The following is a 72,089-nucleotide window of genomic DNA, read 5'->3' as shown; positions in this document are numbered from 1 at the left end:
CATGATGAAGGGGAAAGAAAATCTATAGGTTACAACAAAAAATGTAAAAAATTAAGTTAGTACCTGTTGTTATACTTGAAGCAATTTAAACCTTGCAGGATTGATGAGACCACGTGACACTCATCTTAAGTCGAAAAAGTATGTCTTCAAACACTATTTTCTTCAATTTTCTTCAAAACTGTACTATTTGGTATAAATATGTTGTTAAGTAACATCTCAACAATATAATATATGTCATTTTTATATATATTATATTGTTGGGCATTGCACCTAACTACTATATACTAAAGGCTATATCTCCGAAACTTCTGCACATATTTTAACGAATTAAAACTCAAATTGGAGAGCATTGCCCACTTTATGATGTGAGTGCAAGCAGAGTCCTCTACCGTAGAAGGGAAGTTACCTTGTATATATCATATTTGGGGCTTTCTAACTGTTTTTTTTTTCAGAATATAACAGATTTTATCCCATAATATGTCTCATTGCCTCATAACAATATGGCTGACGAATGACAACCGAGGGGTAAGAACATGTACCATTCAGAACTACATACAGCGCACTCGGTATATGGTGCATTTTCTTTATTTCTTGATGAAAAAACAATAATTTTATAGTATTAAGGGTTGAAATTTTGCATCACCCTGTATATTTTTTCAACACAACTACCAAATATACTACCTAAGTGTTGCACACATGACGAAGGGGAAAGAAAATCTATAGATTACAACAAAAAATGTAAAAAATGAAGTTAGTACCTGTTGTTATACTTGAAGCAATTTAACCCTTGCAGGATTGATGAGACCACGTGACACTCATCTTAAGTCGAAAAAGTATGTCTTCAAACACTATTTTCTTCAATTTTCTTCAAAACTGTACTATTTGGTATAAATATGTTGTTAGGTAACATCTCAACAATATAACATATGTCATTTTTATATATGTTATTTTGTTGTGCATTGCACCTAACAACTATATACTAAAGGCTATATCTCCGAAACTTCTGCACATATTTTAACGAAATAAAGCTCAAATTGAAGAGCATTGCCCCCTTTATGATGTGAGTGCAAGCAGAGTCCTCTACCGTAGAAGGGAAGTTACCTTGTATATATCATATTTGGTACTTTCTAACTGTTTTTTCAGAATATAACAGATTTTATACCATAATATGTCTCATTGCCTCATAACAATATGGCTGACGAATGAGAACCGAGGGGTAAGAACATGTACCATTCAGAACTACATACAGCGCACTCGGTATATGGTGCATTTTCTTTATTTCTTGATGAAAAAACAATAATTTTATACTATTAAGTGTTGAAGTTTTGCATCACCCTGTATATTTTTTCTACACAACTACCAAATATACTACCTAAGTGTTGCACACATGATGTAGGGGAAAGAAAATCTATAGGTTACAACAAAAAATGTAAAAAATTAAGTTAGTACCTGTTGTTATACTTGAAGCAATTTAACCCTTGCAGGATTGATGAGACCACGTGACACTCATCTTAAGTCGAAAAAGTATGTCTTCAAACACTATTTTCTTCAATTTTCTTCAAAACTGTACTATTTGGTATAAATATGTTGTTAGGTAACATCTCAACAATATAATATATGTCATTTTTATATATATTATATTGTTGGGCATTGCACCTAACTACTATATACTAAAGGCTATATCTCCGAAACTTCTGCACATATTTTAACGAATTAAAACTCAAATTGGAGAGCATTGCCCCCTTTATGATGTGAGTGCAAGCAGAGTCCTCTACCGTAGAAGAAAAGTTACCTTGTATATATCATATTTGGTACTTTCTAACTGTTTTTTTTTCAGAATATAACAAATTTTATACCATAATATGTCTCATTGCCTCATAACAATATGGCTGACGAATGAGAACCGAGGGGTAAGAACATGTACCATTCAGAACTACATACAGCGCACTCGGTATATGGTGCATTTTCTTTATTTCTTGATGAAAAAACAATAATTTTATACTATTAAGGGTTGAAGTTTTGGATCACCCTGTATATTTTTTCTACACAACTACCAAATATACTACCTAAGTGTTGCACACATGATAAAGGGGAAAGAAAATCTATAGATTACAACAAAAAATGTAAAAAATGAAGTTAGTACCTGTTGTTATACTTGAAGCAATTTAACCCTTGCAGGATTGATGAGACCACGTGACACTCATCTTAAGTCGAAAAAGTATGTCTTCAAACACTATTTTCTTCAATTTTCTTCAAAACTGTACTATTTGGTATAAATATGTTGTTAGGTAACATCTCAACAATATAACATATGTCATTTTTATATATATTATATTGTTGGGCATTGCACCTAACAACTATATACTAAAGGCTATATCTCCGAAACTTCTGCACATATTTTAACGAAATAAAGCTCAAATTGAAGAGCATTGCCCCCTTTATGATGTGAGTGCAAGCAGAGTCCTCTACCGTAGTAGGGAAGTTACCTTGTATATATCATATTTGGGGCTTTCTAACTGTTTTTTTTTTCAGAATATAACAGATTTTATCCCATAATATGTCTCATTGCCTCATAACAATATGGCTGACGAATGACAACCGAGGGGTAAGAACATGTACCATTCAGAACTACATACAGCGCACTCGGTATATGATGCATTTTCTTTATTTCTTGATGAAAAAACAATAATTTTATAGTATTAAGGGTTGAAATTTTGCATCACCCTGTATATTTTTTCAACACAACTACCAAATATACTACCTAAGTGTTGCACACATGACGAAGGGGAAAGAAAATATATAGACTACAACAAAAAATGTAAAAAATTAAGTTAGTACCTGTTGTTATACTTGAAGCAATTTAACCCTTGCAGGATTGATGAGACCACGTGACACTCATCTTAAGTCGAAAAAGTATGTCTTCAAACACTATTTTCTTCAATTTTCTTCAAAACTGTACTATTTGGTATAAATATGTTGTTAAGTAACATCTCAACAATATAATATATGTCATTTTTATATATATTATATTGTTGGGCATTGCTCCTAACTACTATATACTAAAGGCTATATCTCCGAAACTTCTGCACATATTTTAACGAATTAAAACTCAAATTGGAGAGCATTGCCCCCTTTATGATGTGAGTGCAAGCAGAGTCCTCTACCGTAGAAGGGAAGTTACCTTGTATATATCATATTTGGGGCTTTCTAACTGTTTTTTTTTTCAGAATATAACAGATTTTATCCCATAATATGTCTCATTGCCTCATAACAATATGGCTGACGAATGAGAACCGAGGGGTAAGAACATGTACCATTCAGAACTACATACAGCGCACTCGGTATATGGTGCATTTTCTTTATTTCTTGATGAAAAAACAATAATTTTATACTATTAAGGGTTGAAATTTTGCATCACCCTGTATATTTTTTCAACACAACTACCAAATATACTACCTAAGTGTTGCACACATGACGAAGGGGAAAGAAAATCTATAGATTACAACAAAAAATGTAAAAAATGAAGTTAGTACCTGTTGTTATACTTGAAGCAATTTAACCCTTGCAGGATTGATGAGACCACGTGACACTCATCTTAAGTCGAAAAAGTATGTCTTCAAACACTATTTTCTTCAATTTTCTTCAAAACTGTACTATTTGGTATAAATATGTTGTTAGGTAACATCTCAACAATATAACATATGTCATTTTTATATATATTATATTGTTGTGCATTGCACCTAACAACTATATACTAAAGGCTATATCTCCGAAACTTCTGCACATATTTTAACGAAATAAAGCTCAAATTGAAGAGCATTGCCCCCTTTATGATGTGAGTGCAAGCAGAGTCCTCTACCGTAGAAGGGAAGTTACCTTGTATATATCATATTTGGTACTTTCTAACTGTTTTTTCAGAATATAACAGATTTTATACCATAATATGTCTCATTGCCTCATAACAATATGGCTGACGAATGAGAACCGAGGGGTAAGAACATGTACCATTCAGAACTACATACAGCGCACTCGGTATATGGTGCATTTTCTTTATTTCTTGATGAAAAAACAATAATTTTATACTATTAAGTGTTGAAGTTTTGCATCACCCTGTATATTTTTTCTACACAACTACCAAATATACTACCTAAGTGTTGCACACATGATGTAGGGGAAAGAAAATCTATAGGTTACAACAAAAAATGTAAAAAATTAAGTTAGTACCTGTTGTTATACTTGAAGCAATTTAACCCTTGCAGGATTGATGAGACCACGTGACACTCATCTTAAGTCGAAAAAGTATGTCTTCAAACACTATTTTCTTCAATTTTCTTCAAAACTGTACTATTTGGTATAAATATGTTGTTAGGTAACATCTCAACAATATAATATATGTCATTTTTATATATATTATATTGTTGGGCATTGCACCTAACTACTATATACTAAAGGCTATATCTCCGAAACTTCTGCACATATTTTAACGAATTAAAACTCAAATTGGAGAGCATTGCCCCCTTTATGATGTGAGTGCAAGCAGAGTCCTCTACCGTAGAAGAAAAGTTACCTTGTATATATCATATTTGGTACTTTCTAACTGTTTTTTGCAGAATATAACAAATTTTATACCATAATATGTCTCATTGCCTCATAACAATATGGCTGACGAATGAGAACCGAGGGGTAAGAACATGTACCATTCAGAACTACATACAGCGCACTCGGTATATGGTGCATTTTCTTTATTTCTTGATGAAAAAACAATAATTTTATACTATTAAGGGTTGAAGTTTTGGATCACCCTGTATATTTTTTCTACACAACTACCAAATATACTACCTAAGTGTTGCACACATGATAAAGGGGAAAGAAAATCTATAGATTACAACAAAAAATGTAAAAAATGAAGTTAGTACCTGTTGTTATACTTGAAGCAATTTAACCCTTGCAGGATTGATGAGACCACGTGACACTCATCTTAAGTCGAAAAAGTATGTCTTCAAACACTATTTTCTTCAATTTTCTTCAAAACTGTACTATTTGGTATAAATATGTTGTTAGGTAACATCTCAACAATATAACATATGTCATTTTTATATATATTATATTGTTGTGCATTGCACCTAACAACTATATACTAAAGGCTATATCTCCGAAACTTCTGCACATATTTTAACGAAACAAAGCTCAAATTGGAGAGCATTGCCCCCTTTATGATGTGAGTGCAAGCAGAGTCCTCTACCGTAGACGGGAATTTACCTTGAATATATCATATTTGGTACTTTCTAACTGTTTTTTGCAGAATATAACAGATTTTATACCATAATGTGTCTCATTGCCTCATAACAATATGGCTGGCGAATAAGAACCGAGGGGTAAGAACATGTACCATTCAGAACTACATACAGCGCACTCGGTATATGGTGCATTTTCTTTATTTCTTGATGAAAAGAACAATAATTTTATACTATTAAGGGTTGAAGTTTTGGATCACCCTGTAAATTTTTTCTACACAACTACCAAATATACTACCTAAGTGTTGCACACATGATAAAGGGGAAAGAAAATCTATAGATTACAACAAAAAATGTAAAAAATGAAGTTAGTACCTGTTGTTATAGTTGAAGCAATTTAACCCTTGCAGGAATGATGAGACCACGTGACTCTCATCTTAAGTCGAAAAAGTATGTCTTCAAACACTATTTTCTTCAATTTTCTTCAAAACTGTACTATTTGGTATAAATATGTTGTTAGGTAACATCTCAACAATATAACATATGTCATTTTTATATATATTATATTGTTGTGCATTGCACCTAACAACTATATACTAAAGGCTATATCTCCGAAACTTCTGCACATATTTTAACGAAATAAAGCTCAAATTGAAGAGCATTGCCCCCTTTATGATGTGAGTGCAAGCAGAGTCCTCTACCGTAGAAGGGAAGTTACCTTGTATATATCATATTTGGTACTTTCTAACTGTTTTTTTCAGAATATAACAGATTTCATACCATAATATGTCTCATTGCCTCATAACAATATGGCTGACGAATGAGAACCGAGGGGTAAGAACATGTACCATTCAGAACTACATACATCGCACTCGGTATATGGTGCATTTTCTTTATTTCTTGATGAAAAAACAATAATTTTATACTATTAAGGGTTGAAGTTTTGGATCACCCTGTATATTTTTTCAACACAACTACCAAATATACTACCTAAGTGTTGCACACATGACGAAGGGGAAAGAAAATCTATAGATTACAACAAAAAATGTAAAAAATGAAGTTAGTACCTGTTGTTATACTTGAAGCCCTTGCAGGATTGATGAGACCACCTGACACTCATCTTAAGTCGAAAAAGTATGTCTTCAAACACTATTTTCTTCAATTTTCTTCAAAACTGTACTATTTGGTATAAATATGTTGTTAGGTAACATCTCAACAATATAACATATGTCATTTTTATATATATTATATTGTTGTGCATTGCACCTAACAACTATATACTAAAGGCTATATCTCCGAAACTTCTGCACATATTTTAACGAAATAAAGCTCAAATTGGAGAGCATTGCCCCCTTTATGATGTGAGTGCAAGCAGAGTCCTCTACCGTAGAAGGGAAGTTACCTTGTATATATCACATTTGGGGCTTTCTAACTGTTTTTTTTTCAGAATATAACAGATTTTATCCCATAATATGTCTCATTGCCTCATAACAATATGGCTGACGAATGAGAACCGAGGGGTAAGAACATGTACCATTCAGAACTACATACAGCGCACTCGGTATATGGTGCATTTTCTTTATTTCTTGATGAAAAAACAATAATTTTATACTATTAAGGGTTGAAGTTTTGGATCACCCTGTATATTTTTTCTACACAACTACCAAATATACTACCTAAGTGTTGCACACATGATAAAGGGGAAAGAAAATCTATAGATTACAACAAAAAATGTAAAAAATGAAGTTAGTACCTGTTGTTATACTTGAAGCAATTTAACCCTTGCAGGATTGATGAGACCACGTGACACTCATCTTAAGTCGAAAAAGTATGTCTTCAAACACTATTTTCTTCAATTTTCTTCAAAACTGTACTATTTGGTATAAATATGTTGTTAGGTAACATCTCAACAATATAACATATGTCATTTTTATATATATTATATTGTTGTGCCTTGCACCTAACAACTATATACTAAAGGCTATATCTCCGAAACTTCTGCACATATTTTAACGAAACAAAGCTCAAATTGAAGAGCATTGCCCCCTTTATGATGTGAGTGCATGCAGAGTCCTCTACCGTAGACGGGAATTTACCTTGAATATATCATATTTGGTACTTTCTAACTGTTTTTTGCAGAATATAACAGATTTTATACCATAATGTGTCTCATTGCCTCATAACAATATGGCTGGCGAATAAGAACCGAGGGGTAAGAACATGTACCATTCAGAACTACATACAGCGCACTCGGTATATGGTGCATTTTCTTTATTTCTTGATGAAAAGAACAATAATTTTATACTATTAAGGGTTGAAGTTTTGGATCACCCTGTAAATTTTTTCTACACAACTACCAAATATACTACCTAAGTGTTGCACACATGATAAAGGGGAAAGAAAATCTATAGATTACAACAAAAAATGTAAAAAATGAAGTTAGTACCTGTTGTTATAGTTGAAGCAATTTAACCCTTGCAGGAATGATGAGACCACGTGACTCTCATCTTAAGTCGAAAAAGTATGTCTTCAAACACTATTTTCTTCAATTTTCTTCAAAACTGTACTATTTGGTATAAATATGTTGTTAGGTAACATCTCAACAATATAACATATGTCATTTTTATATATATTATATTGTTGTGCATTGCACCTAACAACTATATACTAAAGGCTATATCTCCGAAACTTCTGCACATATTTTAACGAAATAAAGCTCAAATTGAAGAGCATTGCCCCCTTTATGATGTGAGTGCAAGCAGAGTCCTCTACCGTAGAAGGGAAGTTACCTTGTATATATCATATTTGGTACTTTCTAACTGTTTTTTTCAGAATATAACAGATTTCATACCATAATATGTCTCATTGCCTCATAACAATATGGCTGACGAATGAGAACCGAGGGGTAAGAACATGTACCATTCAGAACTACATACATCGCACTCGGTATATGGTGCATTTTCTTTATTTCTTGATGAAAAAACAATAATTTTATACTATTAAGGGTTGAAGTTTTGGATCACCCTGTATATTTTTTCAACACAACTACCAAATATACTACCTAAGTGTTGCACACATGACGAAGGGGAAAGAAAATCTATAGATTACAACAAAAAATGTAAAAAATGAAGTTAGTACCTGTTGTTATACTTGAAGCCCTTGCAGGATTGATGAGACCACCTGACACTCATCTTAAGTCGAAAAAGTATGTCTTCAAACACTATTTTCTTCAATTTTCTTCAAAACTGTACTATTTGGTATAAATATGTTGTTAGGTAACATCTCAACAATATAACATATGTCATTTTTATATATATTATATTGTTGTGCATTGCACCTAACAACTATATACTAAAGGCTATATCTCCGAAACTTCTGCACATATTTTAACGAAATAAAGCTCAAATTGGAGAGCATTGCCCCCTTTATGATGTGAGTGCAAGCAGAGTCCTCTACCGTAGAAGGGAAGTTACCTTGTATATATCACATTTGGGGCTTTCTAACTGTTTTTTTTTCAGAATATAACAGATTTTATCCCATAATATGTCTCATTGCCTCATAACAATATGGCTGACGAATGAGAACCGAGGGGTAAGAACATGTACCATTCAGAACTACATACAGCGCACTCGGTATATGGTGCATTTTCTTTATTTCTTGATGAAAAAACAATAATTTTATACTATTAAGGGTTGAAGTTTTGGATCACCCTGTATATTTTTTCTACACAACTACCAAATATACTACCTAAGTGTTGCACACATGATAAAGGGGAAAGAAAATCTATAGATTACAACAAAAAATGTAAAAAATGAAGTTAGTACCTGTTGTTATACTTGAAGCAATTTAACCCTTGCAGGATTGATGAGACCACGTGACACTCATCTTAAGTCGAAAAAGTATGTCTTCAAACACTATTTTCTTCAATTTTCTTCAAAACTGTACTATTTGGTATAAATATGTTGTTAGGTAACATCTCAACAATATAACATATGTCATTTTTATATATATTATATTGTTGTGCCTTGCACCTAACAACTATATACTAAAGGCTATATCTCCGAAACTTCTGCACATATTTTAACGAAACAAAGCTCAAATTGAAGAGCATTGCCCCCTTTATGATGTGAGTGCATGCAGAGTCCTCTACCGTAGAAGGGAAGTTACCTTGTATATATCATATTTGGTACTTTCTAACTGTTTTTTTGCAGAATATAACAGATTTTATACCATAATATGTCTCATTGCCTCATAACAATATGGCTGACGAATGAGAACCGAGGGGTAAGAACATGTACCATTCAGAACTACATACAGCGCACTCGGTATATGGTGCATTTTCTTTATTTCTTGATGAAAAAACAATAATTTTATACTATTAAGTGTTGAAGTTTTGCATCACCCTGTATATTTTTTCTACACAACTACCAAATATACTACCTAAGTGTTGCACACATGATGTAGGGGAAAGAAAATCTATAGGTTACAACAAAAAATGTAAAAAATTAAGTTAGTACCTGTTGTTATACTTGAAGCAATTTAACCCTTGCAGGATTGATGAGACCACGTGACACTCATCTTAAGTCGAAAAAGTATGTCTTCAAACACTATTTTCTTCAATTTTCTTCAAAACTGTACTATTTGGTATAAATATGTTGTTAGGTAACATCTCAACAATATAATATATGTCATTTTTATATATATTATATTGTTGGGCATTGCACCTAACTACTATATACTAAAGGCTATATCTCCGAAACTTCTGCACATATTTTAACGAATTAAAACTCAAATTGGAGAGCATTGCCCCCTTTATGATGTGAGTGCAAGCAGAGTCCTCTACCGTAGAAGAAAAGTTACCTTGTATATATCATATTTGGTACTTTCTAACTGTTTTTTGCAGAATATAACAAATTTTATACCATAATATGTCTCATTGCCTCATAACAATATGGCTGACGAATGAGAACCGAGGGGTAAGAACATGTACCATTCAGAACTACATACAGCGCACTCGGTATATGGTGCATTTTCTTTATTTCTTGATGAAAAAACAATAATTTTATACTATTAAGGGTTGAAGTTTTGGATCACCCTGTATATTTTTTCTACACAACTACCAAATATACTACCTAAGTGTTGCACACATGATAAAGGGGAAAGAAAATCTATAGATTACAACAAAAAATGTAAAAAATGAAGTTAGTACCTGTTGTTATACTTGAAGCAATTTAACCCTTGCAGGATTGATGAGACCACGTGACACTCATCTTAAGTCGAAAAAGTATGTCTTCAAACACTATTTTCTTCAATTTTCTTCAAAACTGTACTATTTGGTATAAATATGTTGTTAGGTAACATCTCAACAATATAACATATGTCATTTTTATATATATTATATTGTTGTGCATTGCACCTAACAACTATATACTAAAGGCTATATCTCCGAAACTTCTGCACATATTTTAACGAAATAAAGCTCAAATTGGAGAGCATTGCCCCCTTTATGATGTGAGTGCAAGCAGAGTCCTCTACCGTAGACGGGAATTTACCTTGAATATATCATATTTGGTACTTTCTAACTGTTTTTTGCAGAATATAACAGATTTTATACCATAATGTGTCTCATTGCCTCATAACAATATGGCTGGCGAATAAGAACCGAGGGGTAAGAACATGTACCATTCAGAACTACATACAGCGCACTCGGTATATGGTGCATTTTCTTTATTTCTTGATGAAAAGAACAATAATTTTATACTATTAAGGGTTGAAGTTTTGGATCACCCTGTAAATTTTTTCTACACAACTACCAAATATACTACCTAAGTGTTGCACACATGATAAAGGGGAAAGAAAATCTATAGATTACAACAAAAAATGTAAAAAATGAAGTTAGTACCTGTTGTTATAGTTGAAGCAATTTAACCCTTGCAGGAATGATGAGACCACGTGACTCTCATCTTAAGTCGAAAAAGTATGTCTTCAAACACTATTTTCTTCAATTTTCTTCAAAACTGTACTATTTGGTATAAATATGTTGTTAGGTAACATCTCAACAATATAACATATGTCATTTTTATATATATTATATTGTTGTGCATTGCACCTAACAACTATATACTAAAGGCTATATCTCCGAAACTTCTGCACATATTTTAACGAAATAAAGCTCAAATTGAAGAGCATTGCCCCCTTTATGATGTGAGTGCAAGCAGAGTCCTCTACCGTAGAAGGGAAGTTACCTTGTATATATCATATTTGGTACTTTCTAACTGTTTTTTTCAGAATATAACAGATTTCATACCATAATATGTCTCATTGCCTCATAACAATATGGCTGACGAATGAGAACCGAGGGGTAAGAACATGTACCATTCAGAACTACATACATCGCACTCGGTATATGGTGCATTTTCTTTATTTCTTGATGAAAAAACAATAATTTTATACTATTAAGGGTTGAAGTTTTGGATCACCCTGTATATTTTTTCAACACAACTACCAAATATACTACCTAAGTGTTGCACACATGACGAAGGGGAAAGAAAATCTATAGATTACAACAAAAAATGTAAAAAATGAAGTTAGTACCTGTTGTTATACTTGAAGCCCTTGCAGGATTGATGAGACCACCTGACACTCATCTTAAGTCGAAAAAGTATGTCTTCAAACACTATTTTCTTCAATTTTCTTCAAAACTGTACTATTTGGTATAAATATGTTGTTAGGTAACATCTCAACAATATAACATATGTCATTTTTATATATATTATATTGTTGTGCATTGCACCTAACAACTATATACTAAAGGCTATATCTCCGAAACTTCTGCACATATTTTAACGAAATAAAGCTCAAATTGGAGAGCATTGCCCCCTTTATGATGTGAGTGCAAGCAGAGTCCTCTACCGTAGAAGGGAAGTTACCTTGTATATATCACATTTGGGGCTTTCTAACTGTTTTTTTTTCAGAATATAACAGATTTTATCCCATAATATGTCTCATTGCCTCATAACAATATGGCTGACGAATGAGAACCGAGGGGTAAGAACATGTACCATTCAGAACTACATACAGCGCACTCGGTATATGGTGCATTTTCTTTATTTCTTGATGAAAAAACAATAATTTTATACTATTAAGGGTTGAAGTTTTGGATCACCCTGTATATTTTTTCTACACAACTACCAAATATACTACCTAAGTGTTGCACACATGATAAAGGGGAAAGAAAATCTATAGATTACAACAAAAAATGTAAAAAATGAAGTTAGTACCTGTTGTTATACTTGAAGCAATTTAACCCTTGCAGGATTGATGAGACCACGTGACACTCATCTTAAGTCGAAAAAGTATGTCTTCAAACACTATTTTCTTCAATTTTCTTCAAAACTGTACTATTTGGTATAAATATGTTGTTAGGTAACATCTCAACAATATAACATATGTCATTTTTATATATATTATATTGTTGTGCCTTGCACCTAACAACTATATACTAAAGGCTATATCTCCGAAACTTCTGCACATATTTTAACGAAACAAAGCTCAAATTGAAGAGCATTGCCCCCTTTATGATGTGAGTGCAAGCAGAGTCCTCTACCGTAGAAGGGAAGTTACCTTGTATATATCATATTTGGTACTTTCTAACTGTTTTTTTGCAGAATATAACAGATTTTATACCATAATATGTCTCATTGCCTCATAACAATATGGCTGACGAATGAGAACCGAGGGGTAAGAACATGTACCATTCAGAACTACATACAGCGCACTCGGTATATGGTGCATTTTCTTTATTTCTTGATGAAAAAACAATAATTTTATACTATTAAGGGTTGAAGTTTTGCATCACCCTGTATATTTTTTCTACACAACTACCAAATATACTACCTAAGTGTTGCACACATGATGAAGGGGAAAGAAAATCTATAGGTTACAACAAAAAATGTAAAAAATTAAGTTAGTACCTGTTGTTATACTTGAAGCAATTTAACCCTTGCAGGATTGATGAGACCACGTGACACTCATCTTAAGTCGAAAAAGTATGTCTTCAAACACTATTTTCTTCAATTTTCTTCAAAACTGTACTATTTGGTATAAATATGTTGTTAAGTAACATCTCAACAATATAATATATGTCATTTTTATATATATTATATTGTTGGGCATTGCACCTAACTACTATATACTAAAGGCTATATCTCCGAAACTTCTGCACATATTTTAACGAATTAAAACTCAAATTGGAGAGCATTGCCCACTTTATGATGTGAGTGCAAGCAGAGTCCTCTACCGTAGAAGGGAAGTTACCTTGTATATATCATATTTGGGGCTTTCTAACTGTTTTTTTTTTCAGAATATAACAGATTTTATCCCATAATATGTCTCATTGCCTCATAACAATATGGCTGACGAATGACAACCGAGGGGTAAGAACATGTACCATTCAGAACTACATACAGCGCACTCGGTATATGGTGCATTTTCTTTATTTCTTGATGAAAAAACAATAATTTTATAGTATTAAGGGTTGAAATTTTGCATCACCCTGTATATTTTTTCAACACAACTACCAAATATACTACCTAAGTGTTGCACACATGACGAAGGGGAAAGAAAATCTATAGATTACAACAAAAAATGTAAAAAATGAAGTTAGTACCTGTTGTTATACTTGAAGCAATTTAACCCTTGCAGGATTGATGAGACCACGTGACACTCATCTTAAGTCGAAAAAGTATGTCTTCAAACACTATTTTCTTCAATTTTCTTCAAAACTGTACTATTTGGTATAAATATGTTGTTAGGTAACATCTCAACAATATAACATATGTCATTTTTATATATATTATATTGTTGTGCATTGCACCTAACAACTATATACTAAAGGCTATATCTCCGAAACTTCTGCACATATTTTAACGAAATAAAGCTCAAATTGAAGAGCATTGCCCCCTTTATGATGTGAGTGCAAGCAGAGTCCTCTACCGTAGAAGGGAAGTTACCTTGTATATATCATATTTGGTACTTTCTAACTGTTTTTTCAGAATATAACAGATTTTATACCATAATATGTCTCATTGCCTCATAACAATATGGCTGACGAATGAGAACCGAGGGGTAAGAACATGTACCATTCAGAACTACATACAGCGCACTCGGTATATGGTGCATTTTCTTTATTTCTTGATGAAAAAACAATAATTTTATACTATTAAGTGTTGAAGTTTTGCATCACCCTGTATATTTTTTCTACACAACTACCAAATATACTACCTAAGTGTTGCACACATGATGTAGGGGAAAGAAAATCTATAGGTTACAACAAAAAATGTAAAAAATTAAGTTAGTACCTGTTGTTATACTTGAAGCAATTTAACCCTTGCAGGATTGATGAGACCACGTGACACTCATCTTAAGTCGAAAAAGTATGTCTTCAAACACTATTTTCTTCAATTTTCTTCAAAACTGTACTATTTGGTATAAATATGTTGTTAGGTAACATCTCAACAATATAATATATGTCATTTTTATATATATTATATTGTTGGGCATTGCACCTAACTACTATATACTAAAGGCTATATCTCCGAAACTTCTGCACATATTTTAACGAATTAAAACTCAAATTGGAGAGCATTGCCCCCTTTATGATGTGAGTGCAAGCAGAGTCCTCTACCGTAGAAGAAAAGTTACCTTGTATATATCATATTTGGTACTTTCTAACTGTTTTTTTTTCAGAATATAACAAATTTTATACCATAATATGTCTCATTGCCTCATAACAATATGGCTGACGAATGAGAACCGAGGGGTAAGAACATGTACCATTCAGAACTACATACAGCGCACTCGGTATATGGTGCATTTTCTTTATTTCTTGATGAAAAAACAATAATTTTATACTATTAAGGGTTGAAGTTTTGGATCACCCTGTATATTTTTTCTACACAACTACCAAATATACTACCTAAGTGTTGCACACATGATAAAGGGGAAAGAAAATCTATAGATTACAACAAAAAATGTAAAAAATGAAGTTAGTACCTGTTGTTATACTTGAAGCAATTTAACCCTTGCAGGATTGATGAGACCACGTGACACTCATCTTAAGTCGAAAAAGTATGTCTTCAAACACTATTTTCTTCAATTTTCTTCAAAACTGTACTATTTGGTATAAATATGTTGTTAGGTAACATCTCAACAATATAACATATGTCATTTTTATATATATTATATTGTTGGGCATTGCACCTAACAACTATATACTAAAGGCTATATCTCCGAAACTTCTGCACATATTTTAACGAAATAAAGCTCAAATTGAAGAGCATTGCCCCCTTTATGATGTGAGTGCAAGCAGAGTCCTCTACCGTAGTAGGGAAGTTACCTTGTATATATCATATTTGGGGCTTTCTAACTGTTTTTTTTTTTTCAGAATATAACAGATTTTATCCCATAATATGTCTCATTGCCTCATAACAATATGGCTGACGAATGACAACCGAGGGGTAAGAACATGTACCATTCAGAACTACATACAGCGCACTCGGTATATGATGCATTTTCTTTATTTCTTGATGAAAAAACAATAATTTTATAGTATTAAGGGTTGAAATTTTGCATCACCCTGTATATTTTTTCAACACAACTACCAAATATACTACCTAAGTGTTGCACACATGACGAAGGGGAAAGAAAATCTATAGACTACAACAAAAAATGTAAAAAATTAAGTTAGTACCTGTTGTTATACTTGAAGCAATTTAACCCTTGCAGGATTGATGAGACCACGTGACACTCATCTTAAGTCGAAAAAGTATGTCTTCAAACACTATTTTCTTCAATTTTCTTCAAAACTGTACTATTTGGTATAAATATGTTGTTAAGTAACATCTCAACAATATAATATATGTCATTTTTATATATATTATATTGTTGGGCATTGCACCTAACTACTATATACTAAAGGCTATATCTCCGAAACTTCTGCACATATTTTAACGAATTAAAACTCAAATTGGAGAGCATTGCCCCCTTTATGATGTGAGTGCAAGCAGAGTCCTCTACCGTAGAAGGGAAGTTACCTTGTATATATCATATTTGGGGCTTTCTAACTGTTTTTTTTTTCAGAATATAACAGATTTTATCCCATAATATGTCTCATTGCCTCATAACAATATGGCTGACGAATGAGAACCGAGGGGTAAGAACATGTACCATTCAGAACTACATACAGCGCACTCGGTATATGGTGCATTTTCTTTATTTCTTGATGAAAAAACAATAATTTTATACTATTAAGGGTTGAAGTTTTGCATCACCCTGTATATTTTTTCTACACAACTACCAAATATACTACCTAAGTGTTGCACACATGATAAAGGGGAAAGAAAATCTATAGATTACAACAAAAAATGTAAAAAATGAAGTTAGTACCTGTTGTTATACTTGAAGCAATTTAACCCTTGCAGGATTGATGAGACCACGTGACACTCATCTTAAGTCGAAAAAGTATGTCTTCAAACACTATTTTCTTCAATTTTCTTCAAAACTGTACTATTTGGTATAAATATGTTGTTAGGTAACATCTCAACAATATAACATATGTCATTTTTATATATATTATATTGTTGTGCATTGCACCTAACAACTATATACTAAAGGCTATATCTCCGAAACTTCTGCACATATTTTAACGAAATAAAGCTCAAATTGAAGAGCATTGCCCCCTTTATGATGTGAGTGCAAGCAGAGTCCTCTACCGTAGAAGGGAAGTTACCTTGTATATATCATATTTGGTACTTTCTAACTGTTTTTTCAGAATATAACAGATTTTATACCATAATATGTCTCATTGCCTCATAACAATATGGCTGACGAATGAGAACCGAGGGGTAAGAACATGTACCATTCAGAACTACATACAGCGCACTCGGTATATGGTGCATTTTCTTTATTTCTTGATGAAAAAACAATAATTTTATACTATTAAGTGTTGAAGTTTTGCATCACCCTGTATATTTTTTCTACACAACTACCAAATATACTACCTAAGTGTTGCACACATGATGTAGGGGAAAGAAAATCTATAGGTTACAACAAAAAATGTAAAAAATTAAGTTAGTACCTGTTGTTATACTTGAAGCAATTTAACCCTTGCAGGATTGATGAGACCACGTGACACTCATCTTAAGTCGAAAAAGTATGTCTTCAAACACTATTTTCTTCAATTTTCTTCAAAACTGTACTATTTGGTATAAATATGTTGTTAGGTAACATCTCAACAATATAATATATGTCATTTTTATATATATTATATTGTTGGGCATTGCACCTAACTACTATATACTAAAGGCTATATCTCCGAAACTTCTGCACATATTTTAACGAATTAAAACTCAAATTGGAGAGCATTGCCCCCTTTATGATGTGAGTGCAAGCAGAGTCCTCTACCGTAGAAGAAAAGTTACCTTGTATATATCATATTTGGTACTTTCTAACTGTTTTTTGCAGAATATAACAAATTTTATACCATAATATGTCTCATTGCCTCATAACAATATGGCTGACGAATGAGAACCGAGGGGTAAGAACATGTACCATTCAGAACTACATACAGCGCACTCGGTATATGGTGCATTTTCTTTATTTCTTGATGAAAAAACAATAATTTTATACTATTAAGGGTTGAAGTTTTGGATCACCCTGTATATTTTTTCTACACAACTACCAAATATACTACCTAAGTGTTGCACACATGATAAAGGGGAAAGAAAATCTATAGATTACAACAAAAAATGTAAAAAATGAAGTTAGTACCTGTTGTTATACTTGAAGCAATTTAACCCTTGCAGGATTGATGAGACCACGTGACACTCATCTTAAGTCGAAAAAGTATGTCTTCAAACACTATTTTCTTCAATTTTCTTCAAAACTGTACTATTTGGTATAAATATGTTGTTAGGTAACATCTCAACAATATAACATATGTCATTTTTATATATATTATATTGTTGGGCATTGCACCTAACAACTATATACTAAAGGCTATATCTCCGAAACTTCTGCACATATTTTAACGAAATAAAGCTCAAATTGAAGAGCATTGCCCCCTTTATGATGTGAGTGCAAGCAGAGTCCTCTACCGTAGTAGGGAAGTTACCTTGTATATATCATATTTGGGGCTTTCTAACTGTTTTTTTTTTCAGAATATAACAGATTTTATCCCATAATATGTCTCATTGCCTCATAACAATATGGCTGACGAATGACAACCGAGGGGTAAGAACATGTACCATTCAGAACTACATACAGCGCACTCGGTATATGATACATTTTCTTTATTTCTTGATGAAAAAACAATAATTTTATAGTATTAAGGGTTGAAATTTTGCATCACCCTGTATATTTTTTCAACACAACTACCAAATATACTACCTAAGTGTTGCACACATGACGAAGGGGAAAGAAAATCTATAGACTACAACAAAAAATGTAAAAAATTAAGTTAGTACCTGTTGTTATACTTGAAGCAATTTAACCCTTGCAGGATTGATGAGACCACGTGACACTCATCTTAAGTCGAAAAAGTATGTCTTCAAACACTATTTTCTTCAATTTTCTTCAAAACTGTACTATTTGGTATAAATATGTTGTTAAGTAACATCTCAACAATATAATATATGTCATTTTTATATATATTATATTGTTGGGCATTGCACCTAACTACTATATACTAAAGGCTATATCTCCGAAACTTCTGCACATATTTTAACGAATTAAAACTCAAATTGGAGAGCATTGCCCCCTTTATGATGTGAGTGCAAGCAGAGTCCTCTACCGTAGAAGGGAAGTTACCTTGTATATATCATATTTGGGGCTTTCTAACTGTTTTTTTTTTTTCAGAATATAACAGATTTTATCCCATAATATGTCTCATTGCCTCATAACAATATGGCTGACGAATGAGAACCGAGGGGTAAGAACATGTACCATTCAGAACTACATACAGCGCACTCGGTATATGGTGCATTTTCTTTATTTCTTGATGAAAAAACAATAATTTTATACTATTAAGGGTTGAAGTTTTGCATCACCCTGTATATTTTTTCTACACAACTACCAAATATACTACCTAAGTGTTGCACACATGATAAAGGGGAAAGAAAATCTATAGATTACAACAAAAAATGTAAAAAATGAAGTTAGTACCTGTTGTTATACTTGAAGCAATTTAACCCTTGCAGGATTGATGAGACCACGTGACACTCATCTTAAGTCGAAAAAGTATGTCTTCAAACACTATTTTCTTCAATTTTCTTCAAAACTGTACTATTTGGTATAAATATGTTGTTAGGTAACATCTCAACAATATAACATATGTCATTTTTATATATATTATATTGTTGTGCATTGCACCTAACAACTATATACTAAAGGCTATATCTCCGAAACTTCTGCACATATTTTAACGAAATAAAGCTCAAATTGAAGAGCATTGCCCCCTTTATGATGTGAGTGCAAGCAGAGTCCTCTACCGTAGAAGGGAAGTTACCTTGTATATATCATATTTGGTACTTTCTAACTGTTTTTTCAGAATATAACAGATTTTATACCATAATATGTCTCATTGCCTCATAACAATATGGCTGACGAATGAGAACCGAGGGGTAAGAACATGTACCATTCATAACTACATACAGCGCACTCGGTATATGGTGCATTTTCTTTATTTCTTGATGAAAAAACAATAATTTTATACTATTAAGTGTTGAAGTTTTGCATCACCCTGTATATTTTTTCTACACAACTACCAAATATACTACCTAAGTGTTGCACACATGATGTAGGGGAAAGAAAATCTATAGGTTACAACAAAAAATGTAAAAAATTAAGTTAGTACCTGTTGTTATACTTGAAGCAATTTAACCCTTGCAGGATTGATGAGACCACGTGACACTCATCTTAAGTCGAAAAAGTATGTCTTCAAACACTATTTTCTTCAATTTTCTTCAAAACTGTACTATTTGGTATAAATATGTTGTTAGGTAACATCTCAACAATATAATATATGTCATTTTTATATATATTATATTGTTGGGCATTGCACCTAACTACTATATACTAAAGGCTATATCTCCGAAACTTCTGCACATATTTTAACGAATTAAAACTCAAATTGGAGAGCATTGCCCCCTTTATGATGTGAGTGCAAGCAGAGTCCTCTACCGTAGAAGAAAAGTTACCTTGTATATATCATATTTGGTACTTTCTAACTGTTTTTTGCAGAATATAACAAATTTTATACCATAATATGTCTCATTGCCTCATAACAATATGGCTGACGAATGAGAACCGAGGGGTAAGAACATGTACCATTCAGAACTACATACAGCGCACTCGGTATATGGTGCATTTTCTTTATTTCTTGATGAAAAAACAATAATTTTATACTATTAAGGGTTGAAGTTTTGGATCACCCTGTATATTTTTTCTACACAACTACCAAATATACTACCTAAGTGTTGCACACATGATAAAGGGGAAAGAAAATCTATAGATTACAACAAAAAATGTAAAAAATGAAGTTAGTACCTGTTGTTATACTTGAAGCAATTTAACCCTTGCAGGATTGATGAGACCACGTGACACTCATCTTAAGTCGAAAAAGTATGTCTTCAAACACTATTTTCTTCAATTTTCTTCAAAACTGTACTATTTGGTATAAATATGTTGTTAGGTAACATCTCAACAATATAACATATGTCATTTTTATATATATTATATTGTTGGGCATTGCACCTAACAACTATATACTAAAGGCTATATCTCCGAAACTTCTGCACATATTTTAACGAAATAAAGCTCAAATTGAAGAGCATTGCCCCCTTTATGATGTGAGTGCAAGCAGAGTCCTCTACCGTAGTAGGGAAGTTACCTTGTATATATCATATTTGGGGCTTTCTAACTGTTTTTTTTTTTTCAGAATATAACAGATTTTATCCCATAATATGTCTCATTGCCTCATAACAATATGGCTGACGAATGACAACCGAGGGGTAAGAACATGTACCATTCAGAACTACATACAGCGCACTCGGTATATGATGCATTTTCTTTATTTCTTGATGAAAAAACAATAATTTTATAGTATTAAGGGTTGAAATTTTGCATCACCCTGTATATTTTTTCAACACAACTACCAAATATACTACCTAAGTGTTGCACACATGACGAAGGGGAAAGAAAATCTATAGACTACAACAAAAAATGTAAAAAATTAAGTTAGTACCTGTTGTTATACTTGAAGCAATTTAACCCTTGCAGGATTGATGAGACCACGTGACACTCATCTTAAGTCGAAAAAGTATGTCTTCAAACACTATTTTCTTCAATTTTCTTCAAAACTGTACTATTTGGTATAAATATGTTGTTAAGTAACATCTCAACAATATAATATATGTCATTTTTATATATATTATATTGTTGGGCATTGCACCTAACTACTATATACTAAAGGCTATATCTCCGAAACTTCTGCACATATTTTAACGAATTAAAACTCAAATTGGAGAGCATTGCCCCCTTTATGATGTGAGTGCAAGCAGAGTCCTCTACCGTAGAAGGGAAGTTACCTTGTATATATCATATTTGGGGCTTTCTAACTGTTTTTTTTTTCAGAATATAACAGATTTTATCCCATAATATGTCTCATTGCCTCATAACAATATGGCTGACGAATGAGAACCGAGGGGTAAGAACATGTACCATTCAGAACTACATACAGCGCACTCGGTATATGGTGCATTTTCTTTATTTCTTGATGAAAAAACAATAATTTTATACTATTAAGGGTTGAAGTTTTGCATCACCCTGTATATTTTTTCTACACAACTACCAAATATACTACCTAAGTGTTGCACACATGATAAAGGGGAAAGAAAATCTATAGATTACAACAAAAAATGTAAAAAATGAAGTTAGTACCTGTTGTTATACTTGAAGCAATTTAACCCTTGCAGGATTGATGAGACCACGTGACACTCATCTTAAGTCGAAAAAGTATGTCTTCAAACACTATTTTCTTCAATTTTCTTCAAAACTGTACTATTTGGTATAAATATGTTGTTAGGTAACATCTCAACAATATAACATATGTCATTTTTATATATATTATATTGTTGTGCATTGCACCTAACAACTATATACTAAAGGCTATATCTCCGAAACTTCTGCACATATTTTAACGAAATAAAGCTCAAATTGAAGAGCATTGCCCCCTTTATGATGTGAGTGCAAGCAGAGTCCTCTACCGTAGAAGGGAAGTTACCTTGTATATATCATATTTGGTACTTTCTAACTGTTTTTTCAGAATATAACAGATTTTATACCATAATATGTCTCATTGCCTCATAACAATATGGCTGACGAATGAGAACCGAGGGGTAAGAACATGTACCATTCAGAACTACATACAGCGCACTCGGTATATGGTGCATTTTCTTTATTTCTTGATGAAAAAACAATAATTTTATACTATTAAGTGTTGAAGTTTTGCATCACCCTGTATATTTTTTCTACACAACTACCAAATATACTACCTAAGTGTTGCACACATGATGTAGGGGAAAGAAAATCTATAGGTTACAACAAAAAATGTAAAAAATTAAGTTAGTACCTGTTGTTATACTTGAAGCAATTTAACCCTTGCAGGATTGATGAGACCACGTGACACTCATCTTAAGTCGAAAAAGTATGTCTTCAAACACTATTTTCTTCAATTTTCTTCAAAACTGTACTATTTGGTATAAATATGTTGTTAGGTAACATCTCAACAATATAATATATGTCATTTTTATATATATTATATTGTTGGGCATTGCACCTAACTACTATATACTAAAGGCTATATCTCCGAAACTTCTGCACATATTTTAACGAATTAAAACTCAAATTGGAGAGCATTGCCCCCTTTATGATGTGAGTGCAAGCAGAGTCCTCTACCGTAGAAGAAAAGTTACCTTGTATATATCATATTTGGTACTTTCTAACTGTTTTTTGCAGAATATAACAAATTTTATACCATAATATGTCTCATTGCCTCATAACAATATGGCTGACGAATGAGAACCGAGGGGTAAGAACATGTACCATTCAGAACTACATACAGCGCACTCGGTATATGGTGCATTTTCTTTATTTCTTGATGAAAAAACAATAATTTTATACTATTAAGGGTTGAAGTTTTGGATCACCCTGTATATTTTTTCTACACAACTACCAAATATACTACCTAAGTGTTGCACACATGATAAAGGGGAAAGAAAATCTATAGATTACAACAAAAAATGTAAAAAATGAAGTTAGTACCTGTTGTTATACTTGAAGCAATTTAACCCTTGCAGGATTGATGAGACCACGTGACACTCATCTTAAGTCGAAAAAGTATGTCTTCAAACACTATTTTCTTCAATTTTCTTCAAAACTGTACTATTTGGTATAAATATGTTGTTAGGTAACATCTCAACAATATAACATATGTCATTTTTATATATATTATATTGTTGGGCATTGCACCTAACAACTATATACTAAAGGCTATATCTCCGAAACTTCTGCACATATTTTAACGAAATAAAGCTCAAATTGAAGAGCATTGCCCCCTTTATGATGTGAGTGCAAGCAGAGTCCTCTACCGTAGTAGGGAAGTTACCTTGTATATATCATATTTGGGGCTTTCTAACTGTTTTTTTTTTTCAGAATATAACAGATTTTATCCCATAATATGTCTCATTGCCTCATAACAATATGGCTGACGAATGACAACCGAGGGGTAAGAACATGTACCATTCAGAACTACATACAGCGCACTCGGTATATGATGCATTTTCTTTATTTCTTGATGAAAAAACAATAATTTTATAGTATTAAGGGTTGAAATTTTGCATCACCCTGTATATTTTTTCAACACAACTACCAAATATACTACCTAAGTGTTGCACACATGACGAAGGGGAAAGAAAATCTATAGACTACAACAAAAAATGTAAAAAATGAAGTTAGTACCTGTTGTTATACTTGAAGCAATTTAACCCTTGCAGGATTGATGAGACCACGTGACACTCATCTTAAGTCGAAAAAGTATGTCTTCAAACACTATTTTCTTCAATTTTCTTCAAAACTGTACTATTTGGTATAAATATGTTGTTAGGTAACATCTCAACAATATAACATATGTCATTTTTATATATATTATATTGTTGTGCATTGCACCTAACAACTATATACTAAAGGCTATATCTCCGAAACTTCTGCACATATTTTAACGAAATAAAGCTCAAATTGAAGAGCATTGCCCCCTTTATGATGTGAGTGCAAGCAGAGTCCTCTACCGTAGAAGGGAAGTTACCTTGTATATATCATATTTGGTACTTTCTAACTGTTTTTTCAGAATATAACAGATTTTATACCATAATATGTCTCATTGCCTCATAACAATATGGCTGACGAATGAGAACCGAGGGGTAAGAACATGTACCATTCAGAACTACATACAGCGCACTCGGTATATGGTGCATTTTCTTTATTTCTTGATGAAAAAACAATAATTTTATACTATTAAGTGTTGAAGTTTTGCATCACCCTGTATATTTTTTCTACACAACTACCAAATATACTACCTAAGTGTTGCACACATGATGTAGGGGAAAGAAAATCTATAGGTTACAACAAAAAATGTAAAAAATTAAGTTAGTACCTGTTGTTATACTTGAAGCAATTTAACCCTTGCAGGATTGATGAGACCACGTGACACTCATCTTAAGTCGAAAAAGTATGTCTTCAAACACTATTTTCTTCAATTTTCTTCAAAACTGTACTATTTGGTATAAATATGTTGTTAGGTAACATCTCAACAATATAATATATGTCATTTTTATATATATTATATTGTTGGGCATTGCACCTAACTACTATATACTAAAGGCTATATCTCCGAAACTTCTGCACATATTTTAACGAATTAAAACTCAAATTGGAGAGCATTGCCCCCTTTATGATGTGAGTGCAAGCAGAGTCCTCTACCGTAGAAGAAAAGTTACCTTGTATATATCATATTTGGTACTTTCTAACTGTTTTTTGCAGAATATAACAAATTTTATACCATAATATGTCTCATTGCCTCATAACAATATGGCTGACGAATGAGAACCGAGGGGTAAGAACATGTACCATTCAGAACTACATACAGCGCACTCGGTATTTGGTGCATTTTCTTTATTTCTTGATGAAAAAACAATAATTTTATACTATTAAGGGTTGAAGTTTTGGATCACCCTGTATATTTTTTCTACACAACTACCAAATATACTACCTAAGTGTTGCACACATGATAAAGGGGAAAGAAAATCTATAGATTACAACAAAAAATGTAAAAAATGAAGTTAGTACCTGTTGTTATACTTGAAGCAATTTAACCCTTGCAGGATTGATGAGACCACGTGACACTCATCTTAAGTCGAAAAAGTATGTCTTCAAACACTATTTTCTTCAATTTTCTTCAAAACTGTACTATTTGGTATAAATATGTTGTTAGGTAACATCTCAACAATATAACATATGTCATTTTTATATATATTATATTGTTGGGCATTGCACCTAACAACTATATACTAAAGGCTATATCTCCGAAACTTCTGCACATATTTTAACGAAATAAAGCTCAAATTGAAGAGCATTGCCCCCTTTATGATGTGAGTGCAAGCAGAGTCCTCTACCGTAGTAGGGAAGTTACCTTGTATATATCATATTTGGGGCTTTCTAACTGTTTTTTTTTTTCAGAATATAACAGATTTTATCCCATAATATGTCTCATTGCCTCATAACAATATGGCTGACGAATGACAACCGAGGGGTAAGAACATGTACCATTCAGAACTACATACAGCGCACTCGGTATATGATGCATTTTCTTTATTTCTTGATGAAAAAACAATAATTTTATAGTATTAAGGGTTGAAATTTTGCATCACCCTGTATATTTTTTCAACACAACTACCAAATATACTACCTAAGTGTTGCACACATGACGAAGGGGAAAGAAAATCTATAGACTACAACAAAAAATGTAAAAAATTAAGTTAGTACCTGTTGTTATACTTGAAGCAATTTAACCCTTGCAGGATTGATGAGACCACGTGACACTCATCTTAAGTCGAAAAAGTATGTCTTCAAACACTATTTTCTTCAATTTTCTTCAAAACTGTACTATTTGGTATAAATATGTTGTTAAGTAACATCTCAACAATATAATATATGTCATTTTTATATATATTATATTGTTGGGCATTGCACCTAACTACTATATACTAAAGGCTATATCTCCGAAACTTCTGCACATATTTTAACGAATTAAAACTCAAATTGGAGAGCATTGCCCCCTTTATGATGTGAGTGCAAGCAGAGTCCTCTACCGTAGAAGGGAAGTTACCTTGTATATATCATATTTGGGGCTTTCTAACTGTTTTTTTTTTCAGAATATAACAGATTTTATCCCATAATATGTCTCATTGCCTCATAACAATATGGCTGACGAATGAGAACCGAGGGGTAAGAACATGTACCATTCAGAACTACATACAGCGCACTCGGTATATGGTGCATTTTCTTTATTTCTTGATGAAAAAACAATAATTTTATACTATTAAGGGTTGAAGTTTTGCATCACCCTGTATATTTTTTCTACACAACTACCAAATATACTACCTAAGTGTTGCACACATGATAAAGGGGAAAGAAAATCTATAGATTACAACAAAAAATGTAAAAAATGAAGTTAGTACCTGTTGTTATACTTGAAGCAATTTAACCCTTGCAGGATTGATGAGACCACGTGACACTCATCTTAAGTCGAAAAAGTATGTCTTCAAACACTATTTTCTTCAATTTTCTTCAAAACTGTACTATTTGGTATAAATATGTTGTTAGGTAACATCTCAACAATATAACATATGTCATTTTTATATATATTATATTGTTGTGCATTGCACCTAACAACTATATACTAAAGGCTATATCTCCGAAACTTCTGCACATATTTTAACGAAATAAAGCTCAAATTGAAGAGCATTGCCCCCTTTATGATGTGAGTGCAAGCAGAGTCCTCTACCGTAGAAGGGAAGTTACCTTGTATATATCATATTTGGTACTTTCTAACTGTTTTTTCAGAATATAACAGATTTTATACCATAATATGTCTCATTGCCTCATAACAATATGGCTGACGAATGAGAACCGAGGGGTAAGAACATGTACCATTCAGAACTACATACAGCGCACTCGGTATATGGTGCATTTTCTTTATTTCTTGATGAAAAAACAATAATTTTATACTATTAAGTGTTGAAGTTTTGCATCACCCTGTATATTTTTTCTACACAACTACCAAATATACTACCTAAGTGTTGCACACATGATGTAGGGGAAAGAAAATCTATAGGTTACAACAAAAAATGTAAAAAATTAAGTTAGTACCTGTTGTTATACTTGAAGCAATTTAACCCTTGCAGGATTGATGAGACCACGTGACACTCATCTTAAGTCGAAAAAGTATGTCTTCAAACACTATTTTCTTCAATTTTCTTCAAAACTGTACTATTTGGTATAAATATGTTGTTAGGTAACATCTCAACAATATAATATATGTCATTTTTATATATATTATATTGTTGGGCATTGCACCTAACTACTATATACTAAAGGCTATATCTCCGAAACTTCTGCACATATTTTAACGAATTAAAACTCAAATTGGAGAGCATTGCCCCCTTTATGATGTGAGTGCAAGCAGAGTCCTCTACCGTAGAAGAAAAGTTACCTTGTATATATCATATTTGGTACTTTCTAACTGTTTTTTGCAGAATATAACAAATTTTATACCATAATATGTCTCATTGCCTCATAACAATATGGCTGACGAATGAGAACCGAGGGGTAAGAACATGTACCATTCAGAACTACATACAGCGCACTCGGTATATGGTGCATTTTCTTTATTTCTTGATGAAAAACAATAATTTTATACTATTAAGGGTTGAAGTTTTGGATCACCCTGTATATTTTTTCTACACAACTACCAAATATACTACCTAAGTGTTGCACACATGATAAAGGGGAAAGAAAATCTATAGATTACAACAAAAAATGTAAAAAATGAAGTTAGTACCTGTTGTTATACTTGAAGCAATTTAACCCTTGCAGGATTGATGAGACCACGTGACACTCATCTTAAGTCGAAAAAGTATGTCTTCAAACACTATTTTCTTCAATTTTCTTCAAAACTGTACTATTTGGTATAAATATGTTGTTAGGTAACATCTCAACAATATAACATATGTCATTTTTATATATATTATATTGTTGTGCATTGCACCTAACAACTATATACTAAAGGCTATATCTCCGAAACTTCTGCACATATTTTAACGAAATAAAGCTCAAATTGAAGAGCATTGCCCCCTTTATGATGTGAGTGCAAGCAGAGTCCTCTACCGTAGAAGGGAAGTTACCTTGTATATATCATATTTGGTACTTTCTAACTGTTTTTTCAGAATATAACAGATTTTATACCATAATATGTCTCATTGCCTCATAACAATATGGCTGACGAATGAGAACCGAGGGGTAAGAACATGTACCATTCAGAACTACATACAGCGCACTCGGTATATGGTGCATTTTCTTTATTTCTTGATGAAAAAACAATAATTTTATACTATTAAGTGTTGAAGTTTTGCATCACCCTGTATATTTTTTCTACACAACTACCAAATATACTACCTAAGTGTTGCACACATGATGTAGGGGAAAGAAAATCTATAGGTTACAACAAAAAATGTAAAAAATTAAGTTAGTACCTGTTGTTATACTTGAAGCAATTTAACCCTTGCAGGATTGATGAGACCACGTGACACTCATCTTAAGTCGAAAAAGTATGTCTTCAAACACTATTTTCTTCAATTTTCTTCAAAACTGTACTATTTGGTATAAATATGTTGTTAGGTAACATCTCAACAATATAATATATGTCATTTTTATATATATTATATTGTTGGGCATTGCACCTAACTACTATATACTAAAGGCTATATCTCCGAAACTTCTGCACATATTTTAACGAATTAAAACTCAAATTGGAGAGCATTGCCCCCTTTATGATGTGAGTGCAAGCAGAGTCCTCTACCGTAGAAGAAAAGTTACCTTGTATATATCATATTTGGTACTTTCTAACTGTTTTTTGCAGAATATAACAAATTTTATACCATAATATGTCTCATTGCCTCATAACAATATGGCTGACGAATGAGAACCGAGGGGTAAGAACATGTACCATTCAGAACTACATACAGCGCACTCGGTATATGGTGCATTTTCTTTATTTCTTGATGAAAAAACAATAATTTTATACTATTAAGGGTTGAAGTTTTGGATCACCCTGTATATTTTTTCTACACAACTACCAAATATACTACCTAAGTGTTGCACACATGATAAAGGGGAAAGAAAATCTATAGATTACAACAAAAAATGTAAAAAATGAAGTTAGTACCTGTTGTTATACTTGAAGCAATTTAACCCTTGCAGGATTGATGAGACCACGTGACACTCATCTTAAGTCGAAAAAGTATGTCTTCAAACACTATTTTCTTCAATTTTCTTCAAAACTGTACTATTTGGTATAAATATGTTGTTAGGTAACATCTCAACAATATAACATATGTCATTTTTATATATATTATATTGTTGTGCATTGCACCTAACAACTATATACTAAAGGCTATATCTCCGAAACTTCTGCACATATTTTAACGAAATAAAGCTCAAATTGAAGAGCATTGCCCCCTTTATGATGTGAGTGCAAGCAGAGTCCTCTACCGTAGAAGGGAAGTTACCTTGTATATATCATATTTGGTACTTTCTAACTGTTTTTTGCAGAATATAACAGATTTTATACCATAATATGTCTCATTGCCTCATAACAATATGGCTGACGAATGAGAACCGAGGGGTAAGAACATGTACCATTCAGAACTACATACAGCGCACTCGGTATATGGTGCATTTTCTTTAATTCTTGATGAAAAAACAATAATTTTATACTATTAAGGGTTGAAGTTTTGGATCACCCTGTATATTTTTTCTACACAACTACCAAATGTACTACCTAAGTGTTGCACACATGACGAAGGGGAAAGAAAATCTATAGATTACAACAAAAAATGTAAAAAATGAAGTTAGTACCTGTTGTTATACTTGAAGCCCTTGCAGGATTGATGAGACCACCTGACACTCATCTTAAGTCGAAAAAGTATGTCTTCAAACACTATTTTCTTCAATTTTCTTCAAAACTGTACTATTTGGTATAAATATGTTGTTAGGTAACATCTCAACAATATAACATATGTCATTTTTATATATATTATACTAGCAGCGTTCACCCCGCTTCGCTGCGGTCACCCCGGAACGCAATAAACTTTGTTACTTAGATAATTTTTACTTTTTCGCTTTCAAATTGCAGTAAATGTTAACATTATAGCGCCTGTCATTTATGTTAACCCGCCGAGTGACACGGTCATGCGGGTTGCATATAAATACGTTTATTTTTATACCTATGATGAACTAACAAAGGATTTGTACGTTATGGACACTTGAATTGTCAATTATCTCATGACACTGGTAATTAAAAATTAAAGTGATATGATAAAAACCATCTAGGGTCCAAATCCTAATAACCCCCCAAAAATAAAAGAAATTGGTTCAGCCGTATTAGCGTGATGAGGGAACAAAGGATTTGTACGTTCTCTTTTATAATATAGATTGTTGTGCATTGCACCTAACAACTATATACTAAAGGCTATATCTCCGAAACTTCTGCACATATTTTAACGAAATAAAGCTCAAATTGAAGAGCATTGCCCCCTTTATGATGTGAGTGCAAGCAGAGTCCTCTACCGTAGAAGGGAAGTTACCTTGTATATATCATATTTGGGGCTTTCTAACTGTTTTTTTTTTCAGAATATAACAGATTTTATACCATAATATGTCTCATTGCCTCATAACAATATGGCTGACGAATGAGAACCGAGGGGTAAGAACATGTACCATTCAGAACTACATACAGCGCACTCGGTATATGGTGCATTTTCTTTATTTCTTGATGAAAAAACAATAATTTTATACTATTAAGGGTTGAAGTTTTGGATCACCCTGTATATTTTTTCTACACAACTACCAAATATACTACCTAAGTGTTGCACACATGATAAAGGGGAAAGAAAATCTATAGATTACAATCAAAAAATGTAAAAAATGAAGTTAGTACCTGTTGTTATACTTGAAGCAATTTAACCCTTGCAGGATTGATGAGACCACGTGACACTCATCTTAAGTCGAAAAAGTATATCTTCAAACACTATTTTCTTCAATTTTCTTCAAAACTGTACTATTTGGTATAAATATGTTGTTAGGTAACATCTCAACAATATAATATATGTCATTTTTATATATATTATATTGTTGGGCATTGCACCTAACTACTATATACTAAAGGCTATATCTCCGAAACTTTTGCACATATTTTAACGAATTAAAACTCAAATTGGAGAGCATTGCCCCCTTTATGATGTGAGTGCAAGCAGAGTCCTCTACCGTAGAAGGGAAGTTACCTTGTATATATCATATTTGGGGCTTTCTAACTGTTTTTTTTTTCAGAATATAACAGATTTTATCCCATAATATGTCTCATTGCCTCATAACAATAGGGCTGACGAATGACAACCGAGGGGTAAGAACATGTACCATTCAGAACTACATACAGCGCACAAGGTATATGGTGCATTTTCTTTATTTCTTGATGAAAAAACAATAATTTTATAGTATTAAGGGTTGAAATTTTGCATCACCCTGTATATTTTTTCAACACAACTACCAAATATACTACCTAAGTGTTGCACACATGACGAAGGGGAAAGAAAATCTATAGATTACAACAAAAAATGTAAAAAATGAAGTTAGTACCTGTTGTTATACTTGAAGCCCTTGCAGGATTGATGAGACCACCTGACACTCATCTTAAGTCGAAAAAGTATGTCTTCAAACACTATTTTCTTCAATTTTCTTCAAAACTGTACTATTTGGTATAAATATGTTGTTAGGTAACATCTCAACAATATAACATATGTCATTTTTATATATATTATACTAGCAGCGTTCACCCCGCTTCGCTGCGGTCACCCCGGAACGCAATAAACTTTGTTACTTAGATAATTTTTACTTTTTCGCTTTCAAATTGCAGTAAATGTTAACATTATAGCGCCTGTCATTTATGTTAACCCGCCGAGTGACACGGTCATGCGGGTTGCATATAAATACGTTTACTTTTATACCTATGATGAACTAACAAAGGATTTGTACGTTATGGACACTTGAATTGTCAATTATCTCATGACACTGGTAATTAAAAATTAAAGTGATATGATAAAAACCATCTAGGGTCCAAATCCTAATAACCCCCCAAAAATAAAAGAAATTGGTTCAGCCGTATTAGCGTGATGAGGGAACAAAGGATTTGTACGTTCTCTTTTATAATATAGATTGTTGTGCATTGCACCTAACAACTATATACTAAAGGCTATATCTCCGAAACTTCTGCACATATTTTAACGAAATAAAGCTCAAATTGAAGAGCATTGCCCCCTTTATGATGTGAGTGCAAGCAGAGTCCTCTACCGTAGAAGGGAAGTTACCTTGTATATATCATATTTGGGGCTTTCTAACTGTTTTTTTTTTCAGAATATAACAGATTTTATACCATAATATGTCTCATTGCCTCATAACAATATGGCTGACGAATGAGAACCGAGGGGTAAGAACATGTACCATTCAGAACTACATACAGCGCACTCGGTATATGGTGCATTTTCTTTATTTCTTGATGAAAAAACAATAATTTTATACTATTAAGGGTTGAAGTTTTGGATCACCCTGTATATTTTTTCTACACAACTACCAAATATACTACCTAAGTGTTGCACACATGATAAAGGGGAAAGAAAATCTATAGATTACAATCAAAAAATGTAAAAAATGAAGTTAGTACCTGTTGTTATACTTGAAGCAATTTAACCCTTGCAGGATTGATGAGACCACGTGACACTCATCTTAAGTCGAAAAAGTATGTCTTCAAACACTATTTTCTTCAATTTTCTTCAAAACTGTACTATTTGGTATAAATATGTTGTTAGGTAACATCTCAACAATATAATATATGTCATTTTTATATATATTATATTGTTGGGCATTGCACCTAACTACTATATACTAAAGGCTATATCTCCGAAACTTTTGCACATATTTTAACGAATTAAAACTCAAATTGGAGAGCATTGCCCCCTTTATGATGTGAGTGCAAGCAGAGTCCTCTACCGTAGAAGGGAAGTTACCTTGTATATATCATATTTGGGGCTTTCTAACTGTTTTTTTTTTCAGAATATAACAGATTTTATCCCATAATATGTCTCATTGCCTCATAACAATAGGGCTGACGAATGACAACCGAGGGGTAAGAACATGTACCATTCAGAACTACATACAGCGCACAAGGTATATGGTGCATTTTCTTTATTTCTTGATGAAAAAACAATAATTTTATAGTATTAAGGGTTGAAATTTTGCATCACCCTGTATATTTTTTCAACACAACTACCAAATATACTACCTAAGTGTTGCACACATGACGAAGGGGAAAGAAAATCTATAGATTACAACAAAAAATGTAAAAAATGAAGTTAGTACCTGTTGTTATACTTGAAGCCCTTGCAGGATTGATGAGACCACCTGACACTCATCTTAAGTCGAAAAAGTATGTCTTCAAACACTATTTTCTTCAATTTTCTTCAAAACTGTACTATTTGGTATAAATATGTTGTTAGGTAACATCTCAACAATATAACATATGTCATTTTTATATATATTATATTGTTGTGCATTGCACCTAACAACTATATACTAAAGGCTATATCTCCGAAACTTCTGCACATATTTTAACGAAATAAAGCTCAAATTGGAGAGCATTGCCCCTTTATGATGTGAGTGCAAGCAGAGTCCTCTACCGTAGAAGGGAAGTTACCTTGTATATATCATATTTGGTACTTTCTAACTGTTTTTTGCAGAATATAACAAATTTTATACCATAATATGTCTCATTGCCTCATAACAATATGGCTGACGAATGAGAACCGAGGGGTAAGAACATGTACCATTCAGAACTACATACAGCGCACTCGGTATATGGTGCATTTTCTTTATTTCTTGATGAAAAAACAATAATTTTATACTATTAAGGGTTGAAGTTTTGGATCACCCTGTATATTTTTTCTACACAACTACCAAATATACTACCTAAGTGTTGCACACATGATAAAGGGGAAAGAAAATCTATAGATTACAACAAAAAATGTAAAAAATGAAGTTAGTACCTGTTGTTATACTTGAAGCAATTTAACCCTTGCAGGATTGATGAGACCACGTGACACTCATCTTAAGTCGAAAAAGTATGTCTTCAAACACTATTTTCTTCAATTTTCTTCAAAACTGTACTATTTGGTATAAATATGTTGTTAGGTAACACCTCAACAATATAATATATGTCATTTTTATATATATTATATTGTTGGGCATTGCACCTAACTACTATATACTAAAGGCTATATCTCCGAAACTTCTGCACATATTTTAACGAATTAAAGCTCAAATTGAAGAGCATTGCCCCCTTTATGATGTGAGTGCAAGCAGAGTCCTCTACCGTAGAAGGGAAGTTACCTTGTATATATCATATTTGGGGCTTTCTAACTGTTTTTTTTTTTCAGAATATAACAGATTTTATCCCATAATATGTCTCATTGCCTCATAACAATATGGCTGACGAATGACAACCGAGGGGTAAGAACATGTACCATTCAGAACTACATACAGCGCACTCGGTATATGGTGCATTTTCTTTATTTCTTGATGAAAAAACAATAATTTTATAGTATTAAGGGTTGAAATTTTGCATCACCCTGTATATTTTTTCAACACAACTACCAAATATACTACCTAAGTGTTGCACACATGACGAAGGGGAAAGAAAATCTATAGATTACAACAAAAAATGTAAAAAATGAAGTTAGTACCTGTTGTTATACTTGAAGCAATTTAACCCTTGCAGGATTGATGAGACCACGTGACACTCATCTTAAGTCGAAAAAGTATGTCTTCAAACACTATTTTCTTCAATTTTCTTCAAAACTGTACTATTTGGTATAAATATGTTGTTAGGTAACATCTCAACAATATAACATATGTCATTTTTATATATATTATATTGTTGTGCATTGCACCTAACAACTATATACTAAAGGCTATATCTCCGAAACTTCTGCACATATTTTAACGAAATAAAGCTCAAATTGGAGAGCATTGCCCCCTTTATGATGTGAGTGCAAGCAGAGTCCTCTACCGTAGAAGGGAAGTTACCTTGTATATATCAAATTTCGTACTTTCTAACTGTTTTTTGCAGAATATAACAGATTTTATACAATAATATGTCTCATTGCCTCATAACAATATGGCTGACGAATGAGAACCGAGGGGTAAGAACATGTACCATTCAGAACTACATACAGCGCACTCGGTATATGGTGCATTTTCTTTATTTCTTGATGAAAAAACAATAATTTTATACTATTAAGGGTTGAAGTTTTGGATCACCCTGTATATTTTTTCTACACAACTACCAAATATACTACCTAAGTGTTGCACACATGATAAAGGGGAAAGAAAATCTATAGATTACAACAAAAAATGTAAAAAATGAAGTTAGTACCTGTTGTTATACTTGAAGCAATTTAACCCTTGCAGGATTGATGAGACCACGTGACACTCATTTTAAGTCGAAAAAGTATGTCTTCAAACACTATTTTCTTCAATTTTCTTCAAAACTGTACTATTTGGTATAAATATGTTGTTAGGTAACATGTCAACGATATAACATATGTCATTTTTATATATATTATATTGTTGTGCATTGCACCTAACAACTATATACTAAAGGCTATATCTCCGAAACTTCTGCACATATTTTAACGAAATAAAGCTCAAATTGAAGAGCATTGCCCCCTTTATGATGTGAGTGCAAGCAGAGTCCTCTACCGTAGAAGGGAAGTTACCTTGTATATATCATATTTGGTACTTTCTAACTGTTTTTTGCAGAATATAACAGATTTTATACCATAATATGTCTCATTGCCTCATAACAATATGGCTGACGAATGAGAACCGAGGGGTAAGAACATGTACCATTCAGAACTACATACAGCGCACTCGGTATATGGTGCATTTTCTTTATTTCTTGATGAAAAAACAATAATTTTATACTATTAAGGGTTGAAGTTTTGGATCACCCTGTATATTTTTTCTACACAACTACCAAATATACTACCTAAGTGTTGCACACATGACGAAGGGGAAAGAAAATCTATAGATTACAACAAAAAATGTAAAAAATGAAGTTAGTACCTGTTGTTATACTTGAAGCCCTTGCAGGATTGATGAGACCACGTGACACTCATCTTAAGTCGAAAAAGTATGTCTTCAAACACTATTTTCTTCAATTTTCTTCAAAACTGTACTATTTGGTATAAATATGTTGTTAGGTAACATCTCAACAATATAACATATGTCATTTTTATATATATTATACTAGCAGCGTTCACCCCGCTTCGCTGCGGTCACCCCGGAACGCAATAAACTTTGTTACTTAGATAATTTTTACTTTTTCGCTTTCAAATTGCAGTAAATGTTAACATTATAGCGCCTGTCATTTATGTTAACCCGCCGAGTGACACGGTCATGCGGGTTGCATATAAATACGTTTATTTTTATACCTATGATGAACTAACAAAGGATTTGTACGTTATGGACACTTGAATTGTCAATTATCTCATGACACTGGTAATTAAAAATTAAAGTGATATGATAAAAACCATCTAGGGTCCAAATCCTAATAACCCCCCAAAAATAAAAGAAATTGGTAGAGCCGTATTAGCGTGATGAGGGAACAAAGGATTTGTACGTTCTCTTTTATAATATAGATTGTTGTGCATTGCACCTAACAACTATATACTAAAGGCTATATCTCCGAAACTTCTGCACATATTTTAACGAAATAAAGCTCAAATTGAAGAGCATTGCCCCCTTTATGATGTGAGTGCAAGCAGAGTCCTCTACCGTAGAAGGGAAGTTACCTTGTATATATCATATTTGGGGCTTTCTAACTGTTTTTTTTTTCAGAATATAACAGATTTTATACCATAATATGTCTCATTGCCTCATAACAATATGGCTGACGAATGAGAACCGAGGGGTAAGAACATGTACCATTCAGAACTACATACAGCGCACTCGGTATATGGTGCATTTTCTTTATTTCTTGATGAAAAAACAATAATTTTATACTATTAAGGGTTGAAGTTTTGGATCACCCTGTATATTTTTTCTACACAACTACCAAATATACTACCTAAGTGTTGCACACATGATAAAGGGGAAAGAAAATCTATAGATTACAATCAAAAAATGTAAAAAATGAAGTTAGTACCTGTTGTTATACTTGAAGCAATTTAACCCTTGCAGGATTGATGAGACCACGTGACACTCATCTTAAGTCGAAAAAGTATGTCTTCAAACACTATTTTCTTCAATTTTCTTCAAAACTGTACTATTTGGTATAAATATGTTGTTAGGTAACATCTCAACAATATAATATATGTCATTTTTATATATATTATATTGTTGGGCATTGCACCTAACTACTATATACTAAAGGCTATATCTCCGAAACTTTTGCACATATTTTAACGAATTAAAACTCAAATTGGAGAGCATTGCCCCCTTTATGATGTGAGAGCAAGCAGAGTCCTCTACCGTAGAAGGGAAGTTACCTTGTATATATCATATTTGGGGCTTTCTAACTGTTTTTTTTTTCAGAATATAACAGATTTTATCCCATAATATGTCTCATTGCCTCATAACAATATGGCTGACGAATGACAACCGAGGGGTAAGAACATGTACCATTCAGAACTACATACAGCGCACAAGGTATATGGTGCATTTTCTTTATTTCTTGATGAAAAAACAATAATTTTATAGTATTAAGGGTTGAAATTTTGCATCACCCTGTATATTTTTTCAACACAACTACCAAATATACTACCTAAGTGTTGCACACATGACGAAGGGGAAAGAAAATCTATAGATTACAACAAAAAATGTAAAAAATGAAGTTAGTACCTGTTGTTATACTTGAAGCCCTTGCAGGATTGATGAGACAACCTGACACTCATCTTAAGTCGAAAAAGTATGTCTTCAAACACTATTTTCTTCAATTTTCTTCAAAACTGTACTATTTGGTATAAATATGTTGTTAGGTAACATCTCAACAATATAACATATGTCATTTTTATATATATTATATTGTTGTGCATTGCACCTAACAACTATATACTAAAGGCTATATCTCCGAAACTTCTGCACATATTTTAACGAAATAAAGCTCAAATTGGAGAGCATTGCCCCCTTTATGATGTGAGTGCAAGCAGAGTCCTCTACCGTAGAAGGGAAGTTACCTTGTATATATCAAATTTGGTACTTTCTAACTGTTTTTTGCAGAATATAACAGATTTTATACAATAATATGTCTCATTGCCTCATAACAATATGGCTGACGAATGACAACCGAGGGGTAAGAACATGTACCATTCAGAACTACATACAGCGCACTCGGTATATGGTGCATTTTCTTTATTTCTTGATGAAAAAACAATAATTTTATACTATTAAGGGTTGAAGTTTTGGATCACCCTGTATATTTTTTCTACACAACTACCAAATATACTACCTAAGTGTTGCACACATGATGAAGGGGAAAGAAAATCTATAGGTTACAACAAAAAATGTAAAAAATGAAGTTAGTACCTGTTGTTATACTTGAAGCAATTTAACCCTTGCAGGATTGATGAGACCACGTGACACTCATCTTAAGTCGAAAAAGTATGTCTTCAAACACTATTTTCTTCAATTTTCTTCAAAACTGTACTATTTGGTATAAATATGTTGTTAGGTAACATCTCAACAATATAATATATGTCATTTTTATATATATTATATTGTTGGGCATTGCACCTAACTACTATATACTAAAGGCTATATCTCCGAAACTTTTGCACATATTTTAACGAATTAAAACTCAAATTGGAGAGCATTGCCCCCTTTATGATGTGAGTGCAAGCAGAGTCTTCTACCGTAGAAGGGAAGTTACCTTGTATATATCATATTTGGGGCTTTCTAACTGTTTTTTTTTTCAGAATATAACAGATTTTATCTCATAATATGTCTCATTGCCTCATAACAATATGGCTGACGAATGACAACCGAGGGGTAAGAACATGTACCATTCAGAACTACATACAGCGCACAAGGTATATGGTGCATTTTCTTTATTTCTTGATGAAAAAACAATAATTTTATAGTATTAAGGGTTGAAATTTTGCATCACCCTGTATATTTTTTCAACACAACTACCAAATATACTACCTAAGTGTTGCACACATGACGAAGGGGAAAGAAAATCTATAGATTACAACAAAAAATGTAAAAAATGAAGTTAGTACCTGTTGTTATACTTGAAGCCCTTGCAGGATTGATGAGACCACCTGACACTCATCTTAAGTCGAGAAAGTATGTCTTCAAACACTATTTTCTTCAATTTTCTTCAAAACTGTACTATTTGGTATAAATATGTTGTTAGGTAACATCTCAACAATATAACATATGTCATTTTTATATATATTATATTGTTGTGCTTTGCACCTAACAACTATATACTAAAGGCTATATCTCCGAAACTTCTGCACATATTTTAACGAAATAAAGCTCAAATTGGAGAGCATTGCCCCCTTTATGATGTGAGTGCAAGCAGAGTCCTCTACCGTAGAAGGGAAGTTACCTTGTATATATCATATTTGATACTTTCTAACTGTTTTTTGCAGAATATAACAAATTTTATACCATAATATGTCTCATTGCCTCATAACAATATGGCTGACGAATGAGAACCGAGGGGTAAGAACATGTACCATTCAGAACTACATACAGCGCACTCGGTATATGATGCATTTTCTTTATTTCTTGATGAAAAAACAATAATTTTATAGTATTAAGGGTTGAAATTTTGCATCACCCTGTATATTTTTTCAACACAACTACCAAATATACTACCTAAGTGTTGCACACATGACGAAGGGGAAAGAAAATCTAAAGGTTACAACAAAAAATGTAAAAAATTAAGTTAGTACCTGTTGTTATACTTGAAGCAATTTAACCCTTGCAGGATTGATGAGACCACGTGACACTCATCTTAAGTCGAAAAAGTATGTCTTCAAACACTATTTTCTTCAATTTTCTTCAAAACTGTACTATTTGGTATAAATATGTTGTTAGGTAACATCTCAACAATATAATATATGTCATTTTTATATATATTATATTGTTGTGCATTGCACCTAACTACTATATACTAAAGGCTATATCTCCGAAACTTCTGCACATATTTTAACGAATTAAAGCTCAAATTGAAGAGCATTGCCCCCTGTATGATGTGAGTGCAAGCAGAGTCCTCTACCGTAGAAGGGAAGTTACCTTGTATATATCATATTTGGGGCTTTCTAACTGTTTTTTTTTTCAGAATATAACAGATTTTATCCCATAATATGTCTCATTGCCTCATAACAATATGGCTGACGAATGACAACCGAGGGGTAAGAACATGTACCATTCAGAACTACATACAGCGCACAAGGTATATGGTGCATTTTCTTTATTTCTTGATGAAAAAACAATAATTTTATAGTATTAAGGGTTGAAATTTTGCATCACCCTGTATATTTTTTCAACACAACTACCAAATATACTACCTAAGTGTTGCACACATGACGAAGGGGAAAGAAAATCTATAGATTACAACAAAAAATGTAAAAAATGAAGTTAGTACCTGTTGTTATACTTGAAGCAATTTAACCCTTGCAGGATTGATGAGACCACGTGACACTCATCTTAAGTCGAAAAAGTATGTCTTCAAACACTATTTTCTTCAATTTTCTTCAAAACTGTACTATTTGGTATAAATATGTTGTTAGGTAACATCTCAACAATATAACATATGTCATTTTTATATATATTATATTGTTGTGCATTGCACCTAACAACTATATACTAAAGGCTATATCTCCGAAACTTCTGCACATATTTTAACGAAATAAAGCTCAAATTGGAGAGCATTGCCCCCTTTATGATGTGAGTGCAAGCAGAGTCCTCTACCGTAGAAGGGAAGTTACCTTGTATATATCAAATTTGGTACTTTCTAACTGTTTTTTGCAGAATATAACAGATTTTATACAATAATATGTCTCATTGCCTCATAACAATATGGCTGACGAATGACAACCGAGGGGTAAGAACATGTACCATTCAGAACTACATACAGCGCACTCGGTATATGGTGCATTTTCTTTATTTCTTGATGAAAAAACAATAATTTTATACTATTAAGGGTTGAAGTTTTGGATCACCCTGTATATTTTTTCAACACAACTACCAAATATACTACCTAAGTGTTGCACACATGACGAAGGGGAAAGAAAATCTATAGATTACAACAAAAAATGTAAAAAATGAAGTTAGTACCTGTTGTTATACTTGAAGCCCTTGCAGGATTGATGAGACCACCTGACACTCATCTTAAGTCGAAAAAGTATGTCTTCAAACACTATTTTCTTCAATTTTCTTCAAAACTGTACTATTTGGTATAAATATGTTGTTAGGTAACATCTCAACAATATAACATATGTCATTTTTATATATATTATACTAGCAGCGTTCACCCCGCTTCGCTGCGGTCACCCCGGAACGCAATAAACTTTGTTACTTAGATAATTTTTACTTTTTCGCTTTCAAATTGCAGTAAATGTTAACATTATAGCGCCTGTCATTTATGTTAACCCGCCGAGTGACACGGTCATGCGGGTTGCATATAAATACGTTTACTTTTATACCTATGATGAACTAACAAAGGATTTGTACGTTATGGACACTTGAATTGTCAATTATCTCATGACACTGGTAATTAAAAATTAAAGTGATATGATAAAAACCATCTAGGGTCCAAATCCTAATAACCCCCCAAAAATAAAAGAAATTGGTTCAGCCGTATTAGCGTGATGAGGGAACAAAGGATTTGTACGTTCTCTTTTATAATATAGATTGTTGTGCATTGCACCTAACAACTATATACTAAAGGCTATATCTCCGAAACTTCTGCACATATTTTAACGAAATAAAGCTCAAATTGAAGAGCATTGCCCCCTTTATGATGTGAGTGCAAGCAGAGTCCTCTACCGTAGAAGGGAAGTTACCTTGTATATATCATATTTGGGGCTTTCTAACTGTTTTTTTTTTCAGAATATAACAGATTTTATACCATAATATGTCTCATTGCCTCATAACAATATGGCTGACGAATGAGAACCGAGGGGTAAGAACATGTACCATTCAGAACTACATACAGCGCACTCGGTATATGGTGCATTTTCTTTATTTCTTGATGAAAAAACAATAATTTTATACTATTAAGGGTTGAAGTTTTGGATCACCCTGTATATTTTTTCTACACAACTACCAAATATACTACCTAAGTGTTGCACACATGATAAAGGGGAAAGAAAATCTATAGATTACAATCAAAAAATGTAAAAAATGAAGTTAGTACCTGTTGTTATACTTGAAGCAATTTAACCCTTGCAGGATTGATGAGACCACGTGACACTCATCTTAAGTCGAAAAAGTATGTCTTCAAACACTATTTTCTTCAATTTTCTTCAAAACTGTACTATTTGGTATAAATATGTTGTTAGGTAACATCTCAACAATATAATATATGTCATTTTTATATATATTATATTGTTGGGCATTGCACCTAACTACTATATACTAAAGGCTATATCTCCGAAACTTTTGCACATATTTTAACGAATTAAAACTCAAATTGGAGAGCATTGCCCCCTTTATGATGTGAGTGCAAGCAGAGTCCTCTACCGTAGAAGGGAAGTTACCTTGTATATATCATATTTGGGGCTTTCTAACTGTTTTTTTTTTTCAGAATATAACAGATTTTATCCCATAATATGTCTCATTGCCTCATAACAATAGGGCTGACGAATGACAACCGAGGGGTAAGAACATGTACCATTCAGAACTACATACAGCGCACAAGGTATATGGTGCATTTTCTTTATTTCTTGATGAAAAAACAATAATTTTATAGTATTAAGGGTTGAAATTTTGCATCACCCTGTATATTTTTTCAACACAACTACCAAATATACTACCTAAGTGTTGCACACATGACGAAGGGGAAAGAAAATCTATAGATTACAACAAAAAATGTAAAAAATGAAGTTAGTACCTGTTGTTATACTTGAAGCCCTTGCAGGATTGATGAGACCACCTGACACTCATCTTAAGTCGAAAAAGTATGTCTTCAAACACTATTTTCTTCAATTTTCTTCAAAACTGTACTATTTGGTATAAATATGTTGTTAGGTAACATCTCAACAATATAACATATGTCATTTTTATATATATTATATTGTTGTGCATTGCACCTAACAACTATATACTAAAGGCTATATCTCCGAAACTTCTGCACATATTTTAACGAAATAAAGCTCAAATTGGAGAGCATTGCCCCTTTATGATGTGAGTGCAAGCAGAGTCCTCTACCGTAGAAGGGAAGTTACCTTGTATATATCATATTTGGTACTTTCTAACTGTTTTTTGCAGAATATAACAAATTTTATACCATAATATGTCTCATTGCCTCATAACAATATGGCTGACGAATGAGAACCGAGGGGTAAGAACATGTACCATTCAGAACTACATACAGCGCACTCGGTATATGGTGCATTTTCTTTATTTCTTGATGAAAAAACAATAATTTTATAGTATTAAGGGTTGAAATTTTGCATCACCCTGTATATTTTTTCAACACAACTACCAAATATACTACCTAAGTGTTGCACACATGACGAAGGGGAAAGAAAATCTATAGATTACAACAAAAAATGTAAAAAATGAAGTTAGTACCTGTTGTTATACTTGAAGCAATTTAACCCTTGCAGGATTGATGAGACCACGTGACACTCATCTTAAGTCGAAAAAGTATGTCTTCAAACACTATTTTCTTCAATTTTCTTCAAAACTGTACTATTTGGTATAAATATGTTGTTAGGTAACATCTCAACAATATAACATATGTCATTTTTATATATATTATATTGTTGTGCATTGCACCTAACAACTATATACTAAAGGCTATATCTCCGAAACTTCTGCACATATTTTAACGAAATAAAGCTCAAATTGGAGAGCATTGCCCCCTTTATGATGTGAGTGCAAGCAGAGTCCTCTACCGTAGAAGGGAAGTTACCTTGTATATATCAAATTTCGTACTTTCTAACTGTTTTTTGCAGAATATAACAGATTTTATACAATAATATGTCTCATTGCCTCATAACAATATGGCTGACGAATGACAACCGAGGGGTAAGAACATGTACCATTCAGAACTACATACAGCGCACTCGGTATATGGTGCATTTTCTTTATTTCTTGATGAAAAAACAATAATTTTATACTATTAAGGGTTGAAGTTTTGGATCACCCTGTATATTTTTTCTACACAACTACCAAATATACTACCTAAGTGTTGCACACATGATAAAGGGGAAAGAAAATCTATAGATTACAACAAAAAATGTAAAAAATGAAGTTAGTACCTGTTGTTATACTTGAAGCAATTTAACCCTTGCAGGATTGATGAGACCACGTGACACTCATTTTAAGTCGAAAAAGTATGTCTTCAAACACTATTTTCTTCAATTTTCTTCAAAACTGTACTATTTGGTATAAATATGTTGTTAGGTAACATGTCAACGATATAACATATGTCATTTTTATATATATTATATTGTTGTGCATTGCACCTAACAACTATATACTAAAGGCTATATCTCCGAAACTTCTGCACATATTTTAACGAAATAAAGCTCAAATTGAAGAGCATTGCCCCCTTTATGATGTGAGTGCAAGCAGAGTCCTCTACCGTAGAAGGGAAGTTACCTTGTATATATCATATTTGGTACTTTCTAACTGTTTTTTGCAGAATATAACAGATTTTATACCATAATATGTCTCATTGCCTCATAACAATATGGCTGACGAATGAGAACCGAGGGGTAAGAACATGTACCATTCAGAACTACATACAGCGCACTCGGTATATGGTGCATTTTCTTTATTTCTTGATGAAAAAACAATAATTTTATACTATTAAGGGTTGAAGTTTTGGATCACCCTGTATATTTTTTCTACACAACTACCAAATATACTACCTAAGTGTTGCACACATGACGAAGGGGAAAGAAAATCTATAGATTACAACAAAAAATGTAAAAAATGAAGTTAGTACCTGTTGTTATACTTGAAGCCCTTGCAGGATTGATGAGACCACGTGACACTCATCTTAAGTCGAAAAAGTATGTCTTCAAACACTATTTTCTTCAATTTTCTTCAAAACTGTACTATTTGGTATAAATATGTTGTTAGGTAACATCTCAACAATATAACATATGTCATTTTTATATATATTATACTAGCAGCGTTCACCCCGCTTCGCTGCGGTCACCCCGGAACGCAATAAACTTTGTTACTTAGATAATTTTTACTTTTTCGCTTTCAAATTGCAGTAAATGTTAACATTATAGCGCCTGTCATTTATGTTAACCCGCCGAGTGACACGGTCATGCGGGTTGCATATAAATACGTTTATTTTTATACCTATGATGAACTAACAAAGGATTTGTACGTTATGGACACTTGAATTGTCAATTATCTCATGACACTGGTAATTAAAAATTAAAGTGATATGATAAAAACCATCTAGGGTCCAAATCCTAATAACCCCCCAAAAATAAAAGAAATTGGTAGAGCCGTATTAGCGTGATGAGGGAACAAAGGATTTGTACGTTCTCTTTTATAATATAGATTGTTGTGCATTGCACCTAACAACTATATACTAAAGGCTATATCTCCGAAACTTCTGCACATATTTTAACGAAATAAAGCTCAAATTGAAGAGCATTGCCCCCTTTATGATGTGAGTGCAAGCAGAGTCCTCTACCGTAGAAGGGAAGTTACCTTGTATATATCATATTTGGGGCTTTCTAACTGTTTTTTTTTCAGAATATAACAGATTTTATACCATAATATGTCTCATTGCCTCATAACAATATGGCTGACGAATGAGAACCGAGGGGTAAGAACATGTACCATTCAGAACTACATACAGCGCACTCGGTATATGGTGCATTTTCTTTATTTCTTGATGAAAAAACAATAATTTTATACTATTAAGGGTTGAAGTTTTGGATCACCCTGTATATTTTTTCTACACAACTACCAAATATACTACCTAAGTGTTGCACACATGATAAAGGGGAAAGAAAATCTATAGATTACAATCAAAAAATGTAAAAAATGAAGTTAGTACCTGTTGTTATACTTGAAGCAATTTAACCCTTGCAGGATTGATGAGACCACGTGACACTCATCTTAAGTCGAAAAAGTATGTCTTCAAACACTATTTTCTTCAATTTTCTTCAAAACTGTACTATTTGGTATAAATATGTTGTTAGGTAACATCTCAACAATATAATATATGTCATTTTTATATATATTATATTGTTGGGCATTGCACCTAACTACTATATACTAAAGGCTATATCTCCGAAACTTTTGCACATATTTTAACGAATTAAAACTCAAATTGGAGAGCATTGCCCCCTTTATGATGTGAGTGCAAGCAGAGTCCTCTACCGTAGAAGGGAAGTTACCTTGTATATATCATATTTGGGGCTTTATAACTGTTTTTTTTTTCAGAATATAACAGATTTTATCCCATAATATGTCTCATTGCCTCATAACAATATGGCTGACGAATGACAACCGAGGGGTAAGAACATGTACCATTCAGAACTACATACAGCGCACAAGGTATATGGTGCATTTTCTTTATTTCTTGATGAAAAAACAATAATTTTATAGTATTAAGGGTTGAAATTTTGCATCACCCTGTATATTTTTTCAACACAACTACCAAATATACTACCTAAGTGTTGCACACATGACGAAGGGGAAAGAAAATCTATAGATTACAACAAAAAATGTAAAAAATGAAGTTAGTACCTGTTGTTATACTTGAAGCCCTTGCAGGATTGATGAGACAACCTGACACTCATCTTAAGTCGAAAAAGTATGTCTTCAAACACTATTTTCTTCAATTTTCTTCAAAACTGTACTATTTGGTATAAATATGTTGTTAGGTAACATCTCAACAATATAACATATGTCATTTTTATATATATTATATTGTTGTGCATTGCACCTAACAACTATATACTAAAGGCTATATCTCCGAAACTTCTGCACATATTTTAACGAAATAAAGCTCAAATTGGAGAGCATTGCCCCCTTTATGATGTGAGTGCAAGCAGAGTCCTCTACCGTAGAAGGGAAGTTACCTTGTATATATCAAATTTGGTACTTTCTAACTGTTTTTTGCAGAATATAACAGATTTTATACAATAATATGTCTCATTGCCTCATAACAATATGGCTGACGAATGACAACCGAGGGGTAAGAACATGTACCATTCAGAACTACATACAGCGCACTCGGTATATGGTGCATTTTCTTTATTTCTTGATGAAAAAACAATAATTTTATACTATTAAGGGTTGAAGTTTTGGATCACCCTGTATATTTTTTCTACACAACTACCAAATATACTACCTAAGTGTTGCACACATGATGAAGGGGAAAGAAAATCTATAGGTTACAACAAAAAATGTAAAAAATGAAGTTAGTACCTGTTGTTATACTTGAAGCAATTTAACCCTTGCAGGATTGATGAGACCACGTGACACTCATCTTAAGTCGAAAAAGTATGTCTTCAAACACTATTTTCTTCAATTTTCTTCAAAACTGTACTATTTGGTATAAATATGTTGTTAGGTAACATCTCAACAATATAATATATGTCATTTTTATATATATTATATTGTTGGGCATTGCACCTAACTACTATATACTAAAGGCTATATCTCCGAAACTTTTGCACATATTTTAACGAATTAAAACTCAAATTGGAGAGCATTGCCCCCTTTATGATGTGAGTGCAAGCAGAGTCTTCTACCGTAGAAGGGAAGTTACCTTGTATATATCATATTTGGGGCTTTCTAACTGTTTTTTTTTTTCAGAATATAACAGATTTTATCTCATAATATGTCTCATTGCCTCATAACAATATGGCTGACGAATGACAACCGAGGGGTAAGAACATGTACCATTCAGAACTACATACAGCGCACAAGGTATATGGTGCATTTTCTTTATTTCTTGATGAAAAAACAATAATTTTATAGTATTAAGGGTTGAAATTTTGCATCACCCTGTATATTTTTTCAACACAACTACCAAATATACTACCTAAGTGTTGCACACATGACGAAGGGGAAAGAAAATCTATAGATTACAACAAAAAATGTAAAAAATGAAGTTAGTACCTGTTGTTATACTTGAAGCCCTTGCAGGATTGATGAGACCACCTGACACTCATCTTAAGTCGAGAAAGTATGTCTTCAAACACTATTTTCTTCAATTTTCTTCAAAACTGTACTATTTGGTATAAATATGTTGTTAGGTAACATCTCAACAATATAACATATGTCATTTTTATATATATTATATTGTTGTGCTTTGCACCTAACAACTATATACTAAAGGCTATATCTCCGAAACTTCTGCACATATTTTAACGAAATAAAGCTCAAATTGGAGAGCATTGCCCCCTTTATGATGTGAGTGCAAGCAGAGTCCTCTACCGTAGAAGGGAAGTTACCTTGTATATATCATATTTGATACTTTCTAACTGTTTTTTGCAGAATATAACAAATTTTATACCATAATATGTCTCATTGCCTCATAACAATATGGCTGACGAATGAGAACCGAGGGGTAAGAACATGTACCATTCAGAACTACATACAGCGCACTCGGTATATGATGCATTTTCTTTATTTCTTGATGAAAAAACAATAATTTTATAGTATTAAGGGTTGAAATTTTGCATCACCCTGTATATTTTTTCAACACAACTACCAAATATACTACCTAAGTGTTGCACACATGACGAAGGGGAAAGAAAATCTAAAGGTTACAACAAAAAATGTAAAAAATTAAGTTAGTACCTGTTGTTATACTTGAAGCAATTTAACCCTTGCAGGATTGATGAGACCACGTGACACTCATCTTAAGTCGAAAAAGTATGTCTTCAAACACTATTTTCTTCAATTTTCTTCAAAACTGTACTATTTGGTATAAATATGTTGTTAGGTAACATCTCAACAATATAATATATGTCATTTTTATATATATTATATTGTTGTGCATTGCACCTAACTACTATATACTAAAGGCTATATCTCCGAAACTTCTGCACATATTTTAACGAATTAAAGCTCAAATTGAAGAGCATTGCCCCCTGTATGATGTGAGTGCAAGCAGAGTCCTCTACCGTAGAAGGGAAGTTACCTTGTATATATCATATTTGGGGCTTTCTAACTGTTTTTTTTTTTCAGAATATAACAGATTTTATCCCATAATATGTCTCATTGCCTCATAACAATATGGCTGACGAATGACAACCGAGGGGTAAGAACATGTACCATTCAGAACTACATACAGCGCACAAGGTATATGGTGCATTTTCTTTATTTCTTGATGAAAAAACAATAATTTTATAGTATTAAGGGTTGAAATTTTGCATCACCCTGTATATTTTTTCAACACAACTACCAAATATACTACCTAAGTGTTGCACACATGACGAAGGGGAAAGAAAATCTATAGATTACAACAAAAAATGTAAAAAATGAAGTTAGTACCTGTTGTTATACTTGAAGCAATTTAACCCTTGCAGGATTGATGAGACCACGTGACACTCATCTTAAGTCGAAAAAGTATGTCTTCAAACACTATTTTCTTCAATTTTCTTCAAAACTGTACTATTTGGTATAAATATGTTGTTAGGTAACATCTCAACAATATAACATATGTCATTTTTATATATATTATATTGTTGTGCATTGCACCTAACAACTATATACTAAAGGCTATATCTCCGAAACTTCTGCACATATTTTAACGAAATAAAGCTCAAATTGGAGAGCATTGCCCCCTTTATGATGTGAGTGCAAGCAGAGTCCTCTACCGTAGAAGGGAAGTTACCTTGTATATATCAAATTTGGTACTTTCTAACTGTTTTTTGCAGAATATAACAGATTTTATACAATAATATGTCTCATTGCCTCATAACAATATGGCTGACGAATGACAACCGAGGGGTAAGAACATGTACCATTCAGAACTACATACAGCGCACTCGGTATATGGTGCATTTTCTTTATTTCTTGATGAAAAAACAATAATTTTATACTATTAAGGGTTGAAGTTTTGGATCACCCTGTATATTTTTTCTACACAACTACCAAATATACTACCTAAGTGTTGCACACATGATAAAGGGGAAAGAAAATCTATAGATTACAACAAAAAATGTAAAAAATGAAGTTAGTACCTGTTGTTATACTTGAAGCAATTTAACCCTTGCAGGATTGATGAGACCACGTGACACTCATCTTAAGTCGAAAAAGTATGTCTTCAAACACTATTTTCTTCAATTTTCTTCAAAACTGTACTATTTGGTATAAATATGTTGTTAGGTAACATCTCAACAATATAACATATGTCATTTTTATATATATTATATTGTTGTGCATTGCACCTAACAACTATATACTAAAGGCTATATCTCCGAAACTTCTGCACATATTTTAACGAAATAAAGCTCAAATTGAAGAGCATTGCCCCTTTTATGATGTGAGTGCAAGCAGAGTCCTCTACCGTAGAAGGGAAGTTACCTTGTATATATCATATTTGGTACTTTCTAACTGTTTTTTGCAGAATATAACAGATTTTATACCATAATATGTCTCATTGCCTCATAACAATATGGCTGACGAATGAGAACCGAGGGGTAAGAACATGTACCATTCAGAACTACATACAGCGCACTCGGTATATGGTGCATTTTCTTTATTTCTTGATGAAAAAACAATAATTTTATACTATTAAGGGTTGAAGTTTTGGATCACCCTGTATATTTTTTCTACACAACTACCAAATATACTACCTAAGTGTTGCACACATGACGAAGGGGAAAGAAAATCTATAGATTACAACAAAAAATGTAAAAAATGAAGTTAGTACCTGTTGTTATACTTGAAGCCCTTGCAGGATTGATGAGACCACCTGACACTCATCTTAAGTCGAAAAAGTATGTCTTCAAACACTATTTTCTTCAATTTTCTTCAAAACTGTACTATTTGGTATAAATATGTTGTTAGGTAACATCTCAACAATATAACATATGTCATTTTTATATATATTATACTAGCAGCGTTCACCCCGCTTCGCTGCGGTCACCCCGGAACGCAATAAACTTTGTTACTTAGATAATTTTTACTTTTTCGCTTTCAAATTGCAGTAAATGTTAACATTATAGCGCCTGTCATTTATGTTAACCCGCCGAGTGACACGGTCATGCGGGTTGCATATAAATACGTTTATTTTTATACCTATGATGAACTAACAAAGGATTTGTACGTTATGGACACTTGAATTGTCAATTATCTCATGACACTGGTAATTAAAAATTAAAGTGATATGATAAAAACCATCTAGGGTCCAAATCCTAATAACCCCCCAAAAATAAAAGAAATTGGTTGAGCCGTATTAGCGTGATGAGGGAACAAAGGATTTGTACGTTCTCTTTTATAATATAGATTGTTGTGCATTGCACCTAACAACTATATACTAAAGGCTATATCTCCGAAACTTCTGCACATATTTTAACGAAATAAAGCTCAAATTGAAGAGCATTGCCCCCTTTATGATGTGAGTGCAAGCAGAGTCCTCTACCGTAGAAGGGAAGTTACCTTGTATATATCATATTTGGGGCTTTCTAACTGTTTTTTTTTTCAGAATATAACAGATTTTATACCATAATATGTCTCATTGCCTCATAACAATATGGCTGACGAATGAGAACCGAGGGGTAAGAACATGTACCATTCAGAACTACATACAGCGCACTCGGTATATGGTGCATTTTCTTTATTTCTTGATGAAAAAACAATAATTTTATAGTATTAAGGGTTGAAATTTTGCATCACCCTGTATATTTTTTCAACACAACTACCAAATATACTACCTAAGTGTTGCACACATGACTAAGGGGAAAGAAAATCTATAGATTACAACAAAAAATGTAAAAAATGAAGTTAGTACCTGTTGTTATATTTGAAGCAATTTAACCCTTGCAGGATTGATGAGACCACGTGACACTCATCTTAAGTCGAAAAAGTATGTCTTCAAACACTATTTTCTCCAATTTTCTTCAAAACTGTACTATTTGGTATAAATATGTTGTTAGGTAACATCTCAACAATATAACATATGTCATTTTTATATATATTATATTGTTGTGCATTGCACCTAACAACTATATACTAAAGGCTATATCTCCGAAACTTCTGCACATATTTTAACGAAATAAAGCTCAAATTGGAGAGCATTGCCCCCTTTATGATGTGAGTGCAAGCAGAGTCCTCTACCGTAGAAGGGAAGTTACCTTGTATATATCAAATTTGGTACTTTCTAACTGTTTTTTGCAGAATATAACAGATTTTATACAATAATATGTCTCATTGCCTCATAACAATATGGCTGACGAAAGAGAACCGAGGGGTAAGAACATGTACCATTCAGAACTACATACAGCGCACTCGGTATATGGTGCATTTTCTTTATTTCTTGATGAAAAAACAATAATTTTATACTATTAAGGGTTGAAGTTTTGGATCACCCTGTATATTTTTTCTACACAACTACCAAATATACTACCTAAGTGTTGCACACATGATAAAGGGGAAAGAAAATCTATAGATTACAACAAAAAATGTAAAAAATGAAGTTAGTACCTGTTGTTATACTTGAAGCAATTTAACCCTTGCAGGATTGATGAGACCACGTGACACTCATCTTAAGTCGAAAAAGTATGTCTTCAAACACTATTTTCTTCAATTTTCTTCAAAACTGTACTATTTGGTATAAATATGTTGTTAGGTAACATCTCAACAATATAATATATGTCATTTTTATATATATTATATTGTTGGGTATTGCACCTAACTACTATATACTAAAGGCTATATCTCCGAAACTTTTGCACATATTTTAACGAATTAAAACTCAAATTGGAGAGCATTGCCCCCTTTATGATGTGAGTGCAAGCAGAGTCCTCTACCGTAGAAGGGAAGTTACCTTGTATATATCATATTTGGGGCTTTCTAACTGTTTTTTTTTTTCAGAATATAACAGATTTTATCCCATAATATGTCTCATTGCCTCATAACAATATGGCTGACGAATGACAACCGAGGGGTAAGAACATGTACCATTCAGAACTACATACAGCGCACAAGGTATATGGTGCATTTTCTTTATTTCTTGATGAAAAAACAATAATTTTATAGTATTAAGGGTTGAAATTTTGCATCACCCTGTATATTTTTTCAACACAACTACCAAATATACTACCTAAGTGTTGCACACATGACGAAGGGGAAAGAAAATCTATAGATTACAACAAAAAATGTAAAAAATGAAGTTAGTACCTGTTGTTATACTTGAAGCCCTTGCAGGATTGATGAGACCACCTGACACTCATCTTAAGTCGAGAAAGTATGTCTTCAAACACTATTTTCTTCAATTTTCTTCAAAACTGTACTATTTGGTATAAATATGTTGTTAGGTAACATCTCAACAATATAACATATGTCATTTTTATATATATTATATTGTTGTGCTTTGCACCTAACAACTATATACTAAAGGCTATATCTCCGAAACTTCTGCACATATTTTAACGAAATAAAGCTCAAATTGAAGAGCATTGCCCCCTTTATGATGTGAGTGCAAGCAGAGTCCTCTACCGTAGAAGGGAAGTTACCTTGTATATATCATATTTGGGGCTTTCTAACTGTTTTTTTTTTCAGAATATAACAGATTTTATACCATAATATGTCTCATTGCCTCATAACAATATGGCTGACGAATGAGAACCGAGGGGTAAGAACATGTACCATTCAGAACTACATACAGCGCACAAGGTATATGGTGCATTTTCTTTATTTCTTGATGAAAAAACAATAATTTTATAGTATTAAGGGTTGAAATTTTGCATCACCCTGTATATTTTTTCAACACAACTACCAAATATACTACCTAAGTGTTGCACACATGACGAAGGGGAAAGAAAATCTATAGATTACAACAAAAAATGTAAAAAATGAAGTTAGTACCTGTTGTTATACTTGAAGCCCTTGCAGGATTGATGAGACCACCTGACACTCATCTTAAGTCGAGAAAGTATATCTCCAAACACTATTTTCTTCAATTTTCTTCAAAACTGTACTATTTGGTATAAATATGTTGTTAGGTAACATCTCAACAATATAATATATGTCATTTTTATATATATTATATTGTTGGGCATTGCACCTAACTACTATATACTAAAGGCTATATCTCCGAAACTTCTGCACATATTTTAACGAATTAAAGCTCAAATTGAAGAGCATTGCCCCCTTTATGATGTGAGTGCAAGCAGAGTCCTCTACCGTAGAAGGGAAGTTACCTTGTATATATCATATTTGGGGCTTTCTAACTGTTTTTTTTTTCAGAATATAACAGATTTTATCCCATAATATATCTCATTGCCTCATAACAATATGGCTGACGAATGACAACCGAGGGGTAAGAACATGTACCATTCAGAACTACATACAGCGCACTCGGTATATGGTGCATTTTCTTTATTTCTTGATGAAAAAACAATAATTTTATAGTATTAAGGGTTGAAATTTTGCATCACCCTGTATATTATTTCAACACAACTACCAAATATACTACCTAAGTGTTGCACACATGACCAAGGGGAAAGAAAATCTATAGATTACAACAAAAAATGTAAAAAATGAAGTTAGTACCTGTTGTTATATTTGAAGCAATTTAACCCTTGCAGGATTGATGAGACCACGTGACACTCATCTTAAGTCGAAAAAGTATGTCTTCAAACACTATTTTCTCCAATTTTCTTCAAAACTGTACTATTTGGTATAAATATGTTGTTAGGTAACATCTCAACAATATAACATATGTCATTTTTATATATATTATATTGTTGTGCATTGCACCTAACAACTATATACTAAAGGCTATATCTCCGAAACTTCTGCACATATTTTAACGAAATAAAGCTCAAATTGGAGAGCATTGCCCCCTTTATGATGTGAGTGCAAGCAGAGTCCTCTACCGTAGAAGGGAAGTTACCTTGTATATATCAAATTTGGTACTTTCTAACTGTTTTTTGCAGAATATAACAGATTTTATACAATAATATGTCTCATTGCCTCATAACAATATGGCTGACGAAAGAGAACCGAGGGGTAAGAACATGTACCATTCAGAACTACATACAGCGCACTCGGTATATGGTGCATTTTCTTTATTTCTTGATGAAAAAACAATAATTTTATACTATTAAGGGTTGAAGTTTTGGATCACCCTGTATATTTTTTCTACACAACTACCAAATATACTACCTAAGTGTTGCACACATGATAAAGGGGAAAGAAAATCTATAGATTACAACAAAAAATGTAAAAAATGAAGTTAGTACATGTTGTTATACTTGAAGCAATTTAACCCTTGCAGGATTGATGAGACCACGTGACACTCATCTTAAGTCGAAAAAGTATGTCTTCAAACACTATTTTCTTCAATTTTCTTCAAAACTGTACTATTTGGTATAAATATGTTGTTAGGTAACATCTCAACAATATAACATATGTCATTTTTATATATATTATATTGTTGTGCATTGCACCTAACAACTATATACTAAAGGCTATATCTCCGAAACTTCTGCACATATTTTAACGAAATAAAGCTCAAATTGAAGAGCATTGCCCCCTTTATGATGTGAGTGCAAGCAGAGTCCTCTACCGTAGAAGGGAAGTTACCTTGTATATATCATATTTGGTACTTTCTAACTGTTTTTTGCAGAATATAACAGATTTTATACCATAATATGTCTCATTGCCTCATAACAATATGGCTGACGAATGAGAACCGAGGGGTAAGAACATGTACCATTCAGAACTATATACAGCGCACTCGGTATATGGTGCATTTTCTTTATTTCTTGATGAAAAAACAATAATTTTATACTATTAAGGGTTGAAGTTTTGGATCACCCTGTATATTTTTTCAACACAACTACCAAATATACTACCTAAGTGTTGCACACATGACGAAGGGGAAAGAAAATCTATAGATTACAACAAAAAATGTAAAAAATGAAGTTAGTACCTGTTGTTATACTTGAAGCCCTTGCAGGATTGATGAGACCACCTGACACTCATCTTAAGTCGAAAAAGTATGTCTTCAAACACTATTTTCTTCAATTTTCTTCAAAACTGTACTATTTGGTATAAATATGTTGTTAGGTAACATCTCAACAATATAACATATGTCATTTTTATATATATTATACTAGCAGCGTTCACCCCGCTTCGCTGCGGTCACCCCGGAACGCAATAAGCTTTGTTACTTAGATAATTTTTACTTTTTCGCTTTCAAATTGCAGTAAATGTTAACATTATAGCGCCTGTCATTTATGTTAACCCGCCGAGTGACACGGTCATGCGGGTTGCATATAAATACGTTTATTTTTAAACCTATGATGAACTAACAAAGGATTTGTACGTTATGGACACTTGAATTGTCAATTATCTCATGACACTGGTAATTAAAAATTAAAGTGATATGATATAAACCATCTAGGGTCCAAATCCTAATAACCCCCCAAAAATAAAAGAAATTGGTAGAGCCGTATTAGCGTGATGAGGGAACAAAGGATTTGTACGTTCTCTTTTATAATATAGATTGTTGTGCATTGCACCTAACAACTATATACTAAAGGCTATATCTCCGAAACTTCTGCACATATTTTAACGAAATAAAGCTCAAATTGAAGAGCATTGCCCCCTTTATGATGTGAGTGCAAGCAGAGTCCTCTACCGTAGAAGGGAAGTTACCTTGTATATATCATATTTGGGGCTTTCTAACTGTTTTTTTTTCAGAATATAACAGATTTTATACCATAATATGTCTCATTGCCTCATAACAATATGGCTGACGAATGAGAACCGAGGGGTAAGAACATGTACCATTCAGAACTACATACAGCGCACTCGGTATATGGTGCATTTTCTTTATTTCTTGATGAAAAAACAATAATTTTATACTATTAAGGGTTGAAGTTTTGGATCACCCTGTATATTTTTTCTACACAACTACCAAATATACTTCCTAAGTGTTGCACACATGATAAAGGGGAAAGAAAATCTATAGATTACAATCAAAAAATGTAAAAAATTAAGTTAGTACCTGTTGTTATACTTGAAGCAATTTAACCCTTGCAGGATTGATGAGACCACGTGACACTCATCTTAAGTCGAAAAAGTATGTCTTCAAACACTATTTTCTCCAATTTTCTTCAAAACTGTACTATTTGGTATAAATATGTTGTTAGGTAACATCTCAACAATATAACATATGTCATTTTTATATATATTATATTGTTGTGCATTGCACCTAACAACTATATACTAAAGGCTATATCTCCGAAACTTCTGCACATATTTTAACGAAATAAAGCTCAAATTGGAGAGCATTGCCCCCTTTATGATGTGAGTGCAAGCAGAGTCCTCTACCGTAGAAGGGAAGTTACCTTGTATATATCAAATTTGGTACTTTCTAACTGTTTTTTGCAGAATATAACAGATTTTATACAATAATATGTCTCATTGCCTCATAACAATATGGCTGACGAAAGAGAACCGAGGGGTAAGAACATGTACCATTCAGAACTACATACAGCGCACTCGGTATATGGTGCATTTTCTTTATTTCTTGATGAAAAAACAATAATTTTATACTATTAAGGGTTGAAGTTTTGGATCACCCTGTATATTTTTTCTACACAACTACCAAATATACTACCTAAGTGTTGCACACATGATAAAGGGGAAAGAAAATCTATAGATTACAACAAAAAATGTAAAAAATGAAGTTAGTACATGTTGTTATACTTGAAGCAATTTAACCCTTGCAGGATTGATGAGACCACGTGACACTCATCTTAAGTCGAAAAAGTATGTCTTCAAACACTATTTTCTTCAATTTTCTTCAAAACTGTACTATTTGGTATAAATATGTTGTTAGGTAACATCTCAACAATATAACATATGTCATTTTTATATATATTATATTGTTGTGCATTGCACCTAACAACTATATACTAAAGGCTATATCTCCGAAACTTCTGCACATATTTTAACGAAATAAAGCTCAAATTGAAGAGCATTGCCCCCTTTATGATGTGAGTGCAAGCAGAGTCCTCTACCGTAGAAGGGAAGTTACCTTGTATATATCATATTTGGTACTTTCTAACTGTTTTTTGCAGAATATAACAGATTTTATACCATAATATGTCTCATTGCCTCATAACAATATGGCTGACGAATGAGAACCGAGGGGTAAGAACATGTACCATTCAGAACTATATACAGCGCACTCGGTATATGGTGCATTTTCTTTATTTCTTGATGAAAAAACAATAATTTTATACTATTAAGGGTTGAAGTTTTGGATCACCCTGTATATTTTTTCAACACAACTACCAAATATACTACCTAAGTGTTGCACACATGACGAAGGGGAAAGAAAATCTATAGATTACAACAAAAAATGTAAAAAATGAAGTTAGTACCTGTTGTTATACTTGAAGCCCTTGCAGGATTGATGAGACCACCTGACACTCATCTTAAGTCGAAAAAGTATGTCTTCAAACACTATTTTCTTCAATTTTCTTCAAAACTGTACTATTTGGTATAAATATGTTGTTAGGTAACATCTCAACAATATAACATATGTCATTTTTATATATATTATACTAGCAGCGTTCACCCCGCTTCGCTGCGGTCACCCCGGAACGCAATAAGCTTTGTTACTTAGATAATTTTTACTTTTTCGCTTTCAAATTGCAGTAAATGTTAACATTATAGCGCCTGTCATTTATGTTAACCCGCCGAGTGACACGGTCATGCGGGTTGCATATAAATACGTTTATTTTTAAACCTATGATGAACTAACAAAGGATTTGTACGTTATGGACACTTGAATTGTCAATTATCTCATGACACTGGTAATTAAAAATTAAAGTGATATGATATAAACCATCTAGGGTCCAAATCCTAATAACCCCCCAAAAATAAAAGAAATTGGTTCAGCCGTATTAGCGTGATGAGGGAACAAAGGATTTGTACGTTCTCTTTTATAATATAGATTGTTGTGCATTGCACCTAACAACTATATACTAAAGGCTATATCTCCGAAACTTCTGCACATATTTTAACGAAATAAAGCTCAAATTGAAGAGCATTGCCCCCTTTATGATGTGAGTGCAAGCAGAGTCCTCTACCGTAGAAGGGAAGTTACCTTGTATATATCATATTTGGGGCTTTCTAACTGTTTTTTTTTCAGAATATAACAGATTTTATACCATAATATGTCTCATTGCCTCATAACAATATGGCTGACGAATGAGAACCGAGGGGTAAGAACATGTACCATTCAGAACTACATACAGCGCACTCGGTATATGGTGCATTTTCTTTATTTCTTGATGAAAAAACAATAATTTTATACTATTAAGGGTTGAAGTTTTGGATCACCCTGTATATTTTTTCTACACAACTACCAAATATACTTCCTAAGTGTTGCACACATGATAAAGGGGAAAGAAAATCTATAGATTACAATCAAAAAATGTAAAAAATTAAGTTAGTACCTGTTGTTATACTTGAAGCAATTTAACCCTTGCAGGATTGATGAGACCACGTGACACTCATCTTAAGTCGAAAAAGTATGTCTTCAAACACTATTTTCTTCAATTTTCTTCAAAACTGTACTATTTGGTATAAATATGTTGTTAGGTAACATCTCAACAATATAATATATGTCATTTTTATATATATTATATTGTTGGGCATTGCACCTAACTACTATATACTAAAGGCTATATCTCCGAAACTTCTGCACATATTTTAACGAATTAAAGCTCAAATTGAAGAGCATTGCCCCCTTTATGATGTGAGTGCAAGCAGAGTCCTCTACCGTAGAAGGGAAGTTACCTTGTATATATCATATTTGGGGCTTTCTAACTGTTTTTTTTTTCAGAATATAACAGATTTTATCCCATAATATGTCTCATTGCCTCATAACAATATGGCTGACGAATGACAACCGAGGGGTAAGAACATGTACCATTCAGAACTACATACAGCGCACTCGGTATATGGTGCATTTTCTTTATTTCTTGATGAAAAAACAATAATTTTATAGTATTAAGGGTTGAAATTTTGCATCACCCTGTATATTTTTTCAACACATCTACCAAATATACTACCTAAGTGTTGCACACATGACGAAGGGGAAAGAAAATCTATAGATTACAACAAAAAATGTAAAAAATGAAGTTAGTACCTGTTGTTATACTTGAAGCAATTTAACCCTTGCAGGATTGATGAGACCACGTGACACTCATCTTAAGTCGAAAAAGTATGTCTTCAAACACTATTTTCTTCAATTTTCTTCAAAACTGTACTATTTGGTATAAATATGTTGTTAGGTAACATCTCAACAATATAACATATGTCATTTTTATATATATTATATTGTTGTGCATTGCACCTAACAACTATATACTAAAGGCTATATCTCCAAAACTTCTGCACATATTTTAACGAAATAAAGCTCAAATTGGAGAGCATTGCCCCCTTTATGATGTGAGTGCAAGCAGAGTCCTCTACCGTAGAAGGGAAGTTACCTTGTATATATCAAATTTGGTACTTTCTAACTGTTTTTTGCAGAATATAACAGATTTTATACAATAATATGTCTCATTGCCTCATAACAATATGGCTGACGAAAGAGAACCGAAGGGTAAGAACATGTACCATTCAGAACTACATACAGCGCACTCGGTATATGGTGCATTTTCTTTATTTCTTGATGAAAAAACAATAATTTTATACTATTAAGGGTTGAAGTTTTGGATCACCCTGTATATTTTTTCTACACAACTACCAAATATACTACCTAAGTGTTGCACACATGATAAAGGGGAAAGAAAATCTATAGAGTACAACAAAAAATGTAAAAAATTAAGTTAGTACCTGTTGTTATACTTGAAGCAATTTAACCCTTGCAGGATTGATGAGACCACGTGACACTCATCTTAAGTCGAAAAAGTATGTCTTCAAACACTATTTTCTTCAATTTTCTTCAAAACTGTACTATTTGGTATAAATATGTTGTTAGGTAACATCTCAACAATATAACATATGTCATTTTTATATATATTATATTGTTGTGCATTGCACCTAACAACTATATACTAAAGGCTATATCTCCGAAACTACTGCACATATTTTAACGAAATAAAGCTCAAATTGAAGAGCATTGCCCCCTTTATGATGTGAGTGCAAGCAGAGTCCTCTACCGTAGAAGGGAAGTTACCTTGTATATATCATATTTGGTACTTTCTAACTGTTTTTTGCAGAATATAACAGATTTTATACCATAATATGTCTCATTGCCTCATAACAATATGGCTGACGAATGAGAACCGAGGGGTAAGAACATGTACCATTCAGAACTACATACAGCGCACTCGGTATATGGTGCATTTTCTTTATTTCTTGATGAAAAAACAATAATTTTATACTATTAAGGGTTGAAGTTTTGGATCACCCTGTATATTTTTTCAACACAACTACCAAATATACTACCTAAGTGTTGCACACATGACGAAGGGGAAAGAAAATCTATAGATTACAACAAAAAATGTAAAAAATGAAGTTAGTACCTGTTGTTATACTTGAAGCCCTTGCAGGATTGATGAGACCACCTGACACTCATCTTAAGTCGAAAAAGTATGTCTTCAAACACTATTTTCTTCAATTTTCTTCAAAACTGTACTATTTGGTATAAATATGTTGTTAGGTAACATCTCAACAATATAACATATGTCATTTTTATATATATTATACTAGCAGCGTTCACCCCGCTTCGCTGCGGTCACCCCGGAACGCAATAAGCTTTGTTACTTAGATAATTTTTACTTTTTCGCTTTCAAATTGCAGTAAATGTTAACATTATAGCGCCTGTCATTTATGTTAACCCGCCGAGTGACACGGTCATGCGGGTTGCATATAAATACGTTTATTTTTATACCTATGATGAACTAACAAAGGATTTGTACGTTATGGACACTTGAATTGTCAATTATCTCATGACACTGGTAATTAAAAATTAAAGTGATATGATAAAAACCATCTAGGGTCCAAATCCTAATAACCCCCCAAAAATAAAAGAAATTGGTTCAGCCGTATTAGCGTGATGAGGGAACAAAGGATTTGTACGTTCTCTTTTATAATATAGATTGTTGTGCATTGCACCTAACAACTATATACTAAAGGCTATATCTCCGAAACTTCTGCACATATTTTAACGAAATAAAGCTCAAATTGAAGAGCATTGCCCCCTTTATGATGTGAGTGCAAGCAGAGTCCTCTACCGTAGAAGGGAAGTTACCTTGTATATATCATATTTGGGGCTTTCTAACTGTTTTTTTTTTTCAGAATATAACAGATTTTATACCATAATATGTCTCATTGCCTCATAACAATATGGCTGACGAGTGAGAACCGAGGGGTAAGAACATGTACCATTCAGAACTACATACAGCGCACTCGGTATATGGTGCATTTTCTTTATTTCTTGATGAAAAAACAATAATTTTATAGTATTAAGGGTTGAAATTTTGCATCATCCTGTATATTTTTTCAACACAACTACCAAATATACTACCTAAGTGTTGCACACATGACGAAGGGGAAAGAAAATCTATAGATTACAACAAAAAATGTAAAAAATGAAGTTAGTACCTGTTGTTATACTTGAAGCAATTTAACCCTTGCAGGATTGATGAGACCACGTGACACTCATCTTAAGTCGAAAAAGTATGTCTTCAAACACTATTTTCTTCAATTTTCTTCAAAACTGTACTATTTGGTATAAATATGTTGTTAGGTAACATCTCAACAATATAACATATGTCATTTTTATATATATTATATTGTTGTGCATTGCACCTAACAACTATATACTAAAGGCTATATCTCCGAAACTTCTGCACATATTTTAACGAAATAAAGCTCAAATTGGAGAGCATTGCCCCCTTTATGATGTGAGTGCAAGCAGAGTCCTCTACCGTAGAAGGGAAGTTACCTTGTATATATCAAATTTGGTACTTTCTAACTGTTTTTTGCAGAATATAACAGATTTTATACAATAATATGTCTCATTGCCTCATAACAATATGGCTGACGAAAGAGAACCGAGGGGTAAGAACATGTACCATTCAGAACTACATACAGCGCACTCGGTATATGGTGCATTTTCTTTATTTCTTGATGAAAAAACAATAATTTTATACTATTAAGGGTTGAAGTTTTGGATCACCCTGTATATTTTTTCTACACAACTACCAAATATACTACCTAAGTGTTGCACACATGATAAAGGGGAAAGAAAATCTATAGGTTACAACAAAAAATGTAAAAAATTAAGTTAGTACCTGTTGTTATACTTGAAGCAATTTAACCCTTGCAGGATTGATGAGACCACGTGACACTCATCTTAAGTCGAAAAAGTATGTCTTCAAACACTATTTTCTTCAATTTTCTTCAAAACTGTACTATTTGGTATAAATATGTTGTTAGGTAACATCTCAACAATATAATATATGTCATTTTTATATATATTATATTGTTGGGCATTGCACCTAACTACTATATACTAAAGGCTATATCTCCGAAACTTCTGCACATATTTTAACGAATTAAAGCTCAAATTGAAGAGCATTGCCCCCTTTATGATGTGAGTGCAAGCAGAGTCCTCTATCGTAGAAGGGAAGTTACCTTGTATATATCATATTTGGGGCTTTCTAACTGTTTTTTTTTCAGAATATAACAGATTTTATCCCATAATATGTCTCATTGCCTCATAACAATATGGCTGACGAAAGAGAACCGAGGGGTAAGAACATGTACCATTCAGAACTACATACAGCGCACTCGGTATATGGTGCATTTTCTTTATTTCTTGATGAAAAAACAATAATTTTATACTATTAAGGGTTGAAGTTTTGCATCACCCTGTATATTTTTTCTACACAACTACCAAATATACTACCTAAGTGTTGCACACATGATGAAGGGGAAAGAAAATCTATAGGTTACAACAAAAAATGTAAAAAATTAAGTTAGTACCTGTTGTTATACTTGAAGCAATTTAACCCTTGCAGGATTGATGAGACCACGTGACACTCATCTTAAGTCGAAAAAGTATGTCTTCAAACACTATTTTCTTCAATTTTCTTCAAAACTGTACTATTTGGTATAAATATGTTGTTAGGTAACATCTCAACAATATAATATATGTCATTTTTATATATATTATATTGTTGGGCATTGCACCTAACTACTATATACTAAAGGCTATATCTCCGAAACTTCTGCACATATTTTAACGAATTAAAGCTCAAATTGAAGAGCATTGCCCCCTTTATGATGTGAGTGCAAGCAGAGTCCTCTACCGTAGAAGGGAAGTTACCTTGTATATATCATATTTGGGGCTTTCTAACTGTTTTTTTTTTCAGAATATAACAGAATTTATCCCATAATATGTCTCATTGCCTCATAACAATATGGCTGACGAATGAGAACCGAGGGGTAAGAACATGTACCATTCAGAACTACATACAGCGCACTCGGTATATGGTGCATTTTCTTTATTTCTTGATGAAAAAACAATAATTTTATAGTATTAAGGGTTGAAATTTTGCATCACCCTGTATATTTTTTCAACACAACTACCAAATATACTACCTAAGTGTTGCACACATGACGAAGGGGAAAGAAAATCTATAGATTACAACAAAAAATGTAAAAAATGAAGTTAGTACCTGTTGTTAAACTTGAAGCAATTTAACCCTTGCAGGATTGATGAGACCACGTGACACTCATCTTAAGTCGAAAAAGTATGTCTTCAAACACTATTTTCTTCAATTTTCTTCAAAACTGTACTATTTGGTATAAATATGTTGTTAGGTAACATCTCAACAATATAATATATGTCATTTTTATATATATTATATTGTTGGGCATTGCACCTAACTACTATATACTAAAGGCTATATCTCCGAAACTTCTGCACATATTTTAACGAATTAAAGCTCAAATTGGAGAGCATTGCCCCCTTTATGATGTGAGTGCAAGCAGAGTCCTCTACCGTAGAAGGGAAGTTACCTTGTATATATCAAATTTGGTACTTTCTAACTGTTTTTTGCAGAATATAACAGATTTTATACAATAATATGTCTCATTGCCTCATAACAATATGGCTGACGAAAGAGAACCGAGGGGTAAGAACATGTACCATTCAGAACTACATACAGCGCACTCGGTATATGGTGCATTTTCTTTATTTCTTGATGAAAAAACAATAATTTTATACTATTAAGGGTTGAAGTTTTGGATCACCCTGTATATTTTTTCAACACAACTACCAAATATACTACCTAAGTGTTGCACACATGACGAAGGGGAAAGAAAATCTATAGATTACAACAAAAAATGTAAAAAATGAAGTTAGTACCTGTTGTTATACTTGAAGCCCTTGCAGGATTGATGAGACCACCTGACACTCATCTTAAGTCGAAAAAGTATGTCTTCAAACACTATTTTCTTCAATTTTCTTCAAAACTGTACTATTTGGTATAAATATGTTGTTAGGTAACATCTCAACAATATAACATATGTCATTTTTATATATATTATACTAGCAGCGTTCACCCCGCTTCGCTGCGGTCACCCCGGAACGCAATAAGCTTTGTTACTTAGATAATTTTTACTTTTTCGCTTTCAAATTGCAGTAAATGTTAACATTATAGCGCCTGTCATTTATGTTAACCCGCCGAGTGACACGGTCATGCGGGTTGCATATAAATACGTTTATTTTTATACCTATGATGAACTAACAAAGGATTTGTACGTTATGGACACTTGAATTGTCAATTATCTCATGACACTGGTAATTAAAAATTAAAGTGATATGATAAAAACCATCTAGGGTCCAAATCCTAATAACCCCCCAAAAATAAAAGAAATTGGTTCAGCCGTATTAGCGTGATGAGGGAACAAAGGATTTGTACGTTCTCTTTTATAATATAGATTGTTGTGCATTGCACCTAACAACTATATAATAAAGGCTATATCTCCGAAACTTCTGCACATATTTTAACGAAATAAAGCTCAAATTGAAGAGCATTGCCCCCTTTATGATGTGAGTGCAAGCAGAGTCCTCTACCGTAGAAGGGAAGTTACCTTGTATATATCATATTTGGGGCTTTCTAACTGTTTTTTTTTTTTCAGAATATAACAGATTTTATACCATAATATGTCTCATTGCCTCATAACAATATGGCTGACGAATGAGAACCGAGGGGTAAGAACATGTACCATTCAGAACTACATACAGCGCACTCGGTATATGGTGCATTTTCTTTATTTCTTGATGAAAAAACAATAATTTTATACTATTAAGGGTTGAAGTTTTGGATCACCCTGTATATTTTTTCTACACAACTACCAAATATACTACCTAAGTGTTGCACACATGATAAAGGGGAAAGAAAATCTATAGGTTACAACAAAAAATGTAAAAAATTAAGTTAGTACCTGTTGTTATACTTGAAGCAATTTAACCCTTGCAGGATTGATGAGACCACGTGACACTCATCTTAAGTCGAAAAAGTATGTCTTCAAACACTATTTTCTTCAATTTTCTTCAAAACTGTACTATTTGGTATAAATATGTTGTTAGGTAACATCTCAACAATATAATATATGTCATTTTTATATATATTATATTGTTGGGCATTGCACCTAACTACTATATACTAAAGGCTATATCTCCGAAACTTCTGCACATATTTTAACGAATTAAAGCTCAAATTGAAGAGCATTGCCCCCTTTATGATGTGAGTGCAAGCAGAGTCCTCTACCGTAGAAGGGAAGTTACCTTGTATATATCATATTTGGGGCTTTCTAACTGTTTTTTTTTCAGAATATAACAGATTTTATCCCATAATATGTCTCATTGCCTCATAACAATATGGCTGACGAAAGAGAACCGAGGGGTAAGAACATGTACCATTCAGAACTACATACAGCGCACTCGGTATATGGTGCATTTTCTTTATTTCTTGATGAAAAAACAATAATTTTATACTATTAAGGGTTGAAGTTTTGCATCACCCTGTATATTTTTTCTACACAACTACCAAATATACTACCTAAGTGTTGCACACATGATGAAGGGGAAAGAAAATCTATAGGTTACAACAAAAAATGTAAAAAATTAAGTTAGTACCTGTTGTTATACTTGAAGCAATTTAACCCTTGCAGGATTGATGAGACCACGTGACACTCATCTTAAGTCGAAAAAGTATGTCTTCAAACACTATTTTCTTCAATTTTCTTCAAAACTGTACTATTTGGTATAAATATGTTGTTAGGTAACATCTCAACAATATAATATATGTCATTTTTATATATATTATATTGTTGGGCATTGCACCTAACTACTATATACTAAAGGCTATATCTCCGAAACTTCTGCACATATTTTAACGAAACAAAGCTCAAATTGAAGAGCATTGCCCCCTTTATGATGTGAGTGCAAGCAGAGTCCTCTACCGTAGAAGGGAAGTTACCTTGTATATATCATATTTGGGGCTTTCTAACTGTTTTTTTTTCAGAATATAACAGATTTTATCCCATAATATGTCTCATTGCCTCATAACAATATGGCTGACGAATGAGAACCGAGGGGTAAGAACATGTACCATTCAGAACTACATACAGCGCACTCGGTATATGGTGCATTTTCTTTATTTCTTGATGAAAAAACAATAATTTTATAGTATTAAGGGTTGAAATTTTGCATCACCCTGTATATTTTTTCAACACAACTACCAAATATACTACCTAAGTGTTGCACACATGACGAAGGGGAAAGAAAATCTATAGATTACAAGAAAAAATGTAAAAAATGAAGTTAGTACCTGTTGTTATACTTGAAGCAATTTAACCCTTGCAGGATTGATGAGACCACGTGACACTCATCTTAAGTCGAAAAAGTATGTCTTCAAACACTATTTTCTTCAATTTTCTTCAAAACTGTACTATTTGGTATAAATATGTTGTTAGGTAACATCTCAACAATATAACATATGTCATTTTTATATATATTATATTGTTGTGCATTGCACCTAACAACTATATACTAAAGGCTATATCTCCGAAACTTCTGCACATATTTTAACGAAATAAAGCTCAAATTGGTGAGCATTGCCCCCTTTATGATGTGAGTGCAAGCAGAGTCCTCTACCGTAGAAGGGAAGTTACCTTGTATATATCAAATTTGGTACTTTCTAACTGTTTTTTGCAGAATATAACAGATTTTATACAATAATATGTCTCATTGCCTCATAACAATATGGCTGACGAAAGAGAACCGAGGGGTAAGAACATGTACCATTCAGAACTACATACAGCGCACTCGGTATATGGTGCATTTTCTTTATTTCTTGATGAAAAAACAATAATTTTATACTATTAAGGGTTGAAGTTTTGGATCACCCTGTATATTTTTTCAACACAACTACCAAATATACTACCTAAGTGTTGCACACATGATAAAGGGGAAAGAAAATCTATAGAGTACAACAAAAAATGTAAAAAATGAAGTTAGTACCTGTTGTTATACTTGAAGCAATTTAACCCTTGCAGGATTGATGAGACCACGTGACACTCATCTTAAGTCGAAAAAGTATGTCTTCAAACACTATTTTCTTCAATTTTCTTCAAAACTGTACTATTTGGTATAAATATGTTGTTAGGTAACATCTCAACAATATAACATATGTCATTTTTATATATATTATATTGTTGTGCATTGCACCTAACAACTATATACTAAAGGCTATATCTCCGAAACTTCTGCACATATTTTAACGAAATAAAGCTCAAATTGAAGAGCATTGCCCCCTTTATGATGTGAGTGCAAGCAGAGTCCTCTACCGTAGAAGGGAAGTTACCTTGTATATATCATATTTGGTACTTTCTAACTGTTTTTTGCAGAATATAACAGATTTTATACCATAATATGTCTCATTGCCTCATAACAATATGGCTGACGAATGAGAACCGAGGGGTAAGAACATGTACCATTCAGAACTACATACAGCGCACTCGGTATATGGTGCATTTTCTTTATTTCTTGATGAAAAAACAATAATTTTATACTATTAAGGGTTGAAGTTTTGGATCACCCTGTATATTTTTTCAACACAACTACCAAATATACTACCTAAGTGTTGCACACATGACGAAGGGGAAAGAAAATCTATAGATTACAACAAAAAATGTAAAAAATGAAGTTAGTACCTGTTGTTATACTTGAAGCCCTTGCAGGATTGATGAGACCACCTGACACTCATCTTAAGTCGAAAAAGTATGTCTTCAAACACTATTTTCTTCAATTTTCTTCAAAACTGTCTTATTTGGTATAAATATGTTGTTAGGTAACATCTCAACAATATAACATATGTCATTTTTATATATATTATACTAGCAGCGTTCACCCCGCTTCGCTGCGGTCACCCCGGAACGCAATAAGCTTTGTTACTTAGATAATTTTTACTTTTTCGCTTTCAAATTGCAGTAAATGTTAACATTATAGCGCCTGTCATTTATGTTAACCCGCCGAGTGACACGGTCATGCGGGTTGCATATAAATACGTTTATTTTTATACCTATGATGAACTAACAAAGGATTTGTACGTTATGGACACTTGAATTGTCAATTATCTCATGACACTGGTAATTAAAAATTAAAGTGATATGATAAAAACCATCTAGGGTCCAAATCCTAATAACCCCCCAAAAATAAAAGAAATTGGTTCAGCCGTATTAGCGTGATGAGGGAACAAAGGATTTGTACGTTCTCTTTTATAATATAGATTGTTGTGCATTGCACCTAACAACTATATAATAAAGGCTATATCTCCGAAACTTCTGCACATATTTTAACGAAATAAAGCTCAAATTGAAGAGCATTGCCCCCTTTATGATGTGAGTGCAAGCATAGTCCTCTACCGTAGAAGGGAAGTTACCTTGTATATATCATATTTGGGGCTTTCTAACTGTTTTTTTTTTCAGAATATAACAGATTTTATACCATAATATGTCTCATTGCCTCATAACAATATGGCTGACGAATGAGAACCGAGGGGTAAGAACATGTACCATTCAGAACTACATACAGCGCACTCGGTATATGGTGCATTTTCTTTATTTCTTGATGAAAAAACAATAATTTTATACTATTAAGGGTTGAAGTTTTGGATCACCCTGTATATTTTTTCTACACAACTACCAAATATACTACCTAAGTGTTGCACACATGATAAAGGGGAAAGAAAATCTATAGGTTACAACAAAAAATGTAAAAAATTAAGTTAGTACCTGTTGTTATACTTGAAGCAATTTAACCCTTGCAGGATTGATGAGACCACGTGACACTCATCTTAAGTCGAAAAAGTATGTCTTCAAACACTATTTTCTTCAATTTTCTTCAAAACTGTACTATTTGGTATAAATATGTTGTTAGGTAACATCTCAACAATATAATATATGTCATTTTTATATATATTATATTGTTGGGCATTGCACCTAACTACTATATACTAAAGGCTATATCTCCGAAACTTCTGCACATATTTTAACGAATTAAAGCTCAAATTGAAGAGCATTGCCCCCTTTATGATGTGAGTGCAAGCAGAGTCCTCTATCGTAGAAGGGAAGTTACCTTGTATATATCATATTTGGGGCTTTCTAACTGTTTTTTTTTTCAGAATATAACAGATTTTATCCCATAATATGTCTCATTGCCTCATAACAATATGGCTGACGAAAGAGAACCGAGGGGTAAGAACATGTACCATTCAGAACTACATACAGCGCACTCGGTATATGGTGCATTTTCTTTATTTCTTGATGAAAAAACAATAATTTTATACTATTAAGGGTTGAAGTTTTGCATCACCCTGTATATTTTTTCTACACAACTACCAA

Source organism: Thermobia domestica, chromosome 18 (assembly GCF_964235325.1).
Source record: "Thermobia domestica chromosome 18, izTheDome1.hap1.1, whole genome shotgun sequence".
Classification (NCBI taxonomy): domain Eukaryota; kingdom Metazoa; phylum Arthropoda; class Insecta; order Zygentoma; family Lepismatidae; genus Thermobia; species Thermobia domestica.
The sequence above is the reverse complement of the archived record's forward strand: the minus strand, read 5'-3'. Positions refer to the sequence as shown.